Source organism: Homalodisca vitripennis, chromosome 2 (assembly GCF_021130785.1).
Source record: "Homalodisca vitripennis isolate AUS2020 chromosome 2, UT_GWSS_2.1, whole genome shotgun sequence".
Taxonomy (NCBI): domain Eukaryota; kingdom Metazoa; phylum Arthropoda; class Insecta; order Hemiptera; family Cicadellidae; genus Homalodisca; species Homalodisca vitripennis.
Genome location: NC_060208.1, coordinates 143,877,171 through 143,938,118, shown reverse-complemented (window position 1 = coordinate 143,938,118; position 60,948 = coordinate 143,877,171). Strand labels below are relative to the sequence as shown.

Below are 60,948 nucleotides of genomic sequence, written 5' to 3'. Positions count from 1 at the left end.
TATAAAGATAAGTGACCTCTTGAACTTGCTACCCCCAGACAACACAAGAGTGGGATCTGTGTTAGCAGTCATTTTATAGTCTATACTGTTAGCTATACAAGAAAATATTAAAGTAATGCCAATTCACCCTCCTAACTATCAAACAGGTGAACATTGCCAATTCATCTGTATGGATTGGTAATAATTAAATAAATAACTGAAAAATGTTGTTAATAATCTCAAATAGATTGACCAATATACACACTGTATGGTGCTCAAATAGTAAAGAATAAAAATTAATAAAATTACAATTTAATGAGGTGAACTATGGACGTTATGGATCATTATTACAATAAAGCTTAAATAAAAACAATAAAACTTTAAAAAAATATTATTAACAACCATAAGAAAAACTTAAATGGGAACAAATTTTACACTTCAAAAATTTAAAGTGTTATAACATACTAAAAGGCGGAATTTCAAACCAAACTACCGTATATTTTTTCTAATCAAAATAATACACTTATGCATTTAAGATGTTTAGACTAAGAAACCAATTTATACACATACTTACTCACTCATTAGTCCAAGTTTCTTTCCAGGTATCCCCATCCATAGAATCCTTTCATTGTTGATTATCAAACTAACTAAGTCTTGATAAAGCAAATCAATGACATGGAGGAAATCAGTATTCCATTACTCTTTCCAAAATGATGGTGATGTATTCTCTATAAACATAATATAAGGGTGTTCTGAACCAATGCAAAACATGTTGTGGATACTCTAAGGGTGAAACTACAGATCCTCTCCCAAACACAGGATGATCTCCATATGCTTCCTTTCAAAGCTTTATTGTCACAAAGTTAGCCTATATTTTTACATAAGCCAAAACGATTATACAAAGATTATAAAATTTGATACCTCATACTATTACATAAAATCCTAGATTTTCTCTACTCTTCTCAAAAACTTTATGACAGGGATAAAACTACCGTCACAGCAAACCTAGTACAGTAAAACCTGTCATATCCGGCTTGGAACAAACGATAAAATGTTTTGTAACTGTAAGCTTTGCAAGCAAGGAATGTGAGAAATGTGCGGGAAATAGTTGAGAGAGGGATGGAGGCTTTATTTTCCTTACAATGACCTTGACCACTCTATTTTTCTTTAAACAATGAATTTGGCAAAACTGTAATCAGTGCTGTTGTGTCAGCTTTCGAATGTGTATTGGGAATTGTTATATTGGGGGATAGTTACTTTTTCAGTAAGTTAAGATCTAAATTTTAAATATTGTAGGCTACATTATTGAATACTTAACTTTTCCTAAAACAAGTTAGGAGTATGCAACACCATTTATAGCATAACTCCACTAAGGTTGAAAGCAAAATTTTAACCCTATAGCTCATCTCATTCTAGAAAAGTCCTTCCTATCACATAGACAGACATACATTATACAAAAAACATTTTTACATCCCTCCCAGCAGGCAAAAGTGAAATTGTGTCAACCAACTGAATGATAGGCTTTAATGACGATCAGCTAAATTCCATGTTTGGACATTTACCATAATAAAACTACTTCTTGTCTATATAAAAATTAAGTTTCATGCAAAATTTAAAGTCTACAGATTATGTTTCTCAAGATATCCTTCCACGTGATACATTCACATTTTTGTTCATTGAGTTAGGTTTCATAGCAGTGGTTAAATAATAAAAGTTCCAGTGAGACAGAGAGGTTACTACAATCAAAAGTATGCTGAAATTTAATCTTTTCACAACATTTTTAATTAACTAATTAATTTTCTACTCTTATTTTTCTTCGTACTACATAAATAAGCTACATGTGTTAGTGTAAAAAATCTCATATGATTCCAGTCAAACTGATTTACAACTTTATTCTGTTATTTTCATGTTGCTATCATAGTTACCAATATGACCAATGTAAAGATATTTGCTACTCTTGTATCAAATCCCATAGAGCAACATGCATAATCATCAATCTCAGTGTTGCTCATATAGAAATGAAAGTTCATGTTCAACTATAAGTCATTTTGTTTTCGAGAAAGCATGTAGACAGACAGAACAGAAAATTTTCCAACTCCACAAATGATAGGTTTTGCTAATGCTCAGTCAAAAAATAATCTTATCTTACTGTGTGTATACTGTTGAGCAGCCTAAGCAATTTTAATAAATAGCAATATTTGTAAAATATCAAGAATATTTTGTGTGGCAAAATCGAGACAAAAACAAACAAAGCTTAACATTATTTACAAAAGCACAATCATTTGTTAATTTATTAATGCTTTTTTATAAACAAAGCGAATGATACTTTGGGTACTGCTGATCACCTGTCATCCAGAACTATACACAGCAGAATCGATGCACGAACATACATATAGAAAATACTAATTCCAAACAAAATATTATTTTCAATACTTAGATGATTCGTTAATAAGATTATTTATTTACGATTTTTCAAACATAAAGTAGGCAAAAACGTAAGATCGATAATATTTCTACTGTCAATCAGCTGATAATTAATGAAGTGACAAATTTAATTCGATTATAGTAAAGACCTGGCTTCAGCATATCACTAGTTATTATCATTATGCCTAAAAACTGATATTTTAAACACAAGAATTTTGGTGACTTGATTATAATTCGTGCATTTTCGGTTCCTTCCATGACTGGTAGACACCCTGTGATGCATGTCACTCTATGGGATTTTGCTGAGCGTTAGCTAATGTTTTTAAATTGGTCTTATGGGTAATGATGATAGCAATGAGAAAATAGAAGAACAAATAAATTTGCAAACAATCACATGAGAAATTTTTTTTTAATTTTATTATGTGAAATTTGTATTCATAGAGTAAAACTAAAGTATAATTGAGTGGAAATTCAATTTTAAAAGTCAGTGACAAGATTTGATTTCAGCACACTCTCGTATTTTAGTACCATCCGAAGCTCACCGGAACTTTCTTAATTTTAACATTGCTATGGAACCTCACTTAATGAACAAAAAATTAAATGTATCATGTAGCAAGATATTTCATGAAAGATTTCATTCATAGACTTTAAAATTTTGCATAAGACTTCATTTCTACAAAGATAAGAATCTGTTCTAAGATGGAGTACGTCTGGAATTGGGCTAAACGTAATTTTTGTGGCAATTTCTTTTCTGTATGATCGTCTGTCTATCTACCTGCATGCAGGACATCTCAAGAATTAAATGAGTTTTAGATTAGAAATTGTTTTAAAATATCAGCAAAACCTATTACACGACATTTGGTATGGCGGACTTTCTTTGTATTATATAAATACTGTACTTGAACAGGCTTAGTCATCGTTGAAAAAATATTGTTCTGAATAAACTTCAATTTTTATCATGTTATTTATTGAAATACAAAAATAATAGCAAACAAGACTGTGTAACTTCTACATAAATCAAACAGATAACCTTTCAAGGCAAATTTAAAACACACGTTGAGTTCAGAAATTTTAAATAGGTAGATTCACTTTAGGGTAGAAATATACAACTAAATATAAATGAATTTTTATTTACAAAAATCAAAACCTCACTACAAACATATAAAAATATGACACTTAGTCAAGAAACACGTTTTAGGAAAATATATACAGCTAAACAATTAAGTGTGGAAAAGCTTTAATTTACTTACACTGATAATTATACATTACTGTTACTTTAAACATTATACTAGGTTAAAAACTAATTTTTCGAGGTAAAAACTTCAATACTTTTCAGTAAGCCTAATTTAGATTTATTATAGATAAATATTATATGCTAAAGAATATCACGGTGCACAATATAAAAATTATGTATTTGAGCAGTTAAATGTTACTAAAATTATGTTGAGACTAATATTATTTTACACATAAAAAATACTAAACTTAATTTGAACAGCTAAAAATAAATGTGTGCTCATTTTGGTCCACAGTTACGGTTTTTTTACTTGCAATTCGGTTAATCCTTCTTGAAAGTTGTACCAGTCTGTGATGTAAATATTATTTTGTAGATGTAATATTTCTTTTTTCAAATCTTAAAATGAAATAACACAGCACGTGTTTCTCTTTTACATCTATATCAAACTACAAAAGGAAGTTAACATTTTTTATTAAAAATGGAAGTACAGTACCACAAGTCTATATATGAAACAAGAATTTAAATCAATGTAAATAATAATATAACAAACAATGCACAATAGATGCAGGTGTGTGATAGATGAAATCGTTAGTTCAAGAAAACCAAACGTAGTAGAGTGGTAAATACTATCAAAGCTATTACTTACCTAAACTACTCGAATGAAAGGCACCATAGATCACATTTTAATGAAAAGGAACAGTGAAGAAGATCTTATAGTAAAAGCTGAAGAGAACAGCAACTGAATATAATGACTCACTAATACAATAAAAAATACATTATGAAATTACTATTCCTGGTTATCCAACAATATGAGATTTTGTCGATCACATATTTTATAACTTAGTTCAAACAGATTTTTGTTATGTACAAATTCCTTAATGAAAATCTAGTCGTCCTTCGGAAGAGGCCTCTTGAACAGCAAAATATGGGGCTCTGTAAAAAGAAAACATAGATCAATGACAAGTATGGAAAAAAATGTGTCTAGAGAAACAAAAGTGTTTAAATCTACAGTAGGACCTTGATATATCGAACCTCAATATACCGAATTCCTCGATAAATCGAAGTTTTGTCATTCCCCTTGAATGTCCCATTTACTTCAATGCTAATTTTACCTCTACATATCGAAGATTTCAAGTAAATAACCTCAATATATCGAATTTTCGCCAATAACTTTGCCTATTTTTTACCTCTATATATCGAAGTTTTCTTATAATTACCTCAACATATCGAAGTTTCAGTTTATCAACGAAACGAACTTTAGTACTGTATTGTCGTGTTGTGCAAACGAACAACCATCAAAGTAGAGCAGGTACCGCATTTTTCATGTCGAGACTTGAAACCCCTACCACCGACACTCCTTTGTTTTCTGTAGACGCCGACACCACTCCACCCTCAGTTTAATTTGGACGTTACCGTGATTAGTGCGAGTTGAGGTTATCTTAGTGAATTATTGTGCGTGGCAGATTTTCAACTGTGACACTGTTTTGTTTAAAAGTGCGATGGCAAAACGGAAAACTTTATCTTATCAAGATAAAGTTAAACTTATAGAGACTGTGGACGCCGGGAATAAGAAAAAAAGTGACATTGCAAAGGAGTTTGGTATACCAGCGAATACTCTCTCGACCATATTGAAAAATAGAGAAAAATATGAACGCCAAGGAACTTCGTGCAAGAGAATAAAAGGACCCGAATTCAAGGACGTAGATGAAAGTGTTTATTAGTGGTTAAAACAGTGCCGTGATAAAAACCTTCCTGTAAGTGGCCCAATTTTAAAAGAAAAAGCAGCACAGTTTGCTGCGCAATTAAATAAACCTGACTTTCGAGCAAGCAACGGTTGGCTCCAACTTTAAAAAAAGAAATTAAGTGATTTTCAAAAAGGTGACTGGCGAAAGTGCGAGTGTCGATGACAATGTTTGCACAGAATGGTCGCAAAAACTGCCTGATCTTGTCAAGGGATACAAACCTGACAATATTTTTAATGCAGACGAAACAGGTCTTTTTTACCAGTGTCTTCCTGACAAAACTTTAACTTTTAAAGGTGACACTTGCCACGGAGGTAAGAATAGTAAACAAAGAGTTACATTGCTGCTTGGAACAAATCAAATTGGCACTGTGAAGCTTAAACCATTGATGATAGGAAAATCTAAAAATCCAAGGTGTTTCAAAGGGGTTCAAAGCTTTCCAATGGACTACACATCAAACAAAAAGTCATGGATGAACTCAGGGGTTTTTGAGAAATGGCTAACGGACTTGGACAGACAAATGAAGAAAAAGAGGAAAAAAATACTCTTGTTTATTGACAACGCTACTGCTCACGGTGACATCCCAAAAATGAAAAACGTAAAAATCGAGTTCTTACCTCCAAACACCACATCCAAGCTACAGCCATTGGATCAAGGAATAATTAAGAACTTTAAAGTTCATTACCGGAAGGAAGTTGCACGCCTCTTCCTTCGTGACCTCAAGGACAAGAACCCTACAAAAATAAGCATACTTGATGCAATGTGGATGGCTTCTAAGGCGTGGAACAATGTTACCGAAAATACTATAAAGAACTGCTTCAAGAAAAGTGGCTTTAAACAGCAAGTTGATGAAGAAGAGGAAAGTGTTGTAGAAGACTGTTCAATTGTTGAAACGGATAACGGTGAACTTGCTAGTCCTGTACTGTGGAGACAAGTGACTCAGGCCCTTACTTTGGAAGGGCTGTCTTTCGAAGACTTTGTGGATGACGAGCTTTCTACTTGCGGCCAATTAAGCGATGCAGACATTATTGCATCTGTTTCCAAGGATACGAGTGTAGAAGACAGTGTAGTCGAGGACGGCGAGGATGATGACGACAACGAAGTCGAAACGCCTGACCCCACCCTTCGCGATGCCCGGTGTGCCATCAACACATTGCGAAGTTTCCTCCAAAAGAAGACGTCTATGGATGACAAAATAATCCAGTCTTTATCCATTTTAGACGACGCATTGGACAAAGTGACTTTCACAGGTAGACAAACTACAATTTCAGATTTTTTTTAACAACAGTAAATAAGTTTTGCAAACTCATTATAAAATGTACGTAAGCCTACATTACAGCAGCATTTTAAACATTTAAAATACAGTACAGTAGAACCGTATTTCAGACTTGTGTATTTACACTGTACAACATAACTTTTTAAGACGTTACAGTATTTCATATTCATATTTATGTAATAATATTACTCTATACGTTTAGTTAAAAAATTAATAAATTTAAATTTATGTATGGTGTACTTGTTATAATTTCTTATTCACATTTCCCGATAAAGTAATGTACGATTCTTAATTGTACTGTATTATTGTAGTGGGTGTGGACCTTTATATATCGAAGTCTGTCAGAGTTAACCTTGATATAATGAATAATACAACAACAGTTGTAAACCTCTATATATCGAAGTCTGCCCCAAACAGCCTTGATATATCGAACCTCATTATATCGAAATTCTTGATATATCGAAGTTTTGTAAATCCTCTTGAGGTTCGATATATCAAGGTCCTACTGTATAAAGCAAATTCTCACACATACATTTTAAAGGCAAATTGGTTCTAAAGTTTCATTGGATTGTGGGTCTTGTAGCTATTACAAGTGTAAAAAAATTAATTCTTTATATTTACGGGCATATGTATACACAATATAAACTATAAACAACCAGTATTACCCGCTGCTTTGCATGCAATTTCTCTGCAACATTACATGACTCATAACTAGCGATATAATAACTAATACTTCAACTATTTTAGACCAATGTTGAGGAACCCTAAGTTGAAATCTGTATAGATTGTTTAGTGAAAGTACTTATGATGTAATATGATGGAGACCTACCATATTTTGGAATGATTGCAGGCATATACCACATATACATATTTTTCAGTGTTCATGGTTAAGACAATCATAGGTAAAGCGAAATTATGAGTTGCTCTTATTTCAAGTTTTGCGCTTGTAGAAACACTTCTGGTTAGAAACAATTATTATAATTTTTTATTTATTAAGTCTGAGATTGCTCCTTTTCCATGATAAACAACATATATAAGCCTATATATTGGTAGTGAGGTTGGACTTATAGTAAGGTTTTCTGAGTTTTATGGATCTTTTTTATTGAAAATAAAATATTTCAACACTAAAATCAACATAAATAACAATAACACATTTCAATACATACTTACATTGTAACAGTTGTCATCTGTCCAATATCAAGAAAGTAATTTCAAAAAGATTAGCGAAAATAACCCAAATTTATCCAGTGAAGAATTAAAAACAAGCAATGAATATCATAACGAACTAATTTGCTATCTGCTGTTATGTAGAATATTCGTAATTTTCATTAGACAAATACAGTTTTAAAAGGATTCATCTTATCTGGTTGCTGGATCAAGACTGTCTGGTTGCCTAGATTTTTAAATTGGCTTATGTGCAATTTTTAACATTCCTTACATTTGTCACATTTAAAATGGGATTAAGATTTCATTCTAAATGATAAACTCCTATCAGGTTGTAGCAATTTTTGAAATTATTTTTTGATTGTGTTGAATCACATGTGCAGATAGTGGGCCTTTCAGAAGTTTAGTGAACAATATCAATAAACAATTAGTTATTCTTACTGTTAATAATAATTATTTTACCAATATAATCTGTGAGACAAATTTTAAAGGTATATACATAGATACTTTGTTCTGAGAAGCATAATACCAACATAAAGTGTTCACTTCTAGTGCTGTATTCCACTTGGGAGTATAAGGGATAGAGCGAAAAATCCTAACATTCCGTTAGACCTATATTGATGCTATATCTTTGTAACTGTATGTCAAACGGTTTTTAAGATAATTTGTGGAAAATAAATCTAAACGAGCATACATGCAAACATATGAAACTTTCAAATTATTCCAATTTATTCAAAACTTATGATTGGTTCAATTGCCTAAAAGGAAATATATGCCTACTATGCGGGCCATCCAGCTAGCTACCTAATTGTTTACAACTGGTATTCATTTTCGAAGGTATTAATATCTGTACATCTGATACAATACAGTATATGCTCTTGTTCCCCATCTCTGTTCGCTACATCATCCTATTTCCTTGTTTCGGTCCAGGAATTATATCAATATTTATATATTAAATAATCCCTCATCGGTAAGGAATGGACACAATGTTCCCTTGATGATTTTCTGTCATTTAAAAATATATTTAATATCTGGTGTATTGCTTTGTGATTCCTTTGGCTATATTCACAGGCTCACTATGCTCGTTTGCTTCCTCCAATTATAGTCATAGAGCAAGTGTTTTGTTGAATCTGTTAGTGTCCATTACCCTAGTATTCGTCCCTTCAGCTTCTGTAAATATGTCGTCCCACAACATCAAAGGAAACCAATGTCGAGTACCCTAAATGTAAATATTTACAATACATTGTTCATTAAATAAAGGTCCAGAATTTAATAATTAGTTTGAATTGTAAAATAAAAATTAAATAATACTGCTTGTCATTAATAATTGCGTCGGACTATGACAGCTGATATTTATTCATGCAAATACAAAATACGGGAACACTGCATGGCACGTTAAGTTCAGTAACTCTGCTGTAAAAAATTGCCTATCTTAAAAGTAAATACAATTTCTTTGAATTATTTCTAAGAGTATTTGTGAATGGTATTTTGGAATTAAAATATGTCTATGTTTGATTCTGATATATAAGTAATGTACATGCCAAATGTCATCAACATCTCCCCACTGAATTCGTGTAATTTAAACATCCAAACACTTTCGCATTTATAATATACAGGATGTAATTGAAATACAACAACAAACTTCAGGAGGTTGTTCCTGGGGTCAAGACAAACCAAAAAATTCCTATAAATGTATGTCCTAAAATGCGTTGTTTTCTGTCTGTCCATCTGTTTGTGTTTTTACATTGACATTTTTTCTAAACAACCATTAAAGGTAGAAAGTTAAAATTTAATCAGTATACATGCTAATCAGTAAAGATCGTTAATTTTAAAGAAATTTAAAATTTTTAGTCAACAAAATTCAAAACGGCAGCTTGTTAAAATCTTTAATGATGAATTTATTACAAACTACTTCCTCTATCAAAAATTTTATAAATTTTATTCTAAAACAAACGATTCCTCATTTATTGAAATTGCACAATAGTGATAATAAAGTTGTGGCATTTGTCTTAACCCAGTAACATATCATATTTGTAAGTTTTCCCAAGTTTCGGAAAATACTTCAAGTTTAAGTTCAGTGATAGAGTTAAAAAATACAATACTAAAAGCTTTAATTTTGGATCTCTTTGGCCTTTGATTACTAAAATTCTTTCAGTGAGTAAAATGGTTGATTCTATAGCCAGGTTGAGGCTGTGTCCAAAGTGTCTTCTTCAACTCCTCTGGTAATGCATTCCATAGCTTAGAACCGGTGTACTTGAACTTTTCTCAGTTGAAGTACGCTTGTGCACTGACAGGTAGTAGTTGCTTGCTTTATCTGTGTTATAGTGGTACGTCTGTGCAAAACTCCCTTTCATTTCCGGTGCTTTGATATGAACATACATAACTGTCTCTAGGGTATACAGGGTGAACTAGATCACATTGGCCACTGATATTAGCAGTATATTAAGTGAAGATAGAACACGCACACACACACATGCACGCACACGCACGCGCGCACACACACACACACACACACACAGCAATGGTAGCACATTCACCCGGCAAGTGAGAAATCCGGGTTCGAGTCCCAGCAGAGCAAGTACTTTTAGTGATTCAATGTTGATTGAAATTAAATTCTGCTATTGTCATTTATCTAAGATCTACCTAACAAAGTGGTTGAAATGGAACACTGACCAGGCTGGTGGGTCATGTAATGGATCCAACCTTTACTCTGCTGTACGCCAATACTTCGCCATTCTTCCTCTGTCATCAGGTGTGTCTTTGGTACAAGCTTCACCATCTCCTTGGGCAGCACTACATGCCTGAAAGCATAAAAGTATGGTTAACAAGTGAAAGATCAATTCAACCAATGGCCTTGACCTTCAGGTTTCAGAGAAAGATCATTTATTTACCGCAGTAAATTACGTTAACAATGCTATTTCTGAGTTCATGATTTTTTAAATTTACCATTTGAAAAACTATTTAATTTAAAGAGCTAAAATTTGTACCATTCTCTTCAGAATTTTCATGCTTATGGCATATCATGCCAATTGGTTACATTATCAAATATATGGTTTGTACAAAAATCAGAAATATGTTTCTTTAAGCACATAACGTATTAAATTTTCATTTTGTTATGAAAATATACAGCACATTTCTCATACTCACCATAAAAACATAAATGTGTACCAAATTTAAAGATAGCATGTATCAATACTGAAATAAGAATGTTTATATTGGTCCACACAGTAAATTGTATCAGTAACCAATGTTTTCTACTTCCTAATGTTTAGATACATAATATATCCTCCTATAAAATTTTTACTTCTAAATGGTGACTCTTTGGATAAAAATACATGATTTTTCAAACTATACACTACGCAGTTGTGCCTAGAAATCATAGCTTTATAGAAAAAAGATTCTACATTCCAATATTTTAAAACAATTTTTATTTAGTAGCTTCTTCTTCTATGGGGCCGCCTATTGCCATGCACTTAAGCCTCAAGGGCCTTTGGTGCACCTGGGATTTATTAACTTACAGTGTATACTATCATTTTAATGGTTTGCAAAGAATTTGAAAAATAGGTTTGGATAAATTTTATAAATGAAAGTAAACAAAAAAATCAAATTCATATGATTAATTTAAACCGGCTATTGTGTGGTCAGTATATACTAGAAGGCACCCAATAACATAAATGGCAATTTTAATAACACAAATTGCAACATACTATCACATGTTGTTAAGGGAACATTAGATACATTTAATATTTACTAATTAACATTAAAATTTAATATGGAATTGAAAATACTCCTTAATACAATATTAAAGGGGAAGAATTATCTGAAGAAAAAGAAAATATCTGTTCATGAACATAAAAAAGAAACTGTGGATTCAGTTAATAACATACTGACATAACAAATTTTTTTCCGATTGTAAATCACCATTATTACTTCCACTATCGGCAGTAGATAAAATAGCCTACTGACAACAAAGTAATGAATTTTGATGGTTCAGTAACTTGTACAAGACAACACCAACAATCAGTATGAGAAACATTACTATTGATGTAATCCAAATCTCATCCATTGAACTCGTTAAACAACGATGTTTTAATTGGGATTGAATGCCAATTTAGCTCTTAAATATGCAGTTTACTTTGACAACATCCATATTGTGTGACAATATAACTTAAGACTGTTGTGTTTCTTTTTTTCATTCGGATAAGTCATTTGTTGTTTTTTTATTGTAATGCTTCTATTCATTTTAACAACAAAAGTATTTTGATAGTTATCTGAAAAAATATGTCTTAGTCTAACAATAATGTTAACTGTCCATGTTCTAACCTTATTTAAGTAATATTCTTGTCTAGATTATTTTCATGGTAGTAGATTAACAATTTATAACAGTAACGTTAGAACAAATCAGAATAAATTTGTGAGCTACAGAGAAAGAAGAATTGGCTTTATTTTGGAGGGAGGATCCAACCACACCAGCTAGTTAGCATCCTCGAATCGGTCCCTCCATTGCCCCTTGAGGGCACAGTCATTTAACTAAATTTGTTTGGAAGGTGTGCAACCCATTAAATCAATAAAATAAAGTAATTATAATTTCTTCAATTAAGAATGATAAAATCAGCATTCTTTATAACAGATATGCATCGTTTCTGTGCCATTCTCTCCCAGTTTAGAAAATACTAAACTATTTTAGAGTGGCCAATTTCAAATGATGAAAATACAAAATATAGGCCTACTGTAAAAATAACACATCTTGGATCACATACTAAATCATACAACGCAATTTGACTTAACAGAAGTTCGACAATCTGGCACGTGATTGGAGGTCAGGAAAATATCGATCAGAAATTATCAAACAATTCAATATATTATCTGACATCAATATATAACAATTATTGTACTCAATAAGAATTTTAATAAATTATCGTAACAAGAAGAGTCATACATTACAATTTTAAAAACATAAATTTAACTATAACTTTACAAAACAACAAAACCAAACTATGACCTAGACTTAGATATAAAAGAAACCTTACAATAAATATAACTTGCTTATATTACTCAGATTGATATCAATGAGTAATCACTTTTCTGAAATGCAGGAAAGAATTCTTCCCATGTGTTACCAGGAGTCAAACCCACATGTTGAAGCCACTTAAACAAATCTCGTCACTTGTGAGAATTATCTCACATATTTTCCTAATATATTTTCAAATTCTCAAAATATTAGTTACTTTTTGTTGTTTATAGTTTACATTAAAATTACTAGCTATAACCAATAAGTTGAAATCATATGCTAAGTTAAATAAATTGTAATATCGATTATTCCTTCGGATGGGTAGGATACGATAAGTGAACCCGGTTTTTTATATCGAAGAATGTAATCAGTATCTATAATAATCTAATCTAAAATAAATCTCAATAACAATCATATGTTTTAAATTAAAATATGGATTTAATATTTACAGTGATCAAAAAAATTATTATACTCAAAATTAGGAACACTGAAGACGATCATATTTGCTCCTCTCACAGTTACAGTTGTTTCTTTCCCACAAATTTCACATAATGGGTTTTTAAGTGCGTGTCCAACATGTTGAAGCCACGAAAAACATGTCTTATCATCTTTCAAAGCAATGTCGTTTAGTTTTCTAAAATTGACTGTCATTTTTAATAATCAAATGTTACTTACGTAAAATTGAAATATTACCTTACATGTATTATTTGAAAGTATCTACAGCTGTTGATATAGATTATTTAAGTTAATTGTTCAAAATAATTAGTCAGTATCAATTGATTATATCGATTGTTATGATTAAGTAATATCTAATATTGTTTGCCAATTTCGGTATAAAAAAAAAACCAAGTACGTTTATCGTACCCTACCCCCTTCGGATAAATACAATCGAACCATTTGATAATAACAATCGAATAACGAGTGTACGCCCGCTTAAATCTACCCCAAAATTTATATTAAAATGTTTTACAAAATTCCTACAAAAAATTAGGCCTAATCCACAGTAGCTGCAGTAGTCTATGTATTGTAACAGTAATAAAGCCAAATATTAAAACTAGTCTACACAAAAAATTTAACCCAGTATTTTATACTGTAGAATAGCCTAAGGTGTTCTTGGCCTACTAACGGCTTCTATATAATCTGTCAACGATTAAATATTATTTTGATAGTATTTATATATAGAATTAACTGTTAATTTCGATATAGCATAATAAATAACACGTAAAAACAGGTATAAAAACACATACATGTCAGGTTACTATATATCTACTAACCTGTATTCGTACTGATCATCATTATACTTGTCTGAGTAGTAAATATTTTTTGCAGACATTTTCGGAACTTCCAAAAGATAAATGCTCACACAAAATAAAAATAGGAAATTATATCTCAACAATTTCTTTGAAACGAAACAATTCACAAAGCACAACAAAAAGTAAAGCCTAAACAGAATCCCGTGGAAACTTCCAAACCGAATTCGGAAACAGAATTGAACCAAAGTCAAAGACGTACAAATTGAACACAAGACACCTGCTTCCCGCGTAAACTAATAAGACCTTAGAGTAAAATATGAAAAAAATCTATATTACATTCGTCTATTTAGCTATACTATAACTGTTGTAGTATTAAAAAATGTCTTATTTGTCAAACAAATTATCAATAATGTGTGAATATCCTTTTTTAATATCTCAGTTTCAATTTCATTCATTGATCAAAATTTTAATCAAAAATTCATTAATTGTTGGCATTATTATGCAGATCTCTATAATAATAAATCATTCATATAACGTAACAATAGAATTTGTAACATGAATTATTCCTAATCGAGTCCGTGGACAGTAAATATTGACCATAATAAGCATGTTTTAATATAAAAAAATAATCATATGGGCTACTAAAATGACTATGTAAATCTTTATAAGGGAAATAAATTATAAAAACAACTGTATACTGTTAAATCTGACATTTCCCAACATTGTCAAATGAACATGAACGAAGAGAAAAGGAGGGAAGAGTGAAATTGTGATTTAAAGTATTCATAAAACAAACTTCAGTTCAGTATTGCAACTATCTACCTAATAGTTTAATTGTTAAAAACACGTAAGGTTGTGCAATGTTTAACTATCCTAATGTATAAACCATTAAAGGACTTGTACAATTTAAAAAATACATATTTTTCCTAAGTTTTGTATTTTAGAGGCAAACTTATTTTCTCCGAAACTAATATGTAGCCATGTATCTCAACTTTAGACTGGTATTATTTAACGATGTAGTACTCATAAAAGATAGAGATTTGAAAGTGAGAGGAAATGGTAGAGGTGGAGGAGTGATGCAAATAGCCGTCAATAATATTAACTGCGATTAATTGACTCGTCTTCTCTGAATGCTTGTTTATCTACCTCGTGTTTAAAAATAAAGATAATTACTCTTGTGAGGGTATTATATACCAATAGATCGATCGGCTTAAGCATAGGTCGTATTAGAGGTAACACTTGATGATGAATTTTTGCTAATAATTCCAAGCATGTTTTCATGCTTGGTGATTTTAACATTCCTCATACAGACTGGACAGAAACTTTTTATTATACCTTTCTTCTGACCTAAATCCTATCAACAACTTTTTTGTTGAAATTCCAGAATCAACTCGGAGTCTTAAAATACGTCTCTGTGCTTGAAACTGCTAGACAAACCTGATTTTTTGTTTTATTTCGCCCCGGTAATGTGTTAGAGATTATCAAGAAAATTACCAGTAATTCAATTGGAGCCGAATCAATTTTCACAAGATTCATAAAACACTCTCTTCACTCCTAACGATTATTAATAAGTTGCTGATTACTTGAAATTTTCCATTGGTATTTAAATACTCTCTCCAAGAAATTCCTTAGAACTCCCTCTATCAAATTATCTTGAATGGATTGCAGTTTTCACTATTTTTACAGGTATTACATTGTGTCACATTCTAATTTAGTTCTCCATCCAGCCACAGACAGCACCACTTTCAGACAATCAATCAACTCGTACTTTTCATTTTTCAAAGGTTCTTGGCTGTGTTTATTATTTTATTATCCTTATTAAACTTAGTAAAAATGGTTTCTCTGCAAGATTTTAGTATTAAGTAATCATATATTTCGGGACGTTGCCAGTGTATCAGTGTTCGTGAAAAGCAGGTGAGATGGGGATCACTCATTGACTTCCACAAGAATCTGTCATTGGCTTACATTCTTACTGCACAACTCTGATGACGTTACTAACCAAACTCTACTGCAACTTCCAATTATACACAAATCACTTACAAGTTTAACCACTACTTTATAAGAGAAATGCAAACTGGTGGAAATCTTACGAATTGCAATATTATCAATATTACTCGTTGGACTTGGAGACATAAAATTGTACAGTACAAAAGTTGACAAAAATCAGTGTACCACTAGTCGGTGTATACGTCTCTCAAAGTTTGTTCCTAAAATTAACTTTATTACAGATCACTAATTAAAATTGAATATCCAAGAACTAGAATACTCTGAAAGTAAAATAATTAGCCTCTTTATTGACAACATCTGAAATGGATGAGCAGACTTCTTTAGTGTGAGCACGTGCGGGAAAAGTAGTTGACAATAACATGTTTACAAGTAATGAAACATTTTGCAGTCCAGCAGCAGTCCATTTCTTTCTTTTACCACCATTAATTTTCAACCCAATAGAAAAAAGAAAAAAAAACGAAATTTCACAAACATAACACTATTTTCAACTTGACCATTATATACAACAATTGTGAGCAGAAAATTGACATTTGAAAACAATAAAAAACTATATGTTTGCCATGCCAGTAATAACAATTCTAGAACTCAACACTAGGAAGGTCTATAGCGGTAAATTAACTATGAAAAATACAAATAGAAGTAAAGGGAACAGTAACACTAATATAATAATTATAACAAGTTTATCATTTTATACATTTTGAATCAGAAAAGTCCTATAACGATAAAATGAACTAAAGGCTGTGGTTTCCTAGACGCGTAATAGATGCGCTGCGTATGCGTATCTAAGACGCAGCACACTTTTCTTATTTTGTGTGTTTTGTATAAGCGGTTTCCCAGGCAAGGTATCAAGTGCGCGCGCATCAATAGCTGCGTATTTGGCTTACTGCTTTCAGAGCAGTCAACTCTGAGATACGCTGCATAACAGACATGTATTGTGCAATATCACAATTAGAATTTAAGGGAAATGTCGCCGAGAAGGTAAAATTCTCAAACAATGACGACGAAGAGTTGATTGAATCAGTATGCAAACCTTTGAGAGAGACCTGTAATTGGTCTCTTCTAACAAAATATTATGGAAGTTTAGTCATCCTGACAAATAAATCAGGTAAGTTGTTCATATAATTATATTTTTTACATTATAAATTAACATGTTTGCTACTATAACTAAACAATCCTTGAGGGCCACAACCTTGTGTATTCTACGCAGTCAAGGAAATCACTAGACGGCGGCTGCGTTTCCCACCGAGGTACAAGCCGCAGCGTATCTATTACGCGTCTAGGAAACCAAAGCCTTAGGGAGAGGCAATATCTTCAACACATTTATTATTGCAATCCGTGGCCATGGTGTCTGAAGAGAATATTTTTAATAGTGTTGTGTCTTTTTAAACTTAACAAAATAACGACTTTACAGATACATTTGTGAATTATATTAAATAAATATCCTAATATACTAAATAAATTAAATAAATATAAAATAACAAATAATCAATACCATAATATAAAAACGATAGTATACAAATACTACGTAACAAATAAATACTATGCAACAATTAAATAATAAAAAAAGTAACTATAATGTAAATAAATAGAATAAAATGCCAGCAATAACAAAAAGTAATCATCGTTAGCCAAGTTATTTGTATATACTAAGTAGTGTAATAATTATGACAAGTTGTACTTATGTGTTTCTAATAAGTTCAAGTGTTTTCATTTTGACCTTATTTTTTTTCTCGAAAATCATTTCATTTCATAGGTTAAAATCAAGTTATTGAATCATTTTGGACCTGAAGAAATAAACTGATGTCTACTCATCTCTTTGGTGTAAAAAGGAATTTCCAGTTGCATATACTGAGCACAGCTAGTTGTTCCCATTATTTCTCTGAACGGGTTTATATATTTGTAAATATGCAATTTGTCAATAATGATAAACCTGATTAAATGTCAATATTTTAAACTGGTTGAAAATGTAACTTACTCTTTCATTTCTTTTTATAGTAAACATTATTCGAAGTGCATTCCCTTTAGCTCATAACCACGGGCCTGGTAATTGAGGGGTATAATCCTCCATAATAGATTATTCATATCTCATCATACTTTCAAACCATGATGTGTATATTCGTATTAGGTGTTCACTTTTAACATACTGCTTCAAATTATAAATTGCATGATTTACCTTTCTGAATTTATATGACAAGTAGTCAATATGGTGATCCAATTTAAGATGTTGATCTAAATATAAACCTTAATATTTATCAAATTCAACTAATTCAATATTAGAACATGAAAATCCGTAGATTTGGGTAAGTATATTTCATCGATCGAATTAGATGTAAAGTTTAATTAGGGTCATATTAAATTACTTCATGACGTTTAATTGTGTTATTGTTAAGAAGTTGTTGAATATTTACTTTAGACTAATGTAATACTTGATTTCTAGTGAGTGGTTGAGAGGTAGATTAATTATTTTATATTATGGGAACATACCAACTAGTTTCCCTTATTTACCCAAAAATGATTGTTTGAATTCTGTTTGAATATACGATCAATTGACTCCTCAACATCGTTCATATATTTTTCTCAATTAGGTCTATCCAAAAGATTTAACTGATGTAATCATGGTTCGTTGCAAAAGTGTCCAGTTCTCAACCTGCACATCATAATTATAAAGCGTCAAAATTCATATCATTACTAGCTTGCTTAGCAATTGTATCAGTAACATCCTTTGATACTTATGTGTCCAAGCATCCATTGTAAAGGTAAGGCTTATTTAGTGGTAATTAATTTAAGCTATTGAAACGGGAAGCCCTTTTTTAAATTTTTCTTTTCCAGGTTACACTCATGTCCTTTGCGGATCTAGTTGAGATAAGAGAAGACTGTAGAGTAGTTCTGTGTTTTAACTGCTCCGCGCTTCATTATTGTATACAATTCTGCAATATAGATTGATGTTGAATAGTGCCAATTTTAGTGTAGTTTTTTTACATCTTATATACCAATCCTAACTCGTGATCCAATCTTTTACACCTACGTATTCGCGTTTACGAAATTAAAATTAGAGAAAAGTAATAAAGGTTAAAGTAGACACAATACACATTACGATAATATAATGTGTATAACATTTTTTATTTAATATATAATCCCATTTATTAAAAATTTAAAAACATTGGCGTTAAACAATTAACAATTATATTTTTAATCTTGTAATGTTTTAATACATTAGATTGTGATTGTTTATTTCATTAAAACATAGTGAAAATACTTGATATGTTTTTCAAATAACTTTTATTTAATTCACTGGAATAAAAAAAACCTTTACCCAGAATAGAAGCATCGGTATCGTTCCTGTTATTAACTTTTTCTCCATGTTAAAAAGCCAGAAACAAAATCAACAGATGTAAATTTTATTTCCCTTTTCTTTCACTCTACCAGCAGACAGTTCAATTCTAATATTTATAATCGCCATCTCTGTAATGTTGTGTTGTGCTGGTGTTGATGATTGTCTTTAAATTTAAATTCTGAGAAATTAGGTTATGTCGTTAGTGACCTTGAAACATTTTAACTTTAATTGATAATAACTGAAATCAATTTGTCTAAGTTAGACATCTACGACTAACTACGATAATTAATCCTTTGATTGAAATCACAATTTTATATTACCATGCCTTATCTCAGTGATTCCTAACCCTACCTGTTAGTAACAATGTTGTGCTCCAAATTGAACTCAAGACTATTTATTTCACCGGTGGCTTTCTTGAAGCGAAATTATAAGAAGTGTTTACATGAATTTGAACATAAATCAAACTACTGCTTGTTTACACAATGCAAAATGTACAAACAGAAAGAACAATATGTACATAGATCATTTAGTTCAACCCATTTCGCCAGTTCCATAAAGAGTGAAATAATTACTTCAGGTCAAAGTGAAAATAATAATGAAAACGTATCAAAAACGTTTGTTGAATCAGAATCAGAATTCCATCATCAAGTTCTAGAGAGTTTAAATGCATATTCGGGTACAATATTTAAGTTAGATGCCAGCTTTATTGAGAGGTATACAATTACTGACAAAGACTTTGAAGATATTGTGGGTGTTGCAGATTGGGAGAATAAGTCTCCCTATGATATAGTTGTTAGTTTCATATCACTTGCAGTGTATTCGTCCTCAAAATTGAAAGTTTCTGTTGATGATGAAAGATTTGATAAATTAGTGACTGCGTTTGTTAAAAAGTGTTCTACATTTACAGAAGATCAACTAATAGATAGCTTAGTGGCAGTTCAGTTTTGGCCTCCGTCAGACCATGTAAAAATGCATAATTATCTCCAAATTTGGAAAGCCCTTGACCATGTGTGCCATGATAGGTATTTGGATTGGACTGTTGACAAAATGCTATTCATGATGGATTTATGGTATAAGATAAAATTGATTAGACTCTCCAACTTTGTATATAAGGGATTAAATAAAATATCAAGGAAATGTGATGAGTAAGTATACTAGCCGTATTTATATTTCATTATTATATATAGGCTAGACACATTCAATCTTAGATAGATCATGAACAGAATGACGGTTAGTTCTCTCTTTTAAGAAATGATTTATTGTTAGTTTACTGCTTCTATTCAATTGGACTTTAGTGTAATAGGGTAGGGTACGATAAGCGGACCCAGTGTTTTATATCGATATTGACAAACGATATTAGTCAATTATAACTTTCGATACCACTAACCGATATTGGTTTTTGAATAATTGACTTTTATCCCCTATAACCACTTTTTCATGTAATAAACACATTTTCTTTTATAGATAGTAACAGACAGTCGAAAGCTCGCGGAGGACCGTGAAACGAAGTTTATAAAGTGGCATATCAGCTGACTTGCTTGCAGATCATCTCTGTGAGTATTTGTGCAGAAGACTAGTAGGGTTTCCTAGACAAGATGCTTCAATAATTTCTCAAAAACGGTTGAAAAATTATTCCTACAAACTGGAGAAATATAAATAATAACACATATTTCGTATTTCCTGTTATAAATGTTTTTATGTTGTTATCATTTCATTATTATTTATGAGTTTTTCCTATTTCCAGTTCTAATCGTTTGTTTGATTGTTAGAGCTCATTTAACTTAGGCCTATTATTTATAAGATTATTACTATGTGCATTATACTAGTTATTTTAATTTAAAATATGATTGTGATTATGACTATAGATATGTTGATATGATTTATAAACCCGTATTCGATAAATGAATATTAAGTATCGATGATTGTACTAATCAATATAAAACACCGGGTCCACTTATCGTACTCTACCCGTGTAATATATTAAAAATGTTGTAACACAGTCTGAATTTATAGTTAGAAGTTGATTAGGATGTTTTAAGGCTAAGTTGGGCTACAGTATAATTAGCGGCCACTAACACAATCATATTATGATTATCGATCTTAAATATTAATACTATTGAATATGCCATTTGACCTATAGATATTCATAAACAATCATTGCCAGCTTTCTTTATTTAGACTAGTGACCTCATTACCAGCTGTTATTTCGTTTAGGTAGGAGAAGGCTAGTGACGAAAGGCACAATGGCAATGAATATACAAATTGTCGATTTTGTATTAACAAGATGAAAACTAGAATTAAAGGTGAAAATCAAAAGAAAAGTAAGAACAAACATGACGTATTTAAAAATGATCTTGAGAAGACTTTTTTAACTTTCTAAATTTGGTACTATGCATAAAATTTGGTACTATGCATATAATGAAAAATGTTGTACCATGGAGGAGGTCATTGCACAACTTAGGGCTGAAGTAAGAGAAACTCCTTCTTCCGACTTCATATCTGACTCTACGAAAATTTAGCAGATAGCTGGTGCTACGTTGCGAGACCTCCTCCTGGGACAACAACTGCTCACTCAGGTACCGTGGTACCTTGTGTGATAGGATTTTGTGGACCATGCAGCACGTCAGCATCCTGCAGACGGATCCCAGTGGCAGCAACTTAGCAGCATCCCGAAAGGGGGATATGTGATCAAATCGTCTCAAATTGAAAATGAAACGTATAGCAGAGTTTTGAAGTCTCTGAATGCGATCGACATCATTCCGCGAGATGCTGTTACCGTAAGCAGGATAGCAGTAGTAAAATGACAGAAAAGACCATCGAATGCATAAGCTGAAGCTTGGCGAATTCCAGCAGCAGACTTCTGAATCTGTACAGGCCTCTTAATATGCCAAGAGCACACTGGATAGCATGAGTGACATGATCAGAGTAAGGTCGCTATCAAGCAAAATGCTGAGAGTTTTGACCTGCTCACACACTGCCAAAACTCACCATCAAGAGGGATCCCCACACCTCTATTCGTCAAGGCCCGTACCAGATTTTGTGGGATGACATGAAGGTCAGTGCACTTACCTATATTGAGCCTGAACCCATTGTCAACAGACCATTTAGGCCTACTGATGTTTTAAAGGTCTGAGTTTATATGGGTAAAGGCCTCAGGCACTGAACCAAGATCATAGGCCGAGTGCAGCTGGCAGTCATTGGCGTACAAATGTGCCGTACAATGTTTGATACACGTAGGGAAGTCAGAAGTGTACAGATTAAACAGTACAGGACCAAGACAACTTCCCTGAGGTATACCTCGCCTTCTGACTAGAGAGGCAGATGTCTCATTCTCAATCTTTGTTACCTGGCTTCCTCCAATATAAGACTTCACCCACTCAATAGCATTTACACCAAAACCATTAGCCAGCAACATCCTATGACTTATTGAGTCGAAAGCCTGCGAATAATCCAGATTGACAACTGAACTATACTTTCCGCTGTCTTTAGCATCAATCAAATCGCAAAACAAATTTGTCAAGGCAGTGCAAGTACCGTGGTTGTGTCTGAAACCAGATTGAGTTTTTGGTAAAATATTCTCATTATACATGTGTTTCATCAGTTGTCGAGTTTCTATTTTCTCCAGAATTTTTGACATTGCAGGCAAAATTGAAAAACTATACTTTCTTTCCATCTCTGAGGAAGCAATCCTTCAGTCAGGGACTCATTTATCAGATGCGTAATGGCACCTAAAGCATAAGGGCTCACTGCTTTAATCATTTGTATGGATATTTTATCAATTCCTGCTGCTCTTGAATTTATTTCATTCATTGCTGATTTTACATCATTCAGAGTGACTGCAGAAGGGTGTTGCAAGATCGCGCATCTGAACATGAGATCTATAACACAGGTTTATATCCTGTGGTCCAACATTTTATTTTTAGTCTTTTGACATTTTGCTTTCAGTTGTATGGGTAATCATAAATATTGATGGTTTGAATCATTTGATAATCATAATCCGATTATGTTGGTGGCTGCTTATTATACTGCAGCCTTATGTTGATTTAATTTGAAATTAATTTGGGTTTTATTGTTTAAACACATTCACTGCAACACTAGTCATGCACCATCATTAGGACAGCGATGTTATAATTCACACTACTAGTTCATATGAAATATGTGATTAGTGTTAGGAATGCAGATCTTTCATCTTCTATTTTACATATTCTATTAAATTATATATGTATGGCTGAAGAGAGCTTATTTTTAGCCCGTGTATATAATGTGTAATAACAAGTCTAGCTGTTTTCAGCGAAGGAATTTTTTATTATGAAGGAATCTCACAAAATATGGTTCCATTGACTTAATTTTTTTGAATTTTTAGTTTTTGTTTTGTGATTTTGCATTTAAATAGATATTTTCATTATTGATGGATTAGTGATTTTTTATTTTTATTTTATTTATTTATTTTATTGCACATATTCATAGAGAACAGAGCAAAGGTCACTTGTGTTAGTGTTACAATTTGTGTTCAATTCAGTGTCTGTTATTACAAGATGCTGGTTCTCCATTGGGTGAACTCTTGTACGGTGTAGTGTGGATGCTCCAGAAGCCAGCATTTTAAGGAAGATTTGAAGTTCTTCTCTGGAAGCTTCCTCAAGGATTCGGGCAGTTTGTTGAAAAACAGCGCTCCTCTGTACGACGGTTTTTTCTCAAACAAGCTCAGATGGTGCTGATTGAGGAGGAAGTTGCTCCTGTTTCTGGTGCTGTAGGGATGGTTGTCACCAGTTCTTGCTTGGCCTGTTCTTATTGCAAAGAGGATTGTTTCTTGGATGTAGATGTTTACCACAGTCAAGATTCCCAACTCCCTGAAGGCAGCTCGACACGAGACTAGTGGTCCTAGTTCTTTTAGAATCCTAATAGCACTTTTTTGGATAATAAGTACCCGTTGAAGGTTTGCGATTGTCGTGCTTCCCCAGACGATCAGACCATATCTCAGGTGAGATTCTAACAGGGAGTAGTAAGCTGTTAAAGCTACTCGGGTGCTGCTGATTTGTTTCATTCTCCGTACTGCATATAGGCTGCTGTTAAGTTTGTGACAGAGTTGGTTTATATGGGGTTCCCAAGAGAGATTTTGATCTAAGATTATTCCAAGGTATTTTCCTGTTTCTATTGTTGTTATTTCTGGGACGCCATGGAAGTTGTTTGGTCTAGCTGTGAAAATTAATTGCTGTGTCTTCGAGTCATTTAAAACCAGATCGTTGAGACAGCAGTATTGTTTTGCCTGGTTATATGCAATAAAAGAGTCTATGTCGAGTTGGTCCTTGTCCTTATTTGCTAAAATCAGAGCTGTGTCATCAGCGTACATTACTATTTTGCAGTAGTCCTTAAGATAGTCTGAGAAGTCATTAGTTACTAGAATGTACAAAACAGGTCCGAGTATGGAGCCTTGAGGTACTCCTCTGCTCACTGATAGTTGTTCGGATTTTACTTTCTTCACAGTATTGTTTTCCATATGAGTGATTTCGACTACCTGCTTCCTGTTGCTTAAATAGCTCTTGAACCAGTCTAGTTCCTTGTTAGTGACTCCCAGATACTGCAGCTTTTGTAGGATAAGTTTGTGATCCAGACAGTCGAATGCCTTACTGAAGTCCAACAATATACTTGAGGCGATCTGTCCTTTTTCCAGTTTGTCTATTATGGCTTCTATTAGTTGGGCTATTGCTGTTGAGGTGGATCTGTCTTTCACAAAGCCATGTTGTCTAGATGTAAGGAGATTATGCTGTTTGAGATGTCCCAGAAGTCTACTTCGTACTACATGTTCCAAAATTTTAGAAAATGTTGATATGAGAGAGATTGGCCTGTAACTGGTGGCTTCATTTGCTGCTCCGCTTTTATACTTTGGGTAAATTCTTGAGAGTTTCAGATCACTGGGAAATGTTCCTTGGGAGAGTGATTTATTGACAACTATTGTCAGTGGGATGATGATTTCGTGTTTGCATTGTTTAATTAGTTTGGAGGAGATCTCATCCTCACCTGTTGATGTTTTTGGTTTTAACGAGTCAATTATTGTTTCAATTTCTAGTTCATCTGTTTCAAAAAAAATTTAATTTTGGAATTTGGAGCAGGTTATTTAGTTCTATTGTAGATGTTGGTGTTGATCTATTTCCATTTTTGTTAAGTGTTCTGTCAGCGGTTGTAGCAAAGAAGTTATTCAAATGGTTGGCAATGACCTTTGGAGAATCCGAGATGTCTTCGTTTATTCTCAAACATTCCAGTTGATTTTTGGTTGATTTTTCTTTTCTTTCATTATTTATAACTCTCCACATGGCTTTTGATTTGTTGTCAGACCTGTCTATATAAGCTGAGTTGCACTGTTTTCGAAGTGTTTTGAGTTTTTGATCGTAAGTTTTTTTCCTTCGAGCTGTTTCTTTTTTATCATCAGGGTGACCAGTGATGAGTTCTCTGTTCAGGGCCTCCAAGTACAGCATTTTTAGAGTCTGACTTTCGCTGTCCCAAATATTTTTGGTGAAATTTCTTCTATTCTTTATTATCTTGAGAGGGCACGCTATGTTCATAGCAGATTGAAGGATTCCATTGAATGCTTTGTATGCAGCTTCCGCGTCCTCAGTAAGTATGACTTGTGACCAATCTTGTGCTTGAAGATTGAGCTTCAGTTCCTGCACTGTTCGTGTAGTGAATTGTCTTCTCTGTGATTGGTTCAGTGTTTGCTTTGTCATATCGGTGATGATAGTACATAGCTGTGCAGCGTGGTCCGAGAGACCTGTTTTTTGCACTCTAGTAGTTATTAGTGTTTCTCCGGTGTTTGTACAGACAAAATCTATAGAGGTCCGACTATGACTAGTTATTCTGGTTGGAGGTAGTTGAAGCCTTCTCAAGCCGTAGCTAAGGAGCATTTCATCCAGAGTTCTTTTGTCGCAACTGTCAACCAGGTTGTCAACATTTACATCTCCCATCACCAGTATCGGGTCATTTATGTTTACGATTTTGTCTAGTTCCGATGATAAAAAGTTTATTGCGTTTTCCAAGTTGCTGCAAGGTGGCTTGTATACGCTTAGTAGGTGAAGAAATTTTTGTTTAAGCTCAATTTTCAGAAGAATACTTTCGCATATAAGTTCTGATGTAGTTCTTGATATAGATGTTACTGCTATTTTGTTTTCCAGTTTTAAGTTCGCAAATACAGCCACTCCACCTTTTCGGTGCCGCTGTCTGGCAAAACCACCTATGAGACTGAAGCCAAGGATTCTCGTGTTTTCCAGTTTTTCTCTACTTAGACCATGTTCTGTGAGAATTATTAAGTCTGGGTTAGAGTTGTGCAAAAAATGAGTCAATCTGTCAATTTTGTTTTGAAGGCCATCAATATTATGGTGAGCTATGGTGAGTTTTTGTAGTTTATTTTGATTCTGTGTGGACCTTATTGTTGATTCAACTATGACCTCGTGTCCTTCATCTTGAGTTTGTCTAAAAAAGATTGCTGGTTTGATGTATGTTGCCTGGATTGTGAGGGTGCCTGTGTGGGCGATATCACAAGAGCAGAGTTAGTGTCGGTCTTTGGGACAGTATAGTTTTCTCTCCTTGCTTTTACTAAGGGTAAGTGTTCTACTGTAGGTTGGGGTAATACTGAAGTGTCTATTGCTTTTGTGTTCTCTTGGTGTTCTGTACAGTCAACATCCACAGAAAGGAGAGGACATAAATTTAAAGCCTCATTAAAGTTTGTGTTGAAGAACTCTTCTAACGTTTCATTCTCTCCTAGCTGTTTAGCCGTGATTGGTGGGCATTTGCTGACTTTGAAAGTGTGGAGCTTTGGCTCTGTCTTCGAGCCACCTTTGCCTGCAGCCAAATACCTAGCATTTTGGAGGGAGACACTGAAGAAGTTTTTTCCCCTGCATTCTCTAAGCCTTTTGTTTCTAGTTGAGATGTTTACACTATTGGTTTTTGTGTTATTGCAGAGATTTTCAATTTTGGGAGGTGGTGGTGTAGCTTTTTGTAGTGGTTCTTCCAGAGTTTCCTCTTGTGCCTGGATAACTCCATATTTGTGAATTTGTTCACTGAAGCTCATAAGTTTGTTTTCCATTTGCTCCTGCCTTACTTTCAACTGTGGAATTTCTAGCAAGAGAGATGAGTTCGGTGGTGGAAGCGCATAATTAGTTGGTGTTTGAGTTTCTATTTCTCTGGTTTCAGAAAGGACTGTTTCCCTAGCGGTAGTAAGCCTTTTGTTCATCTGTATATTTGTAATTTCCAATGATTTGATTCTATTTATGTGATTAGTTATAAGCTGTTCCTGTTCAATAGCGTGGTCTTGATAGATTTGTTGGATTTTGCTTTTTTCTTGCTTTTCCTTGTTAAGTTGAGCCTGTGTTTCATCCATTTTTGTTAGCAAGTCTTCAATTTTTCTCAAATAATGTGAGTGATGTTCTTGATATTTGAAGTGTTGTGTTTATTGTATTGCAGAGTTGTTGATCTGTTCATTTCAAAGGAAGAAAGATGGTATCATCGGTATATACTAGACAGTCTTATGTTTGTTGCTAATTCATATGAGAAATGAAATATAGGCTATATTAGAAAAAGAACATAGATCACAGTATTTAGAGATATCACTCTATTAGGGTGTCCAGCATGTGAGAAGTTCAGAAATTGTACTTAAATTTACTATGTACAGAGAAAATGTGGGATATGTTCAGGAATTTTGAGCAAAATGCTTACCAAGTGAAAAAAATAAATGAAGCACGTCTAAAGCAGATTTTTTTCACGCCAGTGAAAGTGTTGTGGCGTTGTGATGGCCCATCATTTTAGTAGTGATGGAGTTATTGCTAATTTTAAATAAATTAAATTTTTATTTGCTACTCCTGCGATTTTACAATTTGGCTTGTCAGGTCTATTATGAGCTGTTATGGTCTAAATGAATAGAGATTCTTGCTTCTGCATATATTTAGGTTTATAAGAATGAACTTTGTCGTTAATAATATACTTTGAAACTAGTATATAAAACAATTTCCTCAAAATCACGGAATGTTTGCAGAACAGGAGTTAGTGGAATGTTTGCAAGTGAGTGAAAATGAAGTAGACAAAATAGTTAAAAACTTAAGAGTGCCAAGAAGAAAATAGGCATTTTGCCGAAAAAATCCATGATAGACCATCTTCTAATCGTAAGTCTACGACATATTGCACTTTTGCCATAGTGTAAACTTTCTTCAAGAAACTTGCAGGTACACCATTGCCTCTTCCCTAGTATATTAGCCATGGTTTAGGAAGATAAAGCTTGCACACGCTAAAACCACATCTTCCTCAGCCACCATATCGATAAACACAGGCTGACTAGTATGGACACTGAATGAACCGGAAACTTGAATAAAAAACTGTGTCGGTACACAATCTGCAGACACCTGTACAACTGGCAGACAGTAGAAAATCATCCAATTGTCTACTTATACAGTCTGCAAGTGTAGGCGAGGCTTAACATTCGTACTGACCATTTACTACAATCTTGTCTGAAGTGATGTGTTTGTTTTTACCACAAATTAAATTATCATTGGTGAAATTGGATAGTTGGTGAATCAATGTTTCATATTGAAGCTACTTTAAACAGTAATTTATCAGACAATGAGCATGATGCAGTTCATTGTTCAGTATTGCTGTTAATATTTTATAGCTGTAGCTCAGTAGTTTCTTTTTGTTCTTATTGAAAATAAAATTATTTCTAGTGTCATTTAGTGAAATGGTGTTGTAAAGTATTGAAAAAAATTAATTTTCATTGATTTGGTATTAAAAAGTAAATACTTACTAACTCCCAGCCCCCCCCTCTATACCTAAGTTGATATTTAGCCGCACTTGTGTGTCTTCTCCATCTTGAAGAATCTTCTGCATCTTCCTCTGTAGTTCCAATTACTTCTCGTATCAGATTTTACTTAACTCCACGACATCTGTCTTCACCATCCTTGAGGTTTCTTTTTATTAGCGGTTTTAGGTGACATTTCTTTCGCCTTTTGAGTATGTGTCCAACCAACCTAATTCTTCCTTCCTTTATCTTGCTCACTGTGTCACAACTCAAAATGTTCTTATTTATAACAGAGTACACTGTATAATGTCAATCATCTATAACAAAATGCTTATTTTATTAGTATAGGTTAAAATAATAAGAGTTCCTGAATATTTATTTTCTTATAGTTATTTTTATTTAAATACTCTGCACCACTTTTTTACCAGTGCTAAGCCAGAAACTCTTCAACACTACGAGATGGGTCTTTGTCAAAAGTAGCTTACTTAATTCCTTCCCAAAAGCAACATTGCTCTACCACCTCAACTGCTTTAGCAGTGAATTAAAAAGTTTTACACTACTATAAACGAGATGGTGTTGGAAAAAATAGTTCCATGTGGGAGAGTTCTAAGATTTAACTCCCTGGGGAGGTAATGTCCAATGCAGACAAGTCTCAAGGAGATGAATATTCTTCCGAACAAACAAAACTGTTGAATGTATATAAATTACCTGAAATGACAATATATTGTTTTCTTTAAACAGGGTTCTACAAGAAAATCAACTGATTTTATTGAATATAGTTCTCAAAAGCTCTATTTTGCTATCAAAAAAGTGATTTGGTTTTAGTGCTTTCATGACCCAAGAACCAAATAAATGGGTTGTATTGTACTTGTGATTTAAGTAAAATAATTTTTAATTGAATTATTTAGTTTATTTCGATTACCAATACTGCCAGTATCTTGATGGGGGCATTTAAAATTTTAATTGCTGTCATAGCACTGTGTATCAAGATAGATATCTATAATAGATGATAAACAGTTCTGTGTCACAACTTGGCTGCGATATTGATTTGTCACCATTACCTACTTAGAATTTCTTTTCAAGCTACAACTGAAATGTATGTGCAAGGTATTAACAAGATAAAAATCTGTTATTTATTTGTATAATCTGTTTTTATTATGAGAGTGAAACTTTAAGATGTTTTCTATTTATCTTTAGAAAACTAGTGTGTTACTTTCATGGTCTTACATATTTTCACAAATATCTAACACTAAATCTGCTTCAATCTCTTTTCTGATTTCATCTGAATTTAAATTGTAGCTTAAATGGTGTAAGTATTGTTGGCTATACAAGCTGGGAGGAAAGAGACTGTGAAGTAAGTCGTGCCTGTAGAGTGGTCATAAGACCTCAAGAAATAAGAAATATTTCTTGAGGTCTTATGAAGACTCAAGATGGAGTGTTAGAAACTCCATCTGTGGAAAAAAACAGGTTGTTATTTTCAACTGGGACTACTATTGTTGATCCAGAGGAATCTATGAAGTCATCACCTTCTATCTTGAATAATTAGGGTTATAATAATAAATTATAAATGAATTTATAACTTACAAATAATATTCAGTCCCACCATACAAACATATATGAAATGAAAAAGTGTATGAAATATTTTTATCAACTTTTTGGATCTTGAATCTGATTTTACCCATGTAATACTTCTAATCATCTTGTTTTTTATGCAGTTACAATAAGTATATGTTGTTTCTTTTTCAGCTTAACCCACCATCAGATGATACAGACAATGTTTTACATGAGCTGTGTTCGTAAGCTCCATCCAGCAATTTCCCTTCGAGAATATGAACATTTTATTCAAAAGCATATAACACAGCTATCAATAGAAGAAATTGGAATATTCTCAGTGGCTTTTTTTAAGACAAAGACACCCATTCTCAATACAAAAATACTCATGTACATCATGCAGAGGGTTATTGAAGAAATGGATGCCATTCAAGAGATCACACTCACAGGTATCAACAAAGTAAGTTAATTCCAAGATTCTGTTTGGTGGCAAACCGAATAAGGTCAAACTTGTCCCTTTAATTGGTTAACCTGCAGTGTTTTTCTAATTCCCAATAATGATCCTTGTACTTTTTAACAGGAGTAATAAAAATTACTATAAATCGCTTTTCCTATCACTTGTTCCAAATAATCACCCAAACAACCTGATTCTTTCATTTTGAAGGTTCTTTATATGGTATGCTACTGGGGTTTTTAATTTTTTTTTTTCAATTTCAACCTCTACCAGACCTTCACATGAGTTTTCTGGTCTACGTATAAAAACACAAAAAGTACTTATGGTTGTTACAGGTAAACTATGAACCATATTCATTGGTAATAAACGGATAAGTTATATACCTTACATGATCAGATATTTAATTATTGAAACAATGCAGCTAGTAAACCAGTTTCTTTTTATTTTAATCATCAGCGTTACCAGTTTTAGGTGCATTATCTACAGCACCAATTAGAAACATAAAAATGGTTAAGTAAAATTCCATATTTCTACAAATATTGGCAATAAAATCAACAATATTAATCAAAATGCTGTATTTTCTGATTATTTGAATATTTTATTAGAATATAATTGGTTTCAAAGGTGATTCTGTTTAATCCAGAGTGTTAATGGTTCAGACAGAACTTGGCCCATACCCTTGAGTATGAACCTTCTGAGTAGTTAACCTTTTAATGCTATAAATTGTTTCTGTTTGAAATCTCTCAACGTATGTCCCACCTAGCGGATAACGCTAGAAACACACACACATTGACCAGCGAGCAGTACCAAGCGGAGTGTCGTAGAAATAATGCAGTGCACACAGTTTACAATATTGTTTCAGAGGCCTGAAACAAACAACGGTCTGTGGCGAAAGAGCACGTAGACAGAGCCGAACAGTTCCGACTACTACCAATAAGCCTGAACATTTGCGGGTTAGGGGAGGGAGGAGCTGATGAGTGAAGCACCGGTGGCAGCTGTAGTGGGGGGTACGCAAACCATGTACACTGGCTGTTCACACCCATCCCATTAAGATAATATATCTTTTCAGTAGGATTCATAATCAAGGCCCATACATTCAGTCAGGAACAGGGAGATTCCTCTGTACACTGAAAATGCTGACATGTAAACAAGTCTTTGGTTCCAGGCTCTGCGTCTCTCTCACAAACCGGAGCTCGCTTTCACAACAAATGACTATGTGAAGAAGCTGGCTGAGTCAAAGTTGAGGTCTGTGAACCTCATCAACGCTATACATGCTCTGCATATCAGCTCCAAAATTCAGTTCTACAATGAAGAGCCAATAACGATTTTGGCAGAGAAGTTCTGCAGTGATCCATCTGCAGCAAGGCTGAAGGTACTGGTGCACTCCATTTAATTGTTCACAACAGCATTGCTGTTAATGGACATGTACTTTATCCAAACAGCCAGTATGGCATGTACACACCTCAAAGAAAAAGTTCACTTTTCAACAAGTTAGACTGTATGTATGTTTAAAAGCTTTTAATTATAGGAAACAAGATAATTTATTTTTATCAATACAATTTTAGCTTAGCAAAAGAGTTAGTAACAAATAATAATCTAATCTTATTACCCTTCAGTACAATGTACGAGGTGTGTCCAAAAAGTATCCAACCTTGGCGTCTGGCATGAACTGACGTTACTCAGTGGCAACGGCAATCTGGTCCCCTTCAAAGTACTCCCCTCCACAAACCACTACCTTATTCCAACGCTCTTCCCATTTCCGGAAACACTCCTTAAATTCATTTTGCGGAATGGCTAACAGGTCCTTTGTCGCATTTTGTTTTATTTGTTCAACATCGTCAAATCTTTTTCCATTCAAAGGAATTTTTAATTTCGGAAATACCCAGAAGTCACAAGGAGCTATGTCAGGACTGTAGGGAGGCTGTTGTAGTTGATTGATGTTGTGTTTGACCAAAAAACGCTGAATAAGATTTGAGGAATGAGCTGGCGTGTTGTCGTGGTGCAGGATCCAGTCACGGCTTGTCCACAGTTCAGGTCGTTTCTTTCGCACTGCATCTCGTAGCCGCCTTAGGACCTCAAGATAATACTCCTTATTCACTGTCTGGCCTCTTGGAGCATATTCGTGATGAACAACCCCGTCCTGGTAAAAAAAAACTGTCAGCATTGTTTTGACATTGCTTTGACTTTGTCTTGCTTTTTTCGGCCGTTGCTGTTCGTGAGTTTTCCACTGTGAAGATTGAGCCTTTGTTACAGGATCGTAGCCAGAAACCCATGACTCATCACCAGTAATAACTTTTTTAAATAGCCCTGGGTCACTTTTTATCAAATCCAGATTGTCCTGTGCGAATTCAAGTCGACAGTTCTTTTGGTCTTCTGTCAGCAGCCGATGAACAAATTTTGATGAAACACGGTTCATTTTTAAATCTTCATGTAAAATGTTACAAACTGATGATTTTGGTATTCCTAAATCTTCTTCCAGCTCTCAGACAGTCAATCGACAGTTTTCATTAATTGCTGCACGAACACGTTCAACATTTTCAGCGTTTCTGGTCGTTGAAGGCCTGCCAGATCGGACATTACTCTCCACTGATATGCGGCCATTTTTAAACCGCCTTAACCACTCTTTTATTAGTGTATCGCCCATAGACACGTCACCATAAACTTTCTGTATCATAGTAATTGTCTCTGATGCTGAATGGCCAAGTTTTTGGCAAAATTTAATGCAAATGCGGAGCTCAACACATTCAGTCATATTGAAATGCGACGCACAGACACGGCAGTACTGTGCTCAACAAAGTGCTGCGAGTCACTGAGTGACCGGATCGTATTCAATGCCTAATATGGGATGGAGTAGGCTCGCCCCTCCCCTCCAATAACCGGTTCAAGCCGGTTGGTTACGCCGCGGCCGCCTACTGGTCGGCGGTCGGATACTTTTTGGACAGACCTCGTATAATAATTCTATTATAACTTCTTAAAAACACAGCAAAATATTGCTTTAATGAGTTCTATTGCTACCTTGAAGCATTCTCATTCTTCACACATCATGCCGGTCTGTAGCTCATTAGTTAGAACTTGAAGATGAGTCACTGTTTCTAAGCTGTTCTAGCCTGCCACCATAAATGTATTGTAAATAGTGTATGTACTTCTAAGTACGTGACAGAATTGTTCTAAACAAATTGCAAATAGTTTATAACAAAATTGACACAGTCTATCTGGTTTTACCAGTCAAAGGCGAATACATCAAGTAAGTTGATCTGTACAGTTTTAGATGTTTCCCTTCAGTTCACTTAGATTTTTTCAATGAGCTTTAAATCTAGATGGCAGGAAGGCAATTACAATATTCTTATGCTTGCGTAAATACTGACAGAAAACTCTTGCTGAATGTGGGTAAAGTTAGTAAAAATATAAAATAATTATATATAAACATCTTGTAAGTATGAAAATTCTTGGAGCAATTGGAAAAATTCCAAATTCAATGCAACTAATAATAAGCATGCACTTTTTTCAGTATAAATTTGTATTTTGAGAGAGAACTGAAGATGAAGTCTAATTCCGAAAGGCCTCGCACAAAATACAAGTTTACATTGCAGAATTCCTCAAATAAATCTGGCTTTGTGGCTGGTATATCTAATTTTCATCCCGGTATCCAGAGGATTAAAAAGATGTTCCCTGTGACACCTCTGTTATACTGAAGGAAAATGTTTGAGGGATACAACAGTTAGTTCAAATGGGAATACATGCTACATCAGCACTTCTGCGTTGTGACAGAAACATTTTATACGTCGGAGTAGTGTATTGTACTAATTTAAATTCTGTAAATATCACTTATATGTTTATGTAATATGGAGAGGTTATACTTTTTAAAATAGCTGGTAATTAATTAAAGAGAATCATGCTGCAAATGTTTACAGGACATGGAGCGTATTGTGTTCATCCTCTCTTTGTACAACTTCATCCCCCCAACAACCCCTGACATTTTAGACATTGTAATGGAAGAACTAGACAAACCACAACACGTGAAAGCTGCAGAGGAGCATCATTTGACAATATTGTCACTTGTTTATTTCTTGACCCTTCTTCGGAGATATCCTGAGAAACACATCCAACACCTGCTCAGTGATGATACACTACAGAAAAGCTACAGTAAGTGATATTGGATTATATTGATTGGGTTTGGCATTATTTGGTTTGTAGCAATGATAAATATAAGACATTGTTAAATTTGTTAACTAAATTCAATTGACATATTTCACATTGCAAAGCAAAATAATTTGAATAACTGAATCAATTGATTTTTAAAATTGGTGGACATTTTTGAAAACAGCTGCTTTTCAAAAAACAAATTTATATAAAAATGTGTGTGCATGCGTGCGTGTGTGTGTGTGTGTGTGTGTGTAAATGCCAACAGAAAACTGTATAGGGTCTTGTGAAAATTAAAATATTCTAAATATTACATGTAAAATATACTTTTCTGATTTCCTAGACTCCTGTATTGCTAATATTTTATGTCTTAAGTACTTCATTTCTTCTATTTTAGTTATGGATCCCATTTCTTACATGTGTAACATTAGTAATCTTTAAGGCCATTCTGCAGCTTAGTTCACACCTGAAAGACTACTACTAATGGTCTTTTTCTTTTGCACTATAATTTCTAGAGTGGGAGTGGTAACAAACATCAAAACTTATAACTAAAAAAAGCATAATCCTTAAATCTAATAAGCGGATAATATAAGTAAACTTTATTAGTTTATCATCACTAAGATGAAAAGAAGAGCTGGTTTTGTTATAGTGGAGAAAGGAATCAATAATAAAATTTATTTTCTATGTCTGATGGTTACAAATCTTACAATGTGCCCCAATCCAAATTCATTAAAATATGTTTTCCTACAATGTACAAAATATTACTACTACCTATTACTGGATTTAGATTAACTTTCTGATAATAGGTATTTTAGTTTTTAATTCAAATATCTTGCTTTTATCAATGTCATCTAAGGTTTTTGAAGGAGGAGAATAGTATCCCCCAATAAGCATCCTTTCTTCAATACTTTGGGTACACCACTGTAATCTAATTTTGTGGTTACTTGTGTTGTGTGTACTTGTGTCCTAATTGGTAGGTTGTGCCATTAATTTTTTTGAATCTCCAGAGTAGCTGAAGTGCCCTCCCCCCCTTGAATTTGCATCTGATCTGTCAGTGACTAGCAGCTTTCATTTCACTGCCCTCTTCAATATAATTAAGTCATAAACGACTTTCATACTCTATTTTCATCAAATCATTATTTTATTCAGTAATTTAAGAAACAAAGTGTTTAATCATAATACATTTTTGTTTCAGAAAATAAGTTTATGATAAATGTCCAAGCTTTACAAATTGACTATAACAGAGTCCTTGAAGGACCTCCAGGAAGTGATTATCTCTTGCCACCAACTTTAAGGGAATACCTTGCCAGGGTGAGTTTTCAATAGAAATTCCATTTTTAATTTCTCCACCTCTACAGAGTACGAATATATGAGAGAAATATGCAATATATTTGTATTTTATAGACATAGGATTTAGATTTATTGAAACTGTAATAAATAAATTTTTTTTAGTTATTATTCATCTTCAAAATCTTGTATATTATTTAATATGAATTTTCACACAGTTTCTTTTTAAATTTACTTTGTAACTAGTATGTCATCCAGTATCTTGAAGTTGCCATACCACTAGTACGTCAGACGAGACTCAACATCTTAATGACATCAGTTTAAGTTTATTTTCTGATAGTTTGCTATAATATTATTCTTTACAATTGTTGATGTTATCGCCCAGTAATCCTAGGAAATATTAATTGACTTCTAAAATTGTCATCTGACGATGTTTTGTGATTCTGTTTCTATTTGTTTATTTTTTAAGTTGTTGCTCTTTTAGAGAATGGTTTTAAGTAATGATTAATCTATCAATGAACAAGTCATCCTTCCTACATTAGCAAGTGACAGTAATATAGGTGTAGGCCTAAGAGTAAAAGGAGGTAAACCGCATTCTACAATTTTTTATAAATATTGTTGATAATTGTTTTTTTAGGCATTCAAAAAGTATAATTGCCACTATAATACCTTTTTAGTAAAAACACTAAATAAGTTATTTTTAAGACAAAATGTGTTGGATTTTTTACTGTAAGTTGTTTCCTCATAATAACGTTTTGCAGGAGCATTGTTTACATTATTTTCAGCTGCTATAACATCATAGAGAATATTTCAAATGTTTTATTTTAAATACAGTAACATGTTAAGTCTTATAAGTTTTAACATCATAGAGAATATTTCAAATGTTTTATTTTAACCCTTTTAACCCCGGCCATTAAATCAAGTGATGTGCCAGAAATCCCAAGCCATTTTCAGACAAAATGTAAGGGTTTTGTAAAAAATTCATAACTCAGTTATTTTTTAAGATATTTAGGTAATTCTTTTTTTGTTTTACTTCTTTATACATGTAGCTTACAGAAATATACAAATAACATTATTATTTTGAAAGTAACTTTTTTTAAATGCATATACATATATAAAAAATAAATAAAAATGAAAAAAATTCAAGTTTGATCATGGAAGCCATATAGATAAAAAAATATTTGACACAAAAATACCCATTTAATTTATGATATATTTAATCCTTAATAAAAGGAAACAAAAATTATAGGCCTACCTTATTTACAAATTGAGTAACATCAATTTTTGTAAAGCCGTGTAAATTTTTCTTTTTGCCATTTCTGGGCAAGGCAATGTAACAAGACCTTTGAAATTCACAGTACTTAAAATAAACATAAAACCAAAGTTATTTCTGACAAAATAACTAAAACTGTTCATAATCTAAAATTTAAAAAAAGTTTTAAAACAATATTTTACATCACATCACTACAAAATGTAAATTTTCAAGATATCCATCACTCAAATCGTCGTCACTAATCACATCCACACCATTTGCAACTAGGTTACTAATTATTGTATTTTCACTTACGGGAGACTTTGAACGATGTCTTTTGCTCATTTTGAAATAAAACAAATAATAAACTAAACTTTAACTACCGTACTTTATACTGCTTTAACCTAAAACTGTGAAGAAAACGGAATATTCACAACCACGTGATATACAGCTGTCTGCAACAAGCGTGAGCAGTCAGTCGAGACGAACTGCAGTTGCTCAGTCAGTCACAGACTGACAAAATACGAAGTCAAACCATTACAAACTAATATATTTCGATGCAAAATATCTTTGTGCACAAGTCTGTGAAATTTCAAAGCATTTGGTGAAATAGGTGGCCAGTAAAGTAATAAAAAGTGCACGTCCGCACTATACGGACGTCGGGAGTTGACGCCCATTTTTACGACGTCCGTATAGTACGGACGTCGGGGTTTAAAAGGGTTAAATACAGTAACATGTTAAGTCTTATAAGTTTGTGATTTTGGAATTTTATAGTTACCTATCTCATAGTTAAAGTCTAGTGGATATATATATATATATATTTGTGATATTTCATGGAGGGAGTAAAATAAAAAAGGTAGTCCTAAATGTAGATATTAGATTTGTCTAATATGATTTTAACATGCTCAGGTAAATATTGAACTGAAAATATTTTTTCATAGATCTATATCAACTGTTTTTTATTTAAAATGTGGCAATTACAATTCTAGGAAATATCTAATGGGTCAATCGGAATATATACAAAGCAAACCCCTCATCACCGATAAGTGATTAATTATGACCAGTTGTAATTGCATCTATTCACAAAAGATAGTTTCCATCCTTGACATAACACTTGTTCTGTTTGACAGAGATACTCCCTGTTTCTCCCCGATGAGAAATATGGTAACCTAAATCAATATGACTTGATGATGAAGGAGGTGACAGACTTGACAACTGAACTCCTGGGAGGAGAGAAGTACACTCTTGTCACTTATCCACTGCCACACTTTCATAGAGCCGGTGAGCGTAACACTACCCAGACTGATCTATTGTATCTAAACTAATTTTAATATGGAGTTATAAATTTTGTAATTGTGGGTTCTTTCCTAGTATATCCACAGTAGTTTTAGTAGTTTTTTTTAACATCTTCAGAAAATTATTGCAATTATTTTGGCCAAAATATTATTAAAAGCAAATCTGTGACTTCAAAACAAGTTGAAGAGCACAAGCTCTTGCTAGTTAAACAAAATGTTCAAAGAAAAGATCTCTCCAAATTAAATTGGCACTAGATAATTAAATTCTTGTTTCACTGTCATAAGTACAAAGCTAAATCATCACACTATTTTTTTTATAGCTTCTCTTTTTTGTACTATATAAAAATATGAATACTAAAACTGTTTATAAATTAAGATTTAATTTGTTACATGGTTACTGTTGATATTCCTGAGAAATGAAAGATTTATTGATGGAAGTGGGGGTATTTAAACTGTAAATCCACAAAACAGATGGTTCTGTCACAAAGCGTTTAAAGAACAAAGTGTGTTCCGCAGATATTTTGTTCCGTCTGGATGACAGCGGACAGTCTGTGCCTATACCAGACGAGTTGCGCAAAAGGCCGCACTTCAGCGGAGTACTCCGTCCAGAGGAGAGCGGTTGGCGCTGTGTGATGGTTGGTGGCCGTAATATGTACATGTATAACGTGCCCAAACTTGTTGGTGAGCAGCAGGCCAAACTGAGACAGCTGAGACTGCTTGGGTATATGCCTATCGTGGTAGGTTGCTTTTGTCTCATACTGTAATTCTTCACTATTCATGCTGTGAGTAAACTGCTGTGACTATATAAAGACAATACATCTTCTTAATTTATCAGAAACTTCTGTTATATTGGATGTTTATAGTTGTAGCAAATATGAGAAATTTTCAATATAGTTCATAAATATAATATCTGAAAGAAAACGTGTAGGTTTACATATCACCAGTAAGAGTATTCTTCAAGTAAAAGGTTATATTTTATAAGCCTATTTCATCTACCAAATCAAAAGTGAAGGTAAAAGAATTGTTCTTAAAATATAATCTCTTGAACCTATATAATAATGTGGTATTTTTTACTAATCTTTTTTTTGGTGGCCTTTTAACCCTCTAAGTGGCAAGCGCCGTCTGAGACGTATGATTCACGCCGCCGCGAAGTGGCAAGCGCCGTCACAGCCATCGCTTCACATTTAAGGCCGTTGCTCCGCAACCGTCCATTATTTTTAGGCCTAGTTTGAACTATCGTATTCTCCACGAAATTTCCTATACATATCATATAGTATAGTGTGTATTCATGTTACTAATGTTTGCTAGCTTAAATGATTCCGACGGTTTTCGTTTGACCTGGCGGCAGACGAGAGAACATCTGTCTTCTCGTCTCGTCACTGTTTTGTTTGGCGACTTTGCGTACTGTTATTGTCAGTATATTATTGTTTATCGCGTTTGTGTTACCGGTAAATGTTTAGGTTATTCGTTCGTCATGGAAAATGTTGGGGTACTTTGGGATTATACCGACTACACCAGTATGAGGAACACAAACAAATAAATTTATAGAAAAAAAAACATTATAGAACGAAAAAGCAACTCTTCATACAAACTTACAATGATTATTAATTGTTAATGGGTTTCCTGTGACGCCCAGAAAGCAGCAATATCAAGGATGAGTGAGTCTAGTGGATTTCCGCCTTCAGCAGCAATTGCCGACCGCAACGCATATTTTAGATGTAGGCAACTAGTCATGATCTTGTAAAAAACGAATGGCCCCCTCTTCGCTCCTGGGCAAATCCCAAATTCTCATTGTGTCACCCATCACTAATCTATTACACACACAGTAAAACACGGAAGTACAACAAAGCGACACACTCGACAGACACTTCGGCACGAAAAGTACAAGAATGCGGCGCACCAGCTGAACAGGCGGCGAGAATCTGTAGTTACGTTATCTACTAGATCGCTCGACTTTGACCTCTGTCTGAGGATGGGGAGGGGTTTGCGATAAGACAATTCCTGTTTTATATTTACGAAATATACTGTGCTATGACAAACTAAGCCACTATTATAGGTCCTACACTACTGGGAGGAAAATACAAGCCCCTTCTAGTTACTCGGGAGTAAAAAAACCAGTTTATACATAGATTTAGTTTTTCCCATCTAACTTTTTTGTTCTTGTAAATAGAAAAAAATGTATAAGAAGTAATTTGTTTAGAATAACATTGTGTATATTCTGTGAATTTGACATTATTTTTTAGCTCGAGTAGTTTCAAAGTGACGGACAGTAGAACTTAAAAATTATTTTTTCTAAAAAATTTTTTTTACATATCTACAATGATATTAATCTGAAAATAATGGTAAGGCACCAAATATTATATTTATTCTTATTCTATAGTTCATAAGGAAAACAAAAATATATAATGTTGTTAGGTTATCACTTAGATAATATTTTCTAAAAATAAGTTTAACGATCACGGCAATTTACCCGAAAACGGCCTGCCACTGAGACCACAAATGACCGCCACTTATAGGGTTAAAGGGTTGGAAATTATATACGAGGATCATTCATTAATTAAAGAGACAAACAGGTTTAAAGAGAAAACAATTTATTTTTACCAAACAACACTTTTGTTACTTTTCAATATAATCCCCTTAACATTTATGCAACTGTACCAACGGACCACAAGCTTTTTTATACCAGCAGCAAAGAACTCTATCTTGGTGTTTGAGCCAATTTCCCACAAACTTCTTGACGTCCTCGTTATCCTGGAACCTCTTTCCACGCAATGCCTCCTTCAGCAGCGTACCAAATCAAACATTTTGTAAATATGCTGAAATCCTACGACTGTTTTTGCCTGAACTTTGAACCCACCCGGTTGCACTCGTGTCTGGACAATTTTATCTCTAACTTTCAGCCTGCTACTGTTGCGTGTGAAATAACTCAGCCTCACCTCTCGGACCATTTGGGACTTCTTCTCAGAATCAATTCACAATACCTAACATTGAACAATGAAGGAGTTTCTCATAATAGCAGACCTAGAGCTATTACATACAGATTGACAAACAACTTCTGCATCAATAAGTTAAAACATAGGTTAAGTAGGATTAACTGGAATAATGAGTTCTCATTAGCTCGTAATGTTGATGAAGCCTTTAAATCATTCATGCAAACTTAATCTGAAAATTTTAATGAGTCATGTCCTATAAAAACTAAAATTTAAAAAAACAGTGGTGTTAAAAGCTCTAGATCAGTTATAAAACAAAATTGGTACACACCCTACCTTGGTAAAATTAGGCTACTGTTGGACATTAGTTATGATAAAGTTAAAGCAAACCCTAGCCTTATCCTAGCACATAATAGACTTAAGAAATGTTATAGAATGCAAATAGATTTGGCAAAAAAAGCTGATATTAGCTAATATAAATGATAAATTTATATTAGAATCTAATAATCAATGTAGAGCAGCGTGGAAAGTTATAAATTGTGCAACAGGCTGTGTAGAAGATAAGAGTGTAAATGCCAGTATATCCATTACAGCAAATCAGTTTAATAATTTCTTTGTAAATATTAGTAATAGTTTAAGTAATTTGCCGGATATTTTAAGCTCATCTTCTATCAAAACTCCTGTTTCACCTTTCAAATGGCAGGAGATTAACAATGTTGATATTCATAATACTGTAAAAGAATTTAGCAACTCTAAAGCTGAAGATGTTTTTGGTATGTCCAATTTTTTGGTCAAAAATATTATTGAAGATATCTCCTTTCCTTTATCATACCCTATCAATTGTATGTTTACTGTAGGCACCTTCCCACAATGTTTGAAAATTACACTGTTCCAGTTTTTAAAAAGGGAGATAAGTCCTGTATAAATAACTACCGTCCTATTTCCTTAATTGCTGTAGTCTCTAAAATAATTGAAAGGTTACTAAAAAAACAGATGGAATATTTTTTTGAAAATAATCAGATACTAAATCCTGCTCAATATGGCTTCAGAAGTAAATTATCTACCATTAAGGCTCTTGAAAATGTCATATCTTCCAGTTTTGAAAACAAGGAGGAAGTTGCAACCTTGTTGTTAGACTTAAGTAAAGTGTTTGATTTAGTACCACACAGTGAGCTAATTGATAAAGTATTATGGTGTAGAGGGGCGTGAGCTGTGTCTTCTCACCTCTTACTTGTCTGTTCGTTATCAGTTTGTAAAGGTTGGTGACCAGAGGTCAGATCTTCAATGTGTGAGAAATGGAATGCCTCAGGGCTCTGTTCTGGGTCCTTTCTTATTTGTTATCTTTGTTAATGATTTGCCTGATTTTGTACCAAATAAAAGTGTTCTTTATGCCGATGACACCACTCTATTGTCATCAAACAAAGATAGTATGCTAAATAAAGTGATAATTAATTACATGAAAGAAAGATCCTTCCTTTGGTTTGATGCTAACAGATTAAGAGTAAAATATGAAAAAACTGAGGAGATTGTCTTTAGTTTGAGCTCAAAGGTGGACAGTAAATCTGTAAAACTGCTGGGCATAAACCTGGGATTCTAAGCTGAATTGGTGGGTTCACATAAACTCTCGTTGCTCTTGCTTATTGAGGGTTATTTTTCTATTGAAAAAATTAAAGTCCTGTACAAGCAAAAATCTAGTTATGAATGCTTACTTTGCTTTTTTTAATGCTCACATTACTTATGGCACTCTCTTGTGGGGCAACTCTGCTGGTGCAAAATTAGTTTTTAAGACTCAAAGAAGGGCATTACGAGTTATTGCAGGTATTGGTGAGAGAGATTCTTGTAGGCCTGGCTTTGTTGATCTAGGTATATTTACCCTTCCATGTATATTTATTTTGCAAAGCCTAATTTTCCTTAAAGAAAATCTTAATTTGTATAAATTTCGAAGTTACGTCCATAACTATAGTACTAGATCTCAGAACTTGATAGACCTCAAATACTTTAGATTAAGTAAAACTCAGAACAGCTACATGTACATTAGTGTAAAACTTTATAACCTACTACCACCAGATGCAGTTACCACTACTTTAAGGAATTTCAGAAATTGTCGTGTGAAATGGCTGAAGCAGAAGGCTTTCTATTCAGTAGAAGAAATACTTTTACATGATTTAAGTGACCTTCAATTTTAATAATGCTATGTTTGTTTTAATTTTTAACAATTATTATTTATTGTTATCTGTTGTTTGTTATTGCTATTATTAATTTATTTTAGCATTAAGTTTTAATTAATACTATATTTTGACAATCTTTTAATCGTATATTTATTTGCATTTCTCTATAGAGATGGTGTTCTTGACTGTTGATTTAATAGTACATTATTGTAAACCTTATCTGACTTTGTCAATGCATATAACATATGTGGGACGACAATAAATGATTCTTGATGTGGAAATCACTTTGGTGCTAAATCGACTGCAAGGGGTATGAGGCAGTACTTCCCAGCCCATTTTTTAATGGTTTCTCGGGTTAGTTGAGCAGTATGAAGACGTTCATTGTCTTGTTGGAGAATCACACCTCTCCTCCGAGATCCGAGCTGGTGTGCTTCTACCTCGTGCTTTGCCTTTTTGATTCTGGCTCATAATAGTGAACCCAAGTTTCATCACATGTAAAAATTTTGTTGAGGAAGTGCTCACCTTCTCTTTCATACCGTTCCTGTAGCTCTGTGCACACTCTCAACCTTGTTTCATTGTATAGCCGTGTCAACTCCTTTGGGACCCATCTTGCACATGTTTTGCGTTATTCAGCTTATTTATTGAAGTGAAAACTCCTTTAGGCGCGTTGAGCGTTTTGGTAGAGGGTAAAATCCTCGGTTCGCGTCACCGACATGCTAATGATACTAAGCTGCATGAAAAAGTCAGTCTCGCTGTGTTTTTTAACCGTAGACTTGGCCGCGGACTACTAACCTGCATGAAAAAGTCAGTCTCGCTGTGTTAAAACTGTCCCGGCGGAGTATGAAAACAGACTGCGAAAATCAGTGACCTTTACGGCTTCCTCTCGCGATTTAAAAGTGAAGCCAATGTCGTAAAATTCTGTAAGATGCGTCAAATTAAAGCTCTTAATATTGGCAATCTATTGGTTACATTTTTAAATATTAAAAAAATTTCGAAATAATTTTTATTATTGTTTACATTTTACATAGCGTTTACAATGACAAGAAAAAAGTAGTAAGCGAGGATTTTTTTTATTTTTTGGTCAGACAAAATTTGTCAGCGAGAAAGTTGTGTGAAAATAGATGAATATTTTTTTTGTAATTTATCATTTTTTTATTGGAAGTTTAGTTTAGCCTGTAGTAGCGTATGAAGTGATGAGTGAACGTTTCTGCCGGAACTGTAGTTGGCGCATTGGCTCACTGATACCGTATTAACTCAATAAATTAGTTTATTGTGCAATAAAAATACCTTTACGAAAGAACCAAGTTAATTTAACTAATTTATTAGTTTTAAAAATATTGTGGGTTTAATTGTTATTGCAATTATATACTTTATCCGTAGTAATAACTGTATTATTTACAACGGTGTTCAACTCACTGTTGTTCACTCGGTGTTTACTCACTTATAAATGAATAATGAAAACAACGAATATATTTTTAAACATTTTTAATATTTGTACGAATATTTGTATTTAAAATTTAGCATTATTCATTTTAATTATGTTTTTAATATTTAACCTCTTCATCATGAAATGAGTATTATTACGGTATAAGATTTATCTTACTAGCGTGGTAAAATAGATTTCTAGTTATTTGATAATATTTTTTCGTGGATTTTAAAATTGGAAAATTAAAAACGCGTCACATTTACAATTACAGATGTACTGCTACTATAACGTATTGTTAATTACTCTCAACTTAATAGTTCTGTTTTCACTTCTATCGGCAGTCCCACGACTGCTGTATTTTTTTTTGTTATGAACTGTACCCATACTCACATGAACTTTTTCAACTGTTATTTCCACAGTGACTCGGTGGTCAGCACGAATTGTGTCATCAATTCGACTTTCCAGTGAGGGAGTTGAAACTTAAACTGGTAGACCAGGACGGTGTTCATCAGTCACTGAGCCTCGGCCATTTTTGAACTATTCTACCCACTTAGAAAAATTTGCACGATTCAAACAATTTTCACTGTACACTTTATTCTAGTCATTCTAGAGTATATATCCACTGGTTTTCACCGTAAGTAAGAAACAAATAACAGAACGTTGTTCAACTAAAGTGGAATTTTCAAGTGGACTTGCCATAATTAAATGTATTTTTGAGGTTATTACTCAATCAACTGATCAGAGCTTCCCAGTGATGCCAACCTTAAGCTATAAAAGTACCAAAATTACCCTATCAACAATTTTCTCCCCAGAACTGTTTGTCTCTTTAATTATTGAAATGACCCTCATAAATCCGAAAAATTAAAATAGTGTGAAGATTCAAAGTAATCTTATCATTGTTAATACTAAATTTGGATTTAATCATTAGCTATTTTTTTAAAGAAGCTTGATTTGTATTTATGTTTTATTAGTGTGTTTTATCAAAGAACTATTAACATATGGTTTTCCTTGTTTGCTGTTCATTGTTATTAAGTTACATTCCTAATGTTATATTAGATTTATCAAGAACCTAGTCAGGTATTAAAAGTGACTAAACGATAAATAGGCATTTAATCTTAGTCTTATTATGTATAATAAATCTTAATTTGAGTAACAACATATACAGTGTGACTAATTATTGTCATTGTCTGAGCATTAACGAAGTCTATTACTAGAGTAGCTAGAAAAGAGATCTACATATCACGAGAACGAACTGACCTAGAGACTTGAAATTTTGCATGAAGCTGAATTTCTGAGTGTGCATTTCTGTATCAGCAACATCACATTCAATGCATGTCACTCTGTAGGTTGAAATAAATTTCTAGTTTGTCTGCTGAAGGGTTGTAAACATTTCTCTCCTATGATTATCAGTATCACAACAATGAAATGTCCTGTATGCAACTTAGCAAAGCCTACATTATGTTGCACATGGTGTGGCATACTTACTCCTAGCGTCTCTGAATAATGTCACAAGTATTAATACATCTGCAAGTAATTTGTACCTCTGAGTGCTCATACTCGGTACAAATTAAAATTCCTTGGAATCCAAGCTTACACCTGCCATATCATATATTAAAATAATTTTCAGTGTGAGTTATTGTAACCATTCCCTTAAGTAACTCGAATAATCAGGTAACTGTACACTAAAGATAAACTCATTAGAATACTTGTTCGTTTCATTCTACATATAACTATATCTACCATGTAAGTACAGTACTATATAGTTTTTTCTATTCCTTTTCAGATTCCGAGCTTCAATTGGAAAGGAGAGAAAAATAAGAAGAACTACCTTAAGCTCAAGTACTTCACTAAACAATAATAAACACTTTTTCTGTAACATCTGAGTATTATTGTCACTAGCCTGTATATTTTGTTATTTTGAAATACACATGTTAAGAAAATTGTTTGTGTTATTTAGCTATAATATGAAATGAACATTATTGTATTTTACAAAACTTTCATGTTATTACAGTCATAACGAAATCAGAAATCAATAATCTTTATTCTTGGACTTAGAGTACAGAATTTGCGTCATACAGTTATACATGATGTGAATCAAGGACTTTATTTTCTTTGTTCATGTGGTTAGGTGTTCCTCCAGGTGACAAACTCTTCTAAGGTGTAGAAGGAGTGTTCTAGCAACCATTTGGTGAGATGATTCTTGAAGTTTTTCTCTTGGTGGATCCTTTTTAACTGCTCAGGCAAGAGGTTGAACAGCCTTGCTCCTGCATAGCACGGCTTCTTCTCATAGAGTCAGGTGGTGAATTGGCATGGCAAAGTTTGTGGTGTTCCTGGTGTTGTATTGGTGATTATCTCCTAGTTTCTGATGAAATTTCTCTGTGGCATGTTTGACCACTTCTAGGATGTAGAGTAATACTACAGTAAGGATTTTTAGTTCTTCAAAGGCGCCCCGACAAGTGTCATATGGGTTAAGACCTAATAATGTTCTTACTGCTTTCTTTTGTAGTACCAATATTCTTTGGACGTTTCTGGCAGAGGAGTTTCCCCACACTATCAGCCCATACCTAATATGCGACTCAAATAGCGAGTAATATGCTATTTTAGCTGTTTCTAGATCACTAGAGCTCTTTATTCTTTTGAGTGCATATAGGCTGGTGTTTAACTTTCCGCAAAGCTGGTCTACGTGTGATGTCCAGGTGAGTCTATTGTCTATTGTAACGCCAAGATATTTTGCTTCGCTTTTAAGTTCGAGATCTGGAAGCCCAGGTAGCTCTGCAGTTCTATTTCCAAAGTTTAGTTGTTGAGTTTTGTTCTCATTCAGGATCAGGTAATTTTGATGACAGTACTGCTTGGCCATGTTGAATGTTACGAAGGATGAGATTTCCAGTCTGTTTGTCTGTTTTCAGTAACCAGGAGTGCCGTGTCATCTGCGTACATCATTGTTTGGCCATATTCATGCAGATATTTTGGCAGGTCGTTTGTAAACAGGATAAAAAGAATTGGTCCCATTACCGAGCCCTGAGGAATACCTCTTGTGATTGGGAGTGAAGAAGATCTTGCTATGCTGGTGGTGTGTTTTTCATAGTGTACATTAGTTCGACTATCTGTGTTCTGTCGGTCAGATAGCTTGAGAACCACTTTGCAGCATTACCTTTTATTCCCATTGTCTTCATTTTATTCAGTAAGAGGGAGTGGTCTAATGTGTCAAAAGCTTTGCTATAATCCAAGAGGAAACCAGTGACCGATGCCCCTTCCTCTAATTGGTCAATGATATGCTCAACTAGGTTTGTAAGGGCTGTGTTAGTTGATCTCCCTTTTAGAAAGCCGTGTTGTTGAGTGCTGAGGATGTTGTTATTGATCAAATAACTCATGAGTCGGACAAGCATTGCCTTTTCAATTACCTTGGATATAGTTGATAGAATAGATATTGGTCTATAGTTTCCTACTAATGTAGTGTCCCCTTTTTTGAATTTTGGAATTACCTTAGATTTTTTCAGGGCATTTGGAAAAAACGCCTTCCTTGAAAGATAGGTTAACTATGTATGTTAGAGGGATGATAGTCTCCTCTTTGCAATGTTTTAGTAATTTTGAGGAGATCTCATCTAATCCTGATGATGGCTTCGCCTTAAGTTCAGAGATAATTTTTGATATTTCTGACACTGTGGTTGGATTTAGTATCAGTGCTGGTGTATTTGCGAGTACAGGTGGTTCTTTTTCCAGGTTAGGCATTTGGTGGTTACTAATGGCTTTTTCTGCAACTGTGCTAAAATGATTGTTAAGATGCTCGGCCACCAGGAGTGGATCTTTAATCAACCTGTTATCAACTGTCAATTCAATCGGTTTTGTAGACTCACTGTTCTTGCATCTCTCATAATTGATTATACTCCAGACGGCTTTTTGTTTGTTTTCTGCATTCTGAATGAAGTTAGATGTGGCTTCCTTTCTTGAGTGCTTCAGTCTAAGGTCATATTCTTTCTTTGCTTGTGCTTTTCCTTGTCTGCCAGTACACCACTTCTCACTTCATTTTCCAGAGCCTGGAGGTAGATATATTTAAGTCTGCTTGCTTCTTGATCAGGTGTCTTGTGGTAAGATCGTCTTCTGGGTCTAAATTTCATCAAGGGACATGTGACATTGAGTGCCCAGTTAAGTGTGTAATTAAAATTGTATGATTCGTCAACATCCAAGACATTCAATACATTCTGCCATGATTCATCCTTTAAGACTTGTTTTAGATGGTTAAGATTTGTTTGAGAGAAAAGTCTTTTTGTTGAATTGGGGAGAACTTTATTTTGTGTTTGCATATTTATAAATAAATAAATAAATAAATAAGGCCTTTATTCTTGAGCAGATTTCAGTTTACAATCTGTTTTACAAATCGACTCACGTCAAACTAATCATAACAGTACAATTCGTATTTTAAAACTGTGACACCCAAATATTGCGTGCTGGTAATTTACATAGAAAATTCATACTTAAACAACAATACATCATTAAGGTACCTATACAGTTTTAACTTCCTTTTTGAAAGTTTTAACAGACAAAGTCTTTATAACTTATATGGCAGGCCTGGGCAGTGTGATCCGATAGGCCAGTGGTTATGACTTCTGATTGGATGTCTTTATTGTTCATGTTTGTACATATGAAGTCAATGGAAGTTGAAGTGTTATAGGTGACTCTGGTTGGAGGCAGACTTAGCCTTCGGATGTTGTGACTAGCTAGCATGTTTCTTAATTCTATTTTTCCTATATTTTCAGACAAGTCATCTATGTTTATATCTCCCATGACCACAACAGGACATTTCCATGTAGGTATCTTGTCGAGTGTCTCAGACAGGGTGTCAAGGGCTATGTCAAGATTACTGTTTGGCGGTCTGTACACTCCCAAAAGGAAAAAATGAGTTTTTCCGAGGTTGATGCGCACCATGCAGATTTCACAAACCTTTTCAATTGTTTTGTCAGAAATGTCTAGATTTTCAACTGTATTTCCCAGATTGTCATTAACATAAATTGCCACACCCCCTTTTCTACTAACTTCTCTTGAGAAACCTGCTTTCAGTGTGTAGCCATTAATCCTGGTGCTGGTCAGCTCTTCACTTCTAAGACCATGTTCTGTTAAGACAACTAGACTGAGCTTTTTGGTTTCAAGAAGGTCATTCAGTCTGTTAGTTTTCCTTTGGAGATGGTTTATGTTTTGGTACAGGATTTTTAACTTTCTGTGAAAGTTGGATTCTTTTGGTTGTGCAGTAGAGAATTTATGAATATCTTTGTTTTGTAGTATTTTAGTTTGCTTGTGCTCCTGGGTGGTTGATCTAAAAAAGTCTGAGGCGATTTATTTCTATTGGAGTCCTCAAAAAGCTTGTCATCGGTATCATTGTAATTATTGCCTCCTTTTCTCGTATGAATTTGAATCTGTTTAAAATTTTTCTCAAAGAATTTTTCATACGTTTCTCCCTCTTCAAGTTTCTGTGCTGTGACTGGTGGCTTAGTTGGTCCTACCGCTATGCTTTCTTGATTTGCTGTATCCACTCCAGGTAGATTCCCTATCTGTTCAGTTGTTGTAATGAGAGCTTGTTTGGATTTAGCGACTTGTAGTGAGACGCTGAACTGGTTTTTTATTTTATCTTGTATTTTTCTGATTTTGGAGGTATTCAGCTTATGAGTTTGAAGTCTTTCTGTACTACTAGATGTTTTATTGTCTATTTGGACTTGTGGATCTTTTGTACAGTTGTGCTGTTTTATTTGGTCATTAAGTAGCGCTACTGAATGTTCATAATAATCCAGCCTCTTTTCTAGTTTTTACCAGCTCTTGTATCACTGGTGTTTGACTTGACGGTGTTGTTGTGTAGGCTGTGGCTGTTTGTATGGTTTGCGTTTCTTCGTTTTTGAATACCTTTGAGTCTTGTTGGTTTTTGTCCAGCAAGTCTCTTTGTCCAGATTTTTCTCTTTTGAGATTAAGGATTTTTTGTTCTAGTTCTGATATTTTATATGCTTGTTCATCAAAAATAAGAGTCTGTCTTGTGCCATGATCCTCATAAAAGTTTTGTAGTTCTTGTCTATTTTGCCTTTCCTTTGTGATCTGGGCTATAGCTTCTTGTAGTCTTCTTCCCAATTCTTCAATTTTGTGTAGGTATTTTTTCTCGGCTTCAGTTCGATCTTCCAGTGTTGCTTCCATTTCAGCAAGTTTAGCCTCCAAAGCTGAGTTTCGGTTGTTTAAGTCCTCAGCATCCTTTTTCAGCTCCAAGTTTTCAGCCAAAAGGAGACTGCCCACCTCTGCTGCCAATGCCAGGGATGTCTCAAGATCATCTTCCTCTTGATCTTTTACCTTTGTTTTTACGGCACTCAAACTCAGCTCCAGATCAGACATAACTGTGTTTCTATTTTCCTTGACCTTGTGGTATCTTGATGGGCTGGGTGTCTTAAATGTGGGAAGTTGTTCTGCTTCTCCTATTGCCACAAAGGTTAATTCTGACATAGAGCCGTTTTGGGCAGTCATTGAGGTCTTACAATTTTCACATGTCCATGTTTTTATTTCATCTTGTGTCAATTTTTTTAGGCGCTTGTCAGATATATTCACACAGCCACCATGGTACCACTGGCTACAGGACCCAGTACATAATACACCAGAGTATCTTACCCCAATACTGCAAACACCACAGGGGTATTTGGAAGTTTCCGAATTCGTTTTTGGCATGTTAAAAGTTCTTTGTGACATGGGAGGTTCAGATATAAATCAGTTTTTAAAAGTTTAAAATAATGATAAAAATTATCAGTTTGCTTTAATTCTGTTTGGCTGGTTCAGAATCTGTCAGTTTATAAAAGTTTAGAAATTTAAAATAATGATAAAAATTGATCAGTTTGATTTAATTCTGTTTGGAATTATATTGAAATGAATAACAATAGTTTTCATACAAGGTATCTGCATAATACAAGGTGACCAGGCATAGCTGGTCATTCAGCAAAATTCTTTCTAAAAATACCAAGGATCACAATGTTGTCTGAATAGTAAATGTAATCTAGAATTATCAATGGCAATGAATCTGGCTAAAAGTGATTGCCCACACACTGCATACTGGATATAAATGTAGGACTTGGCACTGGATTTACTAGACAGAAAAACCTGGAATGCCATCCCTATTTTTTGTCTCAATATGTTTAGTTATACCTATTACGAAGTAGGGATTGAAGTGAGTTACAAATATGTAAAAGAAAAACAACTATTATTAGGTAATAATTTTAAGTTTTCACAGTTAGAGTGAAAAAATAATACTTGCTTAATAAATTTTATATTTTTAGAAAACAACATTTTGAAATGCTGTTTTGAACACTATAGTTTATACAGTTTAAATCATGAGTATGCCAAAATCACCAATAACTGGTGTACATCTATGGTGTTGCAGTAAATTTAGTAAAAAGTAAAACACGACTGTAATTACATGTTTAAAAAAAATGTTTTCTTCACTTATAAACGCTATGGACAAGTTATCTCAGAATTTGTTACATTTGGTTTCTTAACAAGTGTAAATTATTATCTAATGTTGGAGTTTATTTGGTTACTTGTTTTGTAAATATTCATTTTATTTCATAAGGCCTTTTGATGTTGAGAAATACATAATTATAAACCTATAATTGGCATGTAACATGTAGTCCTGCAGCATTTTAGGCTTACTGGCAGTATGTTTTTGAATTATTATTTGAACCATAACCAATGTTTTAAATATAAAATGTTATACATATTTTTCTACAATGAGTTGTAGAAAAAGTTATTCTTCCAGTTCTTCACATTTCATTTGCAAGTTTATTATTTTTCCAAGAACTTTGTAAGTAACTAAAACACACACCTCTAAAATCCATCCCGTAAGTGAACTTTTAAATGTGTATAGCAACAAATCCAAAAAAAATTTGTTAAATGCAGTTAATTGCATTGGTTTTGCACTGTATTCTGAAAGAGTAATGTTTATGTACATGTATGCAAATAAGGATTTATTTTTTCCCTGTAATAGATCAATATTGGTTCAATTTAAATTTAAATTGTTCGCTCTGAGAGAAATTTAAAGAGATTGTAAAAGATTTAATATCCCAGCGAGTGAAATCAGTTCTTCAAAAATGGAGTAAATCTACTATTATAAAACAAGAGTGTTTCAGCAGTTGACAGGCTAATATAAAGTGTATTACACGATACAAATAGTGAATATTATCGTGTGATCCAAACAATTTGGTGATAAATGATTATTCAAATTTGACCAACACACCTAATTTTCATAAATGACAATTAACTTTTTATTATTTTATGATACAACAATAAGGAACCATAAAACATTAACACATAATCCACACTGATGTACGATATATGACACAACAACAAAGGGCAATTAACAAGAAATAAAAACAAATGGATCTACTGCATCCCTTTTCTTATAGAATGGACCGTAACAATAATTAATTAGACACATCTGTATGGAAGACCTTACATTTTTATATGGCTAAACTAACTAAAAACTAAATATTTCCCTATATTTACAATGCAGTAAATACAGCCATCAACTATCCACATAAAATATTTACTGAAGTAATATAAAACGAACTTAGTAATAAAATGTAATATGTTTTTATTTATAGAGAAGTTCTAAAAAGTCCTCTCTTCCACTTAATCTCTAATGACAAATGAAGAAAATAAAATTAAAATATTCCTATTACAGTATTGTAACTGGCATGTCAAACTAAATTACATTTAATAATTAAGTATGATACAACATTCAAATTTACATTTTAAATTAGAAATTTAGTATATTGATTTAACTCTAAACAAAAATATCTTTAATATAATAAGCAACTAATAGAATTATAACATCCTTATCAGCTTACATGCAGTTACCCCAGTGCGACCACAAGAACCACCAACCATCACTCCCACAGAGTCCGCAGTAGAAAAGCCCTAACTCCAGCCCCAAAGCGATTGCGCTTATCAATAATTATGATATTATCTGGTAGAGCGTTCCACAATCAACGTGCGGAAACAGTGAAAGTTTTAATATATAAGGCTCTCCGATGACTTGGAATTGATAATAAAGATGCACCCCTATGAGTTCTATGAGCACTAATATCAGACATAAAAACAAAATTTTGAGCCAAGCAACTTGGACGACCATTATGGGTTATTATGTGCAACAGGCTAAGTAAATGGAAATCTCTAAGTACTTTGGATTTTAATAGGGATATTTGCTCAAAATGAGATAACATGATCATCACGTCCTAAGTTGAAAATGAACTGAATACAATAAGTCTGTACACGCTGAATTTTATTAGAAAGCTCAACAGTCGTGTCATTGATTAGGAAGTCACAGTAATTAAATAAGGCAAATCTGGAGTCTTCACCAGCATCACTCTGACATCCAATAGTAAGTACTGAGCGAAGTGCTTGAGACCATGTATACAAGCAAAAACCCTATTACACATTAGCAACACCTGCTCAGCCTATCCTAGGTTTTTGTTGATTATTATTCCCAGGGTTTTTACTTTTTTGTTGTAACTAATTCTTTGTTGTTCAGTGTCAGTCTTGATGTCGATTTTATTAATAAGCCTTTGATAACCTATTAAAATACAATTAGTTTTGGTTTTATTTAGTTTTTGTCCATGTCTGTAAGTTCAGTTAGCTATTGAATCAATATCAGAGTTCGTTAGTTATACACAAGTATCTATCTCATTAGGTAAAAAGTGGCCGTAAATTTGTAAATCCTCAGCGTACAGATGGAACTTTGAGTGTCGGATGTTAGTAGTTATGTCATCAATATAGAGTGAAAAAAGAGGTCCAAGTACAGGGGAACCCTTCGGGTGACAGGTCTCTACTTGGAGCACCCCTTGTTGGTCCTGACACACTGCTGTCTTTGAGAGAGATATTGACCCTACCCACTTTACACAACCATTAGAAAAACCATACTTCTTCAATTTGATCATCAAAAGAGAGTGAAACATGCAGTTAAAAGCCTTGGAAAACTCAAATAAAGTCAAAATTGTAGCTCGTCGCTTATCCACAGCCAAGTCTTATATCTTCTGTAATTTTTAGAAAAGCTGTGGCAGTACTGTAGTTAGGATGAAACCCAGATTGAAATATTGAAAAAAAATTGCCACTGAAAATAAAACGGAAGAATTGTTGGTGGACTATTCTTTCTAAACACTTGAATAACGTAGGTAGTATACTGATAGGTCTTAAATCAGATGGAAATTTGGGGGAAGAACACTTACTTAGGGGATGGATTTGAGTGCGCTTACATATATCTGGAAAGCTGGAGGGCATTAAAGATTAATTAAATATTGCAGTAATTACTGGAAGGGTGACTGGCAGAGTGCTCTTAATGAATTTAATTGCAATGTTGTCTGCCCAGAGTGCATTGCTAGACATCCTCACTGCCCTGAACACCTGTCACTGGAGTGAAAGAAAACCGATGAGGTCATACAAGCAGAGCAGTCTCTAGATTTATGACATAACTCTACAAGCACAGAACAGATCAATAGGAACATTAACAAAAAATTTTTTGATTAAATTTGGATTTAAATGGGTTTTTTGGCCAACATCAAATTTTCCCACTCCCAGCTCTTTTAGTTTCTTCCACAAGATTTTAGTTGATTGTTTCTGAAAAAGAGAATTATTGTAGTAAAACCTAATTTTGGAACTTCTAATTTGTTGCTGTGTCTGGTTTCTCAGTCTTTTTATTTATTTATTTATTTTGTACAATAGCTACAGGAATATTATCCCAAAACAGCTATATTGAAAATACAAGTTAATAATAATTATTTTACAATATAATATACTATAAGTACGTATAATGAAGAAACTAAATTACAAAATCATTATTAGGCTGAGTAAAAATTAACTGTTTCTGTTACAGCACGAGAAAAAATAAAAATATAATACAATACATAATAATAATTTAATACTTTAACAAAACTAGGTAAAAAATACTACCTTAAGTTTAAAAAATAATATTTAGCTTATTTACAAATGAATTAAAATTATTATTAAATATATCCAATTCATTTTTATACATGTTTAACACCTAACACCTTTAAAAAATGAAAAATTATAAAACTGCATTATATTACAACGTGGTGTAAAAAAAAAACCAAAGAGGGTCTCAGATTATTTCTTGGGACATGCAGAAAAACCTTACCAACTAAAAAAGAACTATCAACTAAGTTATGTAAAATTTTATAAATGTATAAAATAATAGATCGGTTTCGTCTTGTTAACAAAGTTTCAAAAGAAAAAATACTTCTTAAGACAGTTGTTGACAGGTTTCGCTCACAAGAAACATGAAATCTTTTAAAATATAAATACCTTAGAAACTTGTTTTGAATTAGCTCCAGAGAAGCAATGCTATGTAATGAATAAGGGGTCCAAATTATTGCACAATACTCCAGCCTACTTCTTACGAATGCATTGTATAGTTTAATGATAGGATTAATTGAATGAAAACACATCGTGTTTCTAATTACAAAACCCAACATCCTATGGCATCCATTAATGATAAAATTAAGGTGATTTTCAAACGTAAGAGCCGAGTCAAAAATTACGCCAAGATCTTTAACATGAGTCACTAGTAGTAGCTTAGTGCCATTTATAGAGTATTCTGGTAGAGTTAAATATTTTTTCCTAGTATAAGTCATCGCAAAACACTTCTTTACATTTAAAAATAGGTTGTTCTCTAAGCACCAAAGGCTAAGTAAATTTAGCGTTGATTGCAGTTCAGCAACGTCGTGATTGTCTCGAATCTTTCTATATATTTTCAAATCATCGGCAAACAAAAGGCATTTAGACCCTGTTAAATAATTAGGAAGATCATTAATATATATCAAGAATAGTAATGGGCCTAAGTTAGATCCCTGGGGAACACCTGAAGTGCTAATGTACTTTTTAGACATAGTGTTAGACACCATAACAAACTGACTGCGAAGCTTTAAATAAATCTCAACAAAACTAATAAATGGCGGGGATAAATTAAAACAAGATAATTTACTTAACAAAATATCGTGATCTACTTTATCAAACGCTTTAGAAAAATCTGTATACACTACATCAACCCTGCCACCAGTATCCAATTCAGATGCTACGTCAAATGAAAATTCCATTAGATTAGAGACTGTTGATTTACAAGGAAGAAAGCCATGCTGCTGGGAAGATATATCAGATTTTACGTTATAAAAAATATAGTTATAGAGAAGTGATTCAAATATCTTAGCGAATGTATTTAACAATGAAATCGAACGGTAATTTTCAATGTTTCCTGATTTAAAAATGGGAACCACATTAGCTTCCTTCCATTTCTCCAGGAAAATACAGGTTTTTAAAGATAGATTGAACAAATAGCACAAAGGATCACACAGCACCTCAGCACAACCCTTTACTATATATGTAGGAATACAGTCAGGTCCAGAAGATTTCTTTGATTTCAATTTTTTGATCGCTGCTAACACATCTAGAACTGTAAACAAAACCCCTTGGCTGTTTTCCCTACATAAGTTTTCAGTACTAATATTGTTAGGTTTACTTCCGGAGTTAACCGAGAAAACTGAAGAAAAAAAGTCTGCAAACGAATCGGAAATGTGATCAACTGGAACCACTTTGTCTTTAAATTTCATTTCGAAAGAGCCCAAATCTAAATTAGAAGAAGAGCGTCTGGACTTTATAAAACTCCAGAAAAACTTAGAGTCTACATTAATGCAATACTCAATGTTTCGAATATATTCTCGATAAGCCAATTGTATTTTCAATTTAACACCTCTCCTGAGATCCTTAAACAAACTTTCATGGAATTTAGAGAATTTCCGTTTCTTAGCACATTTATTCTTTATCTTTATAGAATTAATAATATCCTTTGTAAACCAACACGGATATTTACTTTTAAAGATTAATGGTTTTTTAGGTACACATTGATCAAAAACGGTAAAAATTGTTTTATAGAACACATCCACAGCCCTATCTACGTTATTTATACTATACACTTCATCCCAATTACATTCTTTAAATTTATTAAACATACTGTAAAAATCAGCTTTCTTAAAAAAATAATAAGTGTTGAGTATCAGTTTATTTTTAGTTAAATTATTAATAAGGAAGGATTTGAAAGGAAAACCTACACACAACGGCGGATGGTGCCCGTCTAGAGGCCATAAAGGACCGTTACAGTAATCAACAGACAGTGATTTGATATTACTAATTATTAGGTCAAGAGTAATACTGTTACAGTTAAGAACATCATTGTGAAATTTAAGATCGTGCATTGCCATAAAGTGATATAGATTTTTAACTACAGTGCTTCCAAACAACATATTACAGTTTAATCCATTAATTTCGGGTAGATTAAAATCACCTAATATTAACAAATTATCAAACATAGACTTACTTTTAAAATCCTCAAAAGAATTAAAGTAGTCATCATACAAACTACGATTACTGTTAGGTGGAAAATAAACAATGTTTATACAAATAGATATATTATTTGAATGAGGCATGCGCACCTGCAGCCAAATAGATTCAAGGCCGCGGGGAATCAGCTGATCGCCAACCGTCACAGACAGCTCACATGCTTGTAGCCGCCCGTGAGCTGCCAACAATACCCCTCCCCCCCGCTCCTTACCTGTTATCAGTGAATTTCTGTCTCGTCTGAATACAATATAGCGATTATCAAATAGTTCCCTATCACAAATGCTTTCTGTCAGCCACGTTTCTGTTAAGGCAATAATATCATACTGCTCGCTTAACACAGACTCAAATAGTGTATGCGTTTTGGTGTGCAAACCTCTTACATTCTGATAATAAATTATTATTTCATCCTTAGGATTCATTCTTATTTACGGTTAAAATCCAAATAAACATGAAAAATGAAATTTGTACCCTGCCACAACACATCTATTTTTCATTTGTAACTTAAAGAGACAATAAAAAATACGCTCACATCAGGCAGCACTAATCCTTTAGTAAAATAAAATATTACTAATAACGTCATATTGTTTTTAGGGTATAATAAACTACTTGATACTTTACATGTGATGTTCCAAATTCGGAAAAAAAAATTTACGAAAGTATAATTCCTTAGTTAAATTAAATTATCAATTATTAAACAAATTAAATAAACAAACCACATTATTAAAAATCTAGAGTAAAAAGCATGATATTAATCTTCCCATTCCCACCAAACATTTTACCTACTTTTAGTAGCTGACTCTCTCTGTACAAGTGCATTTAGATCATCCTCATCTTTCAGAACTATTACCCTACTACTCTTATCGTCAGACTTCCTTACCTTAATTTTGCCTACCCTGTCAACCCACACAAACTTATAATTGAAATCAACTCTCAGCCTACGGGCCTTAGCCAGAAGCACTCGCCTGACAGGTGTTAAACTCGGGTTGATATAGATCTGCTGGTCGGTATTGTAGCCTTGTAGATGGCGGGTTGAGAAGTCCCTCTTCACCTTCCTCCTGGCCAGAAGTTGATCCGGATCATCACGTCTCAAAAACTTCACAATTATGCCCGAAATTGGTCGATTCTTGCCACCAGACACGCGATGACAGGCGTCAATTCCGTCTTCAGTTAATTTCACACCAAGGGCTGTTCCAATTTCAATCACCGTCTTCTTCAAAGATAAATTATTTTCGTCAGCCGACTCAGGTACACCAAAAATTTCCACAATTTTTTTATATAAGCTCCAATCATGCCGATTCTTTGATTGTGTCTTATAGAAAGCGGTGTCTCAGTTTTTGCAGATGACGAATAAAGGCAGTAATCCAAAGGGCAGGATTACTCGGAGGCAAATTAAAATAAAACCCAACAAAATTGGTATTGATAAATAAATAGATTAGTTCTTCTTTGCATTCATATGATTTTAAAAGTGAATGCTGAATATTTACTCTTCACAAGTAAAGACAAATATACAGTTTCAAACCATTATACAATACCTGATATACCATCTCCAATGAAAACTTGAAATTTTAATAAACATGTTACCAAAGTTAATGCATAAGAGTAACATATTGAATCAAGTAAGTACAGATGAATTATTAAATCAAAAAGATGATTCAATACAAATATGTTATATTACTTCCACAAGATTCTGTATCATAAATAAATGTCTCCTAGTGTAATTTCAAATTTTTAATGAAGTTTATTTTACAAACTTCATTATTAATATTATTTAATGACATATATCTAATTGTTTTTTAATATAAACAAACGTAAATTTTTTATTTATTT

The 60,948-nt window shown here is 33.4% G+C and overlaps 2 protein-coding genes across 3 annotated transcripts; one reads left to right on the top strand and one right to left on the bottom strand.

Moving 5' to 3' along the window:
* Positions 1 to 3,517: 3,517 nt before the first annotated feature.
* On the bottom strand, positions 3,518 to 14,329 carry LOC124354833 (cyclin-dependent kinases regulatory subunit). Its single transcript, XM_046805583.1, has 3 exons — positions 14,105 to 14,329; positions 10,493 to 10,620; positions 3,518 to 4,570 (listed from the first exon to the last, which is right to left on the bottom strand). Exons 1-3 carry the CDS (start codon positions 14,161 to 14,163, stop codon positions 4,524 to 4,526), a joined length of 234 nt encoding a protein of 77 aa, XP_046661539.1. The 5' UTR covers positions 14,164 to 14,329; the 3' UTR covers positions 3,518 to 4,523.
* A 5,072-nt stretch (positions 14,330 to 19,401) lies between these two features.
* LOC124354832 (FAST kinase domain-containing protein 5, mitochondrial) lies at positions 19,402 to 47,578 on the top strand. 2 transcript variants are annotated; one of them, XM_046805581.1, is made up of 8 exons: positions 19,402 to 20,569; positions 30,946 to 31,210; positions 32,370 to 32,576; positions 35,116 to 35,347; positions 36,540 to 36,655; positions 39,014 to 39,164; positions 39,695 to 39,915; positions 47,486 to 47,578. In XM_046805581.1, the coding sequence occupies exons 1-8, from the start codon at positions 19,788 to 19,790 to the stop codon at positions 47,558 to 47,560; spliced, it is 2,049 nt and encodes a 682-aa protein (XP_046661537.1). In that variant the 5' UTR covers positions 19,402 to 19,787; the 3' UTR covers positions 47,561 to 47,578. The 2 variants fall into 2 exon arrangements, with proteins under 2 accessions (XP_046661537.1, XP_046661538.1); XM_046805582.1 differs by lacking the exon at positions 19,402 to 20,569 and adding an exon at positions 28,553 to 28,570.
* Positions 47,579 to 60,948: the final 13,370 nt, after the last annotated feature.

What these genes read in the sequence shown, in the direction of transcription:
- LOC124354832 (XM_046805581.1), top strand. Translation starts at nt 19,788, where the DNA reads ATGTTGTGCTCCAAATTGAACTCAAGACTATTTATTTCACCGGTGGCT. An exon ending in TACACTACAGAAAAGCTACA is followed by an intron (nt 35,348 to 36,539) that starts GTAAGTGATATT and finishes TTTTTGTTTCAG; the next exon opens with AAAATAAGTTTATGATAAAT. An exon ending in TTGGGTATATGCCTATCGTG is followed by an intron (nt 39,916 to 47,485) that starts GTAGGTTGCTTT and finishes ATTCCTTTTCAG; the next exon opens with ATTCCGAGCTTCAATTGGAA.
- LOC124354833 (XM_046805583.1), bottom strand. Translation starts at nt 14,163, where the DNA reads ATGTCTGCAAAAAATATTTACTACTCAGACAAGTATAATGATGATCAG. An exon ending in GATGATCAGTACGAATACAG is followed by an intron (nt 10,621 to 14,104) that starts GTTAGTAGATAT and finishes TTATGCTTTCAG; the next exon opens with GCATGTAGTGCTGCCCAAGG. An exon ending in TTACATGACCCACCAGCCTG is followed by an intron (nt 4,571 to 10,492) that starts GTCAGTGTTCCA and finishes TTCTTTTTACAG; the next exon opens with AGCCCCATATTTTGCTGTTC.